The following is a 72,089-nucleotide window of genomic DNA, read 5'->3' as shown; positions in this document are numbered from 1 at the left end:
TGCATAGAAAAACTTGCTGGTATTGTTGTCCACCGTATGGTTAACGATACATCCAAACACATATATGTAGAGTATAGTTCCACCTATGCATAGGTAACTGCTGTCATCTATAACTCCTTTGTATCATGTATCCGCTTGTTGAACTTAGAGTCCATGTGTATAGCAGTAAAACATAACCACGTGTGGCTGTCTTGTAGTGACTTATGCACTCCGGAAAATATAAAATAATAGGGCTTACCCGGCTTGATCCGTAACTTAGAGTATAACCGAAATTCAAATACAATATACCGTCCCCTCCTGGATGATTTCCATAAATGGAGCGAGACGGAGTTTGCCCAAGCTGGATCTGTGATCCGAAGAGTGCATATGACGCAAGCACGTTTTTCCGTCACCTCGTATCTGGGGATACACCCCTTGGTTGCCCAGGAACCAAAGTTTTGTTTGAGATAAACCAATTAGTTGCAGCGGAAGCTGTAGTAGGTATTAAAACACTCTCCTTTACCTCTCACTTCTTCACACAGCGCTGTGTTTGACAAGAATATGGAGAGGAACCCTGCTGACGCGTTTCGTCCTATATCCTAGGACTTTTTCAAAGCTGTTACTTCTGCACCTTTGGTTCCTATTTAAGGGATAAGTGGGCGTAATCATCCTCACACATATTAGTGTCTTAAAGTGAACTGTTCCATTATTTCTGGAAGGAAGCCAGATGACATCTGATAATCACTCCAAATTACAATGATGTATAATTCCATATAAACGTTACCCAATCGGATAACTTTAATTATTTTTATATATTAATCCATTCCTTTTTCTATTGCACATTTCATACAACAATACATATTAAAGAAAAGAGAGATGGACCCAGATTGAATCTACTTCACACGGGCTTAGCCCATAAATCCACCATTCTTGTGGTTCATATAACGTTTACAGTACTATACATCTCCCTTATTCGAATGTTACAATAATATGTATAATATAATATATTTTCTTCTGGTAAGTATTTATTAATTTATGCAGCTTTACTGCTTTTGTAACTCGATCTGATCCTTCTTATCTTATATCTATAAACTTAATTGAACATCACATACTATTCCATGAGCTCCTAAGTCTGGTGTTATTACAATTCTTATAACACATCGGTTACAAGGTTGAGCCTCATTGCATTTTAAAAAGAGATATAATATCAAATAGTCCCCTCGTATAGAGGGTGACCATTTTAATCGCAAAATTCCAATGCTTCATTCAAACCTCTCGGAGAAAGGGTCCCTAATTTAAAGATCCAAGAGGATTCACATTGACATAATCTCCGGAATCTATCCCCCTTTTCTCACAGTAGGCAATACCTGTTCCAAACCCGTAATCCTAAAACACCCTGGATTTTTTCTGTGTACCTCCAAATAATGTCTCGACACACTATGTGTCAAGAGACCATTAAGGATATTAAATCTGTGTTCGCGGAATCTTACTTTAAGCGGTCTCGTAGTTCGACCAACATATTGAAGATGACACTCACATTCCAACATGTAAACAATATATGGAGTGTCACAATTAATAAAATGTTCAATGGGAAATTCTTCCCCACAAGTATTTGACCGTACTTTCATAGTTCTATTCATAATGTGGTCACAAGTCAAACATCTTGATTTGCCACACTTATAGCATCCCTTAGGTTTATCTGGGAGCCATGTGACATTATTTGTGCACTTCTCTTGTTTTAACATACTGGGAGCTAGTATTCTTTTCAGATCCATATTTTTTCTGAAAATCACTTTCGGTGTACTATCCAAAACATTCTTTAATATATTGTCTTCCTTAAGAATATTAAAATTTCTCCTCACAGCATTGCCAATTTGTCTGGACTTGGCATTATATGTTGAAATAAAGGCTGGATTACTATTATTAAATTTATTCTTTTTTGTTATTGTTTTGTCTCCATCTGAAGCTTCTAATAGAAGACTCCTATCTAAGGTAGAAACATAGGAAACAGCTTCCTTAAGTATACTCTCAGGATATCCCCTCTTATTAAAGTTATCCATCATTTTATCAGATTGGATCTTAAAATCATAATCTTCTGAACAGTTCCTCCTTAGCCTACCTAATTGGCCTCTGGGTATGTTGTTCACCCATGGGCGATGATGTCCACTCTCATAATGGAGGTAATTACAAACATCTGTTGGCTTGTTGTAATTTGAAGTTATGACTCTGTTTCCATCAGCTGTTACTGTGATGTCAAGAAAGTTGATAGTATCCTTATTAAACTCATAAGTAAACTTCAGGTTATATGTATTGTTGTTTAAAAATTCAACAAATTCTAAGACAGAGTCTATATCCCCCTTCCACACAAAAAACAGGTCATCTATGTACCGACCATATAAGACCAGGTTCGCGCCAAACCGGCCCCCCCATATAAGTTCCTCCTCCACTTGTCCCATATACAGATTGGCAAAGCTCGGCGCGAACCTGGTCCCCATGGCCGTACCGAGGACCTGCAAATAAAAATGGTTCTCAAATAAAAAATAATTGTGGGTTAGGATGTATCTGATGGATTCCAGAATAAAATCACATTTAGCCTTACCAATGCTATCATCTGTGTCCAAAGTCCTTCTAACTACTTCCACTCCTTTCCCATGGGGTATGTTCGTATATAATGCTTGGACATCAAGCGTCAAAAAACCGTAATCCGGCTTCCATTCTAAATTACTTACTATATTTAAAAAATGAATGGTATCCTTTATATAAGAGGACAAACGCGGGACAAAACCCTGTAAATAATGATCCACATAATGCGAAAGATTAGATGTAAGCGAACTAATGCCCGATATTATGGGGCGTCCTGGTGGAGAGACTAAGCCCTTGGCTTCCTTCCAGAAATAATGGAACAGTTCACTTTAAGACACTAATATGTGTGAGGATGATTACGCCCACTTATCCCTTAAATAGGAACCAAAGGTGCAGAAGTAACAGCTTTGAAAAAGTCCTAGGATATAGGACGAAACGCGTCAGCAGGGTTCCTCTCCATATTCTTGTCAAACACAGCGCTGTGTGAAGAAGTGAGAGGTAAAGGAGAGTGTTTTAATACCTACTACAGCTTCCGCTGCAACTAATTGGTTTATCTCAAACGAAACTTTGGTTCCTGGGCAACCAAGGGGTGTATCCCCAGATACAAGGTGACGGAAAAACGTGCTTGCGTCATATGCACTCTTCGGATCACAGATCCAGCTTGGGCAAACTCCGTCTCGCTCCATTTATGGAAATCATCCAGGAGGCGACGGTATATTGTATTTGAATTTCGGTTATACTCTAAGTTACGGATCAAGCCGGGTAAGCCCTATTATTTTATATTTTCCGGAGTGCATAAGTCACTACAAGACAGCCACACATGGTTATGTTTTACTGCTATACACATGGACTCTAAGTTCAACAAGCGGATACATGATACAAAGGAGTTATAGATGACAGCAGTTACCTATGCATAGGTGGAACTATACTCTACATATATGTGTTTGGATGTATCGTTAACCATACGGTGGACAACAATACCAGCAAGTTTTTCTATGCACTTTTTCCATTCTATTTGTTCAGGTGTATTACTATTATCCAATATCTATTTTTAATCCCTCCCCTTCCCTTAATTTTTGAATCATGCATGTATTCGGTTTCTGGATATTGGAAATGTATACTTTTTAATTTTTAATTATTATTTGGGTATCTGTATCATATTGGATCCATATGCAATAATATCTTCATCTATATAAAGATTGGCTTCACCTGTTATGAATATATAGAAGGTGTAGGTAATTGTTCCTCTCTGCAACGATCTCATGAGATAAGGAATATATTCTGTTTCATATATTGAGTGGAACTTACCAACTTATGTGATGCTTTGTATTCCAAATTGAGGATGTTTCAGATTTTTCATATATTTGTTATATTAGATGGTGTATGAATAAAATTTCAAATTTAATATTTTAATTTGGCTTCATCGAAAATTGTATCCTATGATAGGAATAGAGCAATATCTGTATTGACTATGAAAATATAATATTTTTTTGCATTAAGTAAGACTATATTTAATTTTAAAAACATTACCTGTATTTGGACAGATATTAGATTGGATGAGGATTAGGAGTTTATTTTATAGGATTCAACGTACAATAAAGAAGAATAACATGGGTATTATAATCTCTATTTCATACAGAAAACGAATATAAAGACAAAACGGGGTCCATCACTGCTATCCATGAATATAACTGGCATATCATGGAGTGATGGTATAGGGCCTTTCATTTCCTAATCAAATGTAAGTACTTATCTTGTAAGGCCTATGATAATGATATAACATATAACATATATATTTTTGTAGTTATGGTTAGAAATTTTAACTGTTACAGTGATTGAAGAGTTTTAAACAGGAAATTTAAATTTAAAGTGTGTCTAGGAATATTGTTATTATTTTCTATACAGTTTCTTATGCTAACAATGTCCTTTTTGTTTTTGAAAAATACAGTGAAAATGAAGAATTGAGAAGAACAGATTTATCTGGCCAATCTATGGATGTGATCTGTGAATTGTACATTAACAACATTAAACCTACCATTTTTAATAATGACAATATTAATAAATTAACAATAAATTACCACATATACAAAAGAATGTGTCTGTGCAATGCTCATGTGAGAAAATTAACTATGCTTTAAGTAATAATTGGTTTTATGTAAAGCAGTTACAAAATTTAAATGTAAAAATAAGAAAAAAATATTTTAACATGTATATAACAGTAATGCACAATATGATTAAAAATGTCTGAGAATATAATAATAAAAAATCATATTTATTCTTTAAATTATATGCATTACAAGGTATACATCAATTTGCTTTAATTTAATCTAAACATAGACAATTATATATCATAAACAGCAGCAGTTACAATAAAATATTGGTTAATAATAACAGTTCCTCCAAGAACAAAAGATTAATGTCTAATTAAATACCAATTATGAACACAACAAAACATCTGACGTATTATTATTATTAAAAACATACTAACTGGCGTAATGCTTTGTGAGCATGACAAAAAAGTCTAGTAGCAAACACGGCTACTTAATACATGACAACATATAGTAATAACAAACATGGTCAGGAAAAGTATATATGTTCATCTAAGTTCAAATTTATGTTAAATAATTATGGCCCTAACACCTTTGATTGTGAATAATAAACTGAATATGTTAAAAAAGATACAGAGACTGTAATTTTTGATAAAGCTAATATATAAAGTAGTAATCGGGTACAAATGGAATTACATAACTATTAATGATATTGATTTCACTCTTACCGTTTTCATACTCCTTTTTTTGCATGAGTAAATGGACTTTTTATTTTTATTAATAGATTACCAATTTGGGTTTGTTTACAAAAGTAATGTGTAGGGTTTATATCTCAGTAGTGATTTTCGGTGTAGACATTAATGTTCTGTCGTTAATATTGAATGTAGTAATATATTTATTAGTAATTTCGGTTTTGTGGTTATTATTTAAGAGTCATTTGTATTTTGATAGGCATTTATGTAGTGTAGGTAATATTTATTTTCGGATAATTTTTTGTAGTGATTTTTATATTTGTAGGTAATATTTCTCAGTAGGCATTTCTTGTGTAGACATTTAGTACTGTCGTTCGTTGTAGTCATTTATGCTATTGTTATTTAAAATTAGTAGGGATTTTATGTCTGCCGTTATATTATTAGGAGGCATAGCTCGCGTCTGTTTTACATCGCGCCTACTTTGTAGCTGTCGCAATAATGCACTTGTAGGCACTCGTGTAGTTCTATTCAACCCGTATGTTATTCCTGACCAAAATTCCTTAATATACAATAAATGTATTGAAAATTGTGTTTTTATTTTTTAAAAAGTGCTAATTAATGTTTTATAATATAAAAAAATAATAATTTAAGAATATTTGTAAGTGATAGCAATATCATGTTTATATTATAAAGACTAAATGTTGTATTTGATTACATTAATATTAATATATTAAGTGATATTCCTTAATATGCAATATTAATTTAATCAAAATTGTGTTTTACAAAAATACAAAGATATAGGCCAGGTTCCTACTGGCGTTGTGTTAGTGCTTTCTTAATGTGAGTGAAAACAAATGACAAATTCTACTAAAAGACTAACAGTGTCTGGAGGTGGTAGAGACTAGTTCCAAAGGCCACTTTCGAAGGAGTGAGCTGTGCATCGTCCTGGCTGGTCTATTAGGGGGGTATTCAATTGTCAGTGAGATTTTGTTTTCCCGCAGCGTTAAAATAAAAAAAAAATCTCCCGTGGGTTTTTGACGGCAATAGCGACCATTTTGAGTTAGCGCATCAAATCAATTGATATAGAGGGAACGCTAACCCCGCGCGTTAAACATTGTGTTTGTGAGTTTTTAGGGAAGTGAAGGGGAGTTTTAACGCGGTCATGTATAACACAAAAAAAGGTTTTGCATACATTTCCATACATTACACATTGATAATATCTACATTAGAGTACTTTCTTAGGCATATTCTTTAATTGAAATATTTTTTTACCATAGAACCATCTATACCATGTCAAAACACATTACTACATTCCTATTCGTACCAAAAACATAGATAAGTATAAATTATCAGTGATTTTATTTTATTTATTTTGTTATGTTTATTTTATTTCATTATTTTTTCACAAGAAAATCAACTTACATAAGTTAAGCATTAGTGATAAACAGAAGTTTAACTTTTTTTCAACATTATTACATGATTTCAAATACTTTTCAGAGGTTTTTTACTTTTAACACACCCCAAAGACGTGCGAGATAAAACAGTATATTTTCCTGCTTAACGCGGCGCGGTAAAAAACAATTGAATGGCTTTTAACGCAGCTACCTCTCGCACACCCTATACTTTCAATAGAACTTCTACTGGAGAGCGAGGTGACCGTTTGATGAAGAAAAACTGAGCGCTAAAAATGGAATTGAATCACGGGTAAAGTAAACCCGCTCGAAATTGATAAAAAGCAGCGTTAAAAAGACTTAACGTGGTCAAAAAAAAAAGTCGCTGACAATTGAATACCCCCCATAGTGCTGATTGCCCACATGCTGTGCAATAGTGCAATAGTTTGAAAACAAATGGTGGTTTATTAAGGTTAAAACAATACTAACTGGTTATAATTGTAATAACCATTATTTACCTATGCTAAAACCAGTTAGCATTGCTTTAACCTTAATAAACCACCATTTGTTTTCAAACTATTGCACTCCTACAAATTGTTGAACATACATAAAGTACATTAATCCATAGATATCTTTTTTGCTTTTTGAAAATACAGAGTAGGTATATTAAAATAAACATTTGTCAAGCAACGTATGCCCAAACCGATATTACTGGGGGCCCCCTAGTAATATCGTATTGGGCATAGGTCGCTTGACAAATGGGGGCCTCACAGTACCCCTAGCCCAGGGGCCTACAGTGTCTTCATCTGGCCCTGCGTCTGGGGGAGGAATATTGTTAGCAGTTGTCATAATAATGTGCTATCTCTCTCTCACTTCAAAATAATTGTAAACTTAATCTCAATGGGAAAGTGCTTGTACTTTAAATCACATAGACCTTGCACAAGGCTTACCAGAATCCTGGGTGTTACATTTGCAACAAGCAACATAAATTGTTGGCTGGTTAACTTCTGACACTATGTTTCTAGATAACTGTAGTCATGTTAAAACAGGAACAGGACATACATCAGTGAGGTCAAAGGTACATCCTGGCAATTTTAACAAATAACATTTTACCAAAGGGTGGGGCCAGAAATAATGATAACATCTAGAACTATGGGCGTGCCCAGACATTTAATGGCAGCCTGGCCATGATGGGACCTGTAGTGCACCAGGAACAAAATACTCTTATGCATAATACTATTATACTAAAGTGCTCTAGTGCTTCAGCACAGGGCTGGGTACCCCTGGGGGTGGGAAGTTTGAGAAGGCCTTATCTTCCTAAGCAATCCAGCCCTATGCTGTTTAGCCTTAGATTGGTTGTCATTATGACAGGGGTACCCCACACTGTGGGATTCTCTGCTATAGTGACACCAGCCCAGGTTGGCAAAGACTATTGCTGGTAATTTTAAACTCGGGGAGAAGGGGGCACATTTTGCGCTCCCAAAATTGCTAGTACCATCATAGGCTCGCAGCACTAGATTTAGGTAAGCTTTTGGGGCGGGGGCATATTTTTTATTTGCATTTTTACAGTTACTTGTTTTGTTTTTTAATAGCTGATTTTATTGTCTGTAAAAGTTTAATGATTTATGTATTTATGTTTGTGGCTGCATCCCATATGATGATAATGGCATAAAGGCGTTGAGGCAATATACTGTGTGTGGAAAGGAAACAATTATCACCCACACAAACTGTACCTCATTCATTAACACTAAAATGGGACGACTTAATATACTTATTATCTCTGCTACCCTCTTCACACACTTCATGTATTTAGCAAATGTGTTTAAGTTAATACCCAATCAAAAGTTAAAAATGTGTATCAAATTTTAGGTTCACACTGACTCTTCATTATAGTAATAATGGACCTGACTACACATTTATATAAACATATTAAATTTGTAAACTAATTAGGAAGGAAAACAATTCTTTTCTAGGGCCTCAATATATTTTTTTGATATTTTTTTAATTAAAATATGGGTGGGGGAATGGGATTTTCACCAGGGCAAATGGCAACTGGGGCTAAGAACTTTGCATTGCGGGTGATTTCTTCATCAGCTAAAAAAAAAAGACAAATGAAATGCAATGTTAGTACATTGATAAAACATATCTTAGCTCGATGGTTGCACTTTGTTCACTCATTTTCCAAGCGCAGCAGAGTTGAAGTGGTACATTTAGTGAAACTCTCTGCAAAGGTTCATGTGATGCTGAACACATTTAGTAGCTAGAGGACTACTAATTTTTGGAGGGACATGCAGATATAAATTCAGCGTTGGGGGTGTTGCTTGGCCAAAAAAAACTTATCAGGCCCATGTTGGCAGACACCTGTGGAATGACAAACTCATTAGGTCTTGGCAAAAGGACAGTTTGGAAAGAAAAACTTTCGGAGGGCAACACTTTTATGCTTGCCAACAAAGTTTTTAAAATTATACTACATTATAATACCAAAAAACTTACTTTCTTCCACAGGAACCTGGGGTTCTCCTCTGACTTTTCTCTTGGCTGATCCCACATAAGTCGTGAAGAATTGAAGGCCACATCCTCTCTGTCAGCCTCCTCCCACGCAGAATCCTCTCAATCAGAATCCTCCCGGTCAGACTCCTTCTGGGCCACCTCCTCATGGTCAGACTCCTCCTGCAGACGATGGCTACATATTAATCTTGAGCATATTCGTTCTATTTTTAATAAATATGACATATTAGTTTTTTGGAAACTTTAGCTCTGTCTAACACATATATAGAGACATCCAGATAATGTTAGGTTGCAATATTAAATATCCTTTACCACACAAGGACCATCATTTGCCAAATAAACTCTCTACAACACTTTCATATGGAGGTGGTTTATCTGAATCACATACTGACTCAGAAACATTACTATGACACAGCAGGCATTGTACTTGGTCTAATGGAGGTTATTACATCCAGGACGCCGACAGAGGAAGTGAGCCGCGGATCGCCGCGGCCCGTTACAGTAGGCACAAAGTTTATCTTCGTTGGCTATGCGCTAAGCTGTGGGTCTGAAACAAATGTCCATTAATGCAATTAGAATTGACAGCTTGGCATGGGGGAGCGTGGCAGTCCTTATGTTTGAAAGTGAATGAGTCTACACGGAATCCCCAGCTCCAGGTTCCTTACAGGAAGTTTTCACCCCAGTTTATTGGTCCATTCAGAATCTTGGAAGTCATAAATCTTGTAGCCTTCACCCTGGAACTTCCTCCCACCTTGAAGATTCTTAATGTCTTCCATGTCTCCCTGCTTAAATCAGTGGTCATTAATAAATTTCCCCCCTGTGCCAGAGATCTTCCTGCCGTTTCTGTGCAAAATCAGGATTTTAAGGTATTTAAGGTTAATGGGATTATCAATTCACGTATCCCCAGAGGAACCCTGCAATTCGTAGTCGATTGGAAGGGCTACGGTCCTGAAGAACGCTCCTAGGTTCCAGCTTGAGATCTCCATGCCCCTGGTCTCATTAAACCTTTCCACAAAAAAATTCCTGACAAACCTTTTAGAGTGTCCATGGTCCACCCTTAAAGGGGGGAGGGGTACTGTGAGGAAACTTACCTGTGTCCCGTCCTGACAGCCGCGCTGTGCTATTTACATGATGCCTCGGTGGGGCTGGTCACATGATACCGCAGCTGGAGAATTGAATCCCCATCCTTCCTTTATAAAAGAAACGTTCTGACGCTAACCTGTGTCAGAGCAACAGGTTACTTACCTACTGACTCCTGTGTGATCTGCTTGGTCCTGTGGTTCCCCGGACTTTTGATTACCCCTTGCGTTCCAAACTCGGCTTGCCTACTGTTTATTCTCCTTGGATCTTCCTTCTGCATAATAGACATCTGACCTGTTTACCAGACCCACCTTTCTCACTGACTACCCTTTCTGGATCTCACCAAGACATCTTTACCGTTCATCTTATCCACTCCAGCGTCTCCTAAGGTTTTGCCTTTGTTTATTGCTTCGCTGCCATTTCTCCTATCTATCTCTCACGTCTGTGGCGGTTCCTGGAGAAGACCAGGGGGCTGTTAGACTCCGCACCTTGCTAGGCATGTGCCAATCTAGACTGAGTGAAGATCCCTGAGCATAACAGGATTGCATTAGGGGAATTAGTTGGAATTGGAAAATTTTACACTGTACTATGTACTAGTAATGAGGAGTTTGATGATTATGGTGTTGATGGTGAAGATTGCATGAGCTGTCTATCCATTCAGCTGCTAGCTGATGATAGGCTGCTTGTTAATACGTTATATACAATTCTAAACAACCAAGTTTTGTGTGCAAAGCATGGTACAATAGCTATGAAACATAGTGTCAGAACACTGGCTGATAGGATTGTCATTTTGCACAAGTAGCTAGATGAAGGTGGACCATGCACACAATAGTTTGAACCTTAGACAGCATATATCATGGACTGAAAAGTGAAGAAACACCAAGGACATAATGTTAAATGATGCAAGATAGAATTGATCTTGGGCCCTCTCACCCACCCATATGTTGAAAAGGACATGCACATAGTTTAACAAAATAATCATTTCAGCGACAGGGACTGCCACTTTTGCTACTGAAGTGCTTGATTTGTTTGGGGTCCCATAAAAGTGAAGATTATGGTTGTTGGGGGTTGAACTGGAGAATAAATTGAGATTTTTTTTTAAACAATTTCTTAATGGACATTTGGCTAACAGTGGTCATCTTCCTGGTGACAAATGATAATGTAATCCCCCTCATCATCATCCTCATCAAAGATGTCTAGATCAATTACTTTTTTAACTTTACAAAAGAAGATGAAGATACACCCAGTAAATAACATGTGTGTCACATTGGAGAAAGACAGCAGTGAGACATTGGAGAGAGACAGCAGCGAGACATTGGAGAGGGACAGCAGCGATACATTTGAGAGGGACAGCAGCAGCAGTTCAGAGCTCATTAGACAAACAGAGATAGCATCAGTAGACATTTAACAGATGATGATAGACCAAGGTCATAATGTTAAATGGTGTAAGACGGACTCGTCCTTGGGCCCTCCCTGCCCAAGTGTGATACAGATGTTTGACAATTACATAATCAACGTTTATAAAATGGTGAGCACCCTAATATGGACATGTTGGAAAGCCGACGATAATGACATCAGCAGTATTATTGGGATAAAAATTGAAATGTAGACAGTATTATTAGGTTGACAATTCAAATGTAGACAGTATTATTTATTAGGTTGACAATAATATCCCTAACCCTGTCCCTAGCCCTATCCATAACCCTGCCCCTATCCCTATTCCTTACCCAGTTGTTATTCCTATTCCATCCAAGCCATATATTACTGTTGAAATTTAAATTGTTGATCCAATAAACAATACTGTTCTCCATGAGAATTGTCGAACTAATGCTCTTGACACCTGAATTGTCGACCTAATGTTGTGGACTTTCTGAATGTCATCAAAAACATATCTAGCTTTCAAACATTGCAGCCATTTGCACAAGGTGATAGATCAAGACCATAAAGTTAAATAGTGCAAAATGGAATTGTCCTTGGGTCCAACCACCAACCCATTTAAAGGACATGCACATAGTTTAAAAAAAAAAAAAGCACTTCAGTGATAAGGACTGCCACTTATGTGGCTGAAGTTCTTGATTTGTTTGGGCCCACACAGAAGAGAACATTTTAGTTGTTGGTTGATGAACTGGAGAGTGGAGAATAGATAGGGATTTTAACAAATTACTAATGGCCATTTGTCAATGTTATCACCCTCATTATCATCCTCATGACTGATGTTAACATCATCATCATCATCACACAATATTATCTAGCAAAGGGTGTAGTTAACTGCGCTCCCTATAGCATGTGTTCAAGTTGCTGGAGGAAAAGTATATGTCACAGGGTAGACAATGTTTCAGCTCTTGCACTGAACTGGATATACTTGCTCAGAACTGGGTTTCTGATTCTCTATCTGTATATCTGCCCTCATTGGGCTCCTTTTTTTGCACCTTATGCCTCACATTTTCAGCTGAGGCTGTTTGTGATAGACCGTGCACCATTTTGTACACTATAGTGTATTATTTTATTCTGGTCATAATTGCTATATTTTGTATGTCTGTACTTGATAATAAAGAAGGCACCTGTATTGCCACACACACACACACACACACACACACACACACACACACACACACACACACACACACACACACACACACACACATCTTCTCTTACTCATATACAGTTATAGGCACTATACTAGCGCTGAGGATTCTCTTTCTATTATCACACAATATTAGTCCATCCCCACTGGAATCTGCCATTACAAATTTGCTTTGTAATTGGCTGCAATTACAGTATTCCTCATACAAATTATAATTCATCATGATGAACTCCAGTTTTCTACATTTTTGGCAAGTAGTCTACTCCAACGATCACTCACAATGTTCTTGGCTGTTCTAAACACTCTTTCCCAGGGCCATCTTAACAACATTATGGGCCCCCGTGCAAAGCAGTGCACCGGGGCCCCTAGATATAGATATAGATATATAGATGTATACAGATACAGATATAGATATATAGAGATAGAGATAGATAGATGTACTTGCTCAGTGACCCTTGTAGGGTTTTTTTTGCATGTTTTTTTCTTTTGCAGGATTATTTATTCTCATTAAGAGCTGTGTCTATGGGGCCCCCTTGCCCGTTGGGCCCCCGGGCAGCTGCTCATCGTGCCCAATGGAAAAGATGGCCCTGCTCTTTCCAAGTATACGCTGGAGGGTGGACAGCTTAAGTTTGTACAAGGGGCTCCAAATTGCTTTTCTCTTCCCAGAATTCAAAAGGACTGTCTGAGATGCTAATTTCTACTTTTCAATAAAGTAATCATCCACCATTCTACTGATACAAGGTGTATCAGATTGAGACATGGTAGAGGTGTCAATATATTTGGGAATTTCTTTTAAACCTGACCACATGTCATAACCTTTCACATTGTGCTGTGTTGACTCATCATCAGTGTGACTCTTACAAAAGGGAAGTTTTTTTCAGGCAAACCATTTTTAGGAAAAGCTGAAGTAGGGCATATGCGTCTTGAGCTGTGAGCTTGCTCGCAAGGAGCTGTTTGCTTCTGTGAAGATTTGTGTCAGTTGGAAATAAAGACATTACATATGACTTAATCCTAGGATCGAGCATAGTTGCCAAAATGTAGTGACGCATTTTCAATATGCTGCAAGCCCTTGGGTCCTGGCAAAGTGACTTATGGATGGACTTGTGGATTGTTTAACAGTCAATTGTTATAAACTACTAGTAGTCTTCTTCATGGTCTACTTCTGGGTTTAAGATCCACCAGCAGCAGCAATGGGAGTAGCGTTCAAGAATTCTTCAGAGTAATCCCAGATAGGGGAGAAGTCATCTAGCCTTAGCAACTTGGGTGCAGGACTCTGATCACTAGTGAGGATATTGATGAGGAAGGTGTTGTCAGTGTGGCTTTACAAATGCTACAAATGGCTAGACAACTGTTGTCAGGATTGGATTAAAATAATTGCACACATAAGAGGTGGATTCTTTGGTCTTATGCCAAGGCATGGCAATGGCCTTCTACTTATCACTGGCAAGAACTGCTTCCACTGGTGCTTGACTTACACAAACAACATCATCCTCATCATCATTCTCATCAATATCCTCATTAGCGCCGTCGTCAGGTACACAAATATCCCCCTCATCCTGTTGCAAATGCAAAGTGGTAGTGTATCAGCGGCTACACTAAAAGGCATACCGATGACAACCTGTTTGAAAAACTAAGGGATGTCATTGCAACATGGCTTATCCCATTGGGACTCTCCTGAGGATATGTCATTTGTAATAACGCCACCAATATTTTGACAGCATTACAGAGGGGAGAATTCCATCACATTCCCTGTTTTGCTCACACAATGAACTTAGTGGTACCGACATTTTTAAAAAATGGCAGTGACATGCAGAAGATGCTGTCTGTGTCCAGAAATAATTTGGGTCATTTTTGACATTCTGCAACAGCATGTAGGAGATTTCAGCTGCTGCAAGGAGAATTGAATTTGAAGGTGAATGTACTTTAGTCCAGCACAGTGTAGAATACTTTCCGTGTGGTGCAAGGCGCTGAAACCACTCTAAGTAGTCACCTGTGAATTGAGTTCAGACACTGTTAGCTTGCGTCAAGTGATTACCCTAATTAGCCTTTTGGAAAAACAGCTAGAGAAATTAAAGGAGGAGATGAAACTAAGCAATTCCGCTAACTATTTTGGACTTGTAGATCAAGTACTTTATTCACTTCGCCAGGATCCAAGAGTTATCAACATCTTGAAATCAGATCACTACATTTTGGCAACTGTGCATGATCCTAGGTTAAGAGCTATGTCTTCTCTTTTTTGGAGCTGACCCAGATCTCAAGAGATTGAATGAGTTCCTGGTCAGCAAGCTGACAACTCAAGTGGTACATGACACCACAACTCATCCTCCCTCCTTTTTTTTGGTGACTGCTGCTAGGAAAAAATATAGCTTTCCCAAGACACCCAGTGGTGATGCAGATGAATCAGCACAACATTTTGACATTTGGTCTGGTGTAAAAAAAATTGCCCACAAATCATGTCAGCTCTGTGTAAAATGAACTACAAATTCCATGGGAGGGGGAGCCATTACCGGCAATTACATCAAAGTACAGACTTCTGTAATGGTGGATTCCAGCGGGGATGTATTAGTATTGTGTGAGGATAATGTACACACTGATAAGGGTGAGAATGATGACAGTGTAGATTGCAGGTGCTGGGATCTAGCTGAGAGAGGGGAGCTAGCTGATGCTGGTATGCTTGTTAATATTTTGGGTAGAATGGCATATTGGCAAATTTATGTTTTTCTAAAGTAAACTTTCACCTTTATTAGAGAGGTGTTTTTTTCTTTAAAAAGGTACAAGCTTTTTTTTTACATTTTTATTTCCCAGACTTAAAACCACTGTGCACTTGAACATAAGCTTTAGCACATGACGTAGAGGGATTAGTATCATCATGACTGAGACTGGAGAGTGTCAAGTACAATGTGACTGAAGACTGGAGAGTGACATGAACACTGCTACCCCTGTTTCTGTGTGACCAACAGCACTGAGACTGGAGAGTGACAAGAACAATGTGACTGAAGACTGGAGAGTGGCAAGAACACTGCTACCCCTGTTTCTAGTTGACCAACGGCACTGAGACTGGAGAGTGACAAGAACACTGCCACCCATCCTGTTTCTGTATGAGCTTCGGAACAGTACAATGTGACTGGAGACATTTAAAAACACTGCAAGCCCTATTATTAGAATGATTGTTTCAACACTAAGCACTGCAATCCTCTCCTGTTTCTGTGTTAGCTATAACTCTTTATAATGTCAATGGAGTCTTTGAAGAACACTGCCAGCCTTATAATTTGTCCTTCAGCACTGAAAACTGCCAACTTCCATGCAATAGCACACTGAAAGGACTGTTATTACAGACTAGAGGGGTATCCTCAGCGAGGAATAGGCGTTCTCACAAGATCAATGTACAGTAGGGGTTTGCGAAATTCAAGCACATGCAGCCACGGCCGTAGCAAGCTCCACGGTTGTGGAAGTAAGCTTCCATATATCAGGGTAAGATAGGAGCTTATACAAAAGGGACAGTCTTCACCCATTTTAAAGGGGAACCAGAATAATAAGAGAGCAGTTTGGAAGCTTCATTAAGAACTATTTAAACTAGGAGAGTGGGACAGGGAACTAAATAGGAATAAAGGAATCTGCTCCCCCAGCAAAGAGGTATTGTTTCTCAATGCTAATAGAACAGGAAACATATCCACAGCAACAGAAGACAATGCTTATAAAAAAAATAAACATAGACAGAGAACTGAGCGCAGTTAGGAACAGGAGATGCACAAACAAAACTCATAGAGCTATGTATGCAAATGCTAATAGCTTAGGAAATAAAATCCCAGAGCTAAGTGCAATAATGACAAGGGATCATCTGGCTAGCGTGGCTATAACAGAGGTGCAATGAAAATCATGACTAAGACATAGCTATCCCAAGAAATACTTTATTTAGGAAGGCAGACTTGGGAAGAATCGGAGAAGTGGTAGCAATGTATATGAAAAAGAGCATAAAACACTACTGTAATACAAAGTATTGAAGAAAAAACTGAGGCCCTTTGGGTGACCATAGAAATGAGGGAGAAAGCTATTCTTCATACTGGGGTGATCTATAGACCACCAGATCAGCAAGAAGAACTGGACAGGAACCTATTGCAGGACATCACTAAAATGATATTAAAAGGAGAGGTAGTAATCATGGGAGACTTTAATCTACTGGATGTGAACTGGGAGGGGTCTTTTGCAAGTTCCACTAGAAGTAGGGACATTCTGAATTCCTTGCAGGGAGCATCCCTCAATTAAATGGTGAGGGAGCCCACTCGCAAAGATGCAATATTAGACTTAATTCTTATATATGGTGACAGAATATCTGATGTAAATGTGGGTGAAAACCAAGATCCAGTGATCATCAAGCAGTATGGTTTAGTATAAAGACAGAGATCGACTCATACCACAAAAAAACAAAGGTGTTCGATTTCAGGAAAGCTGACTTTGTAGAGATGGGAAAATGTGCAACTGCCTCTTAAAGGGGTATATTTACTAAACTGCAGGTTTGAAAAAGTGGAGATGTTGCCCATAGTAACCAATCAGATTCTAGTTATCATTTATTTAGTACATTCTACAAAATGACAACTAGAATCTGATTGGTTGCTATAGGCAACATCTCCACATTTTCAAACCCACAGTTTAGTATATATACCCCTTTGACAGAGTCGAGGAACTTGAAAAAAGTTCAGAAGAGGTGGAAAAATTTAAAAAGATCAATAGCAACAGACCTTTGTATAATTTTTTTTAGGAAAAGCACAAGGAAAAGGAAGCCAGTGTGGTTTGCAAAAGAAGTAGTAAGTATTGTGAGAGCATAAAACACGGCTTTTAGGAAATATAAGCAGACTCAGAATAATGAAGACAAAGGTGTATTTTGCTACAAAGAAGGAGGCTAAGAAAGTAATCAAATGTACAAACGCACAAGCTAATGTGAAAATGGCCCAGTCATTAGTTAAAGGGGACAATTTTTTTTTAGGTGTATAAGTGAGAGTTGAAAAACAAAAGTAGGAATAATAAGAATAAAGATAGAGAGTGAGAATCTTGTTAAGGTAATAGCAGATCATCCTAATAATTATTTTTGCTCAGTGTTGTCAGATCTAAAATCTGTTCAAAGTTTGCCTAATGGTGTCAAGTATATTTGGAAGAGCTTCAATAATAGCTGGAGAGAATAGGCACAGACCAAGGTTCTGCATGTATGAAATATTCCCTGTTTAATATCTCAAAGTCCCAAGTTTTTATAGCATTCTTAATATATGTGAATCCTACGTCCTAAGCATACAATAGTCTTTGGGCTGTGCTGTGGATTACCTATTTCACGTATTCTTGAAGTTTCTAGCTTCCTCCCCATTCTCAAGCCAGATGTACCAATTATTCTTATCTATGTCTTGTTAGCTACACCTCAAGGCTGTGGGCTTACATCTTTCAAAACTGCATTTCAGCAGAAAATGAATAACCTCTTTTAGGCAACTAAAATATCTATGCAAGTTACAAAAATGGCTGAACAAAGGCTTCATGAGGCCTCAACAAAAAAATCATATTTAACAGTGTTAACTACAGAAAGAGAGGGGAAGGGTGCCACAGTTAAGTTGCAAGTATATTAAACAAAGAGGTAGATACATTCAGGCGCGGGCTGGCAGGTTTCGGCCCGGGGGGCGCACAGGTGGCTGCATCACGTGACACGCGATGCGGCCGCATCATAATGACGCGGCCGCATCGTGTGTCATTTTGAGAAATTATTTCATCCACAGGGGGAAGGGGATGGGGGGAGGCGGCCGGCCCGAACAGCCGTTAGACTGAGCGGCCTGCGTGCCCCCCTGCCCCCCTGACCACCGGTCCAGCCCTCCCCTGGATACATTTACAGAGGAGAAGGTCCTAACAGAGCCTTCAAACTGAAAGTGGATAGATCAATGGGGCCAGATGGGATACATCCAATGATACTAAAATAACTTAAAAGGGTGCTGGCACACCACTAACAGAATTATTCAACCAGTCACTAGCTACAGGAGTAATTTCAGAGGATTGGAAAAGAGCAAATGTAGTGTCACTGCACAAAAGTGGAAGAAAGGAAGAGGCAAGCAACTACCGACCAGTGAGTCTTACATCAGTAATAGAGAAATTGATGGAGAACACTCTTAAAATAAAGAGTTCTAGAATATCTAAAATCCAGTAGCTTACAACATCCTAAACAGCATGGATTTACTGGGGGACAAATAATGTTACATAAATCTTATTGACTTTGTTGACTGGGTGACTAAAGTAATAGACCTGGGTGGGAGTTGTAAATATAACTTATCTGGATTCCAGTAAGGCTTTTGATACTGTCCCACATTACAGGCTGTTAAATAAACTTGAAAGCTTAGGATTGGAGTCTAAGATGGTTGAATGGATAAGATCTCGGTTGCAGGATAGAAAAAAGAGAGTTAAAGTAAATTGAATGCATTCACAATAGAGAAAGGTTACCAGTGGAATACCCCAAGGAACTGTTCAGTAGCAGAAAGAAAGAAGTAATAATGCCACTGTATAGGTCATTGGTATAGCCTAATATAGAATACTGTGTTCAGTTCTGGATGCCATATCTCCAGAAGGACATGAATACATTAGAAACTGTACAAATAAGGGAAACTAAAATGGTATACTTTGTGAATAAAGCCTATCTGCTTTTATAACCACAGCGATCCAAGCAGACAATATTTAGTTTAAACTATAGTTACGGACATAACAAGAATATCTTGAAACCCAGTAACTTTCAGGATCCCAAACAGCATGGATTTTCTGGGGGAAGATCATGTCAAAATAATCTTCTTGACTGGGTGACTAAAGTAATAGATCAAGCGGTGACCGTATATGTAGCTTATCTGGATTTCAGTAAGGCTTTTGACACTGTCCCACATTGCAGACTGTTAAATAAACTTGAAAGCAGGGGTTGAATTCTAAGATGGTTTATGGATAGTATCTTGGTTGCTGTCACGTCCACTAGGGTCCGAGGAATGCCCGTAGAGTCTGCTCAGATTGGTACTACCTCCTAACAGGCGTGGAGTCTAATGGAGAGTGGGTGTTCACCAGAGACTCCCGCAAGGGAGTCTGAACTTCGCAGCTCACAGACCGCAGGTCACGGTTCTCTTAAGAGGTAATGAGCGAGATTGCGATGAGAACCAATACTATAACTATGAATATCACAAATAAGTAGGATCAGAACGGCTGAGACCCTAGGAGGTTGTTTCCATTAGAGACAGTGAAGTAAATACACTGGGTGTAATAATCTGTAGAGCTGTATGCTGGATATTCAATAGGCAGGTAATTGATATGTTGAAGACTCAGGAGACAGGTGGAGATGAACTGCAGAGCGATTACCACAAGGATAGTGGAGTAGACACAGAGGCTGTGAGGATCTGCATACCAATGTTGAAGATTCAGGAGACAAGTAGCGATGATCTGCAGAGAGTTTACCACAAGGATAGGGAAGTAGACACAAAGGCTATGATGATTTGCGGACCAATATGCTGGAAACTCATCAGACAAGTAGCGATGATCTGCAGAGGGTTTACCACAAGGATAGTGGATTAGACACAGACACTCTGGTCATCTGCGGACCAATATGCTGGAGACTCAGGAGATAAGTAGCAATGATCTGCAGAGCATTTACCACAAGGATGGTGGAGTAGACACAGAGGCTGTGAGGATCTGCGGACCAGTATGCTGGAAACTCAGGAAACAAGTAGCAATGATCTGCAGAGCGTTAACCACAAGGATAGTGGAGTAGACACAGAGGCTGTGAGGATCTTTGGACCAATATGCTGGAGACTCAGAAGACAAGTAGCTACAAGAAGCCAGGGTACAGAATGTCTGAACAGGAGTAGAGACCTGAATATCTGGAAATGTACACAGGTACGAGGTGTGTTTAATTAGCGAACTCAGGCATCGGATTGGCTGTAAAGAAAGAATGGGGAGACATGCCGGTTAGTGCATGCGCAGTTGACCTGACAATATGGCATTCCTCCAGGAGAGCCGCGGGGTCCGTCCCGGAGAAGTGCAGCCACCAGGAATAAGGTGAGTAACAGCGGGGAGCCCGTCGATCAGCAGGTCTGATGTGTGACAGTTGCAAGATAGAAAGCATAGAGTTATAAATGGAGTGCATTCACAGGAGGGTTAGGTTACCATTGGAGTACCCCAGGGATTTATACTTGGACCAGTGGTTTTTAATATCTTTAATGGTGACTTTGCAAATGGTATTGAAGGGAAGTATGCCTTTTTGCAGATGACACAAAGATATGCAAGATGGTAGACACACCAGGAAGGATAAAACAAATGATTGATGATCCAAGTCAGGCTTGTCCAACCCGCGGCCCGTGGGCCGCATGCGGCCCAGCATGCCTGTAAATGTGGCCCAGCAGGAGTTTTGGTTGTGGCAAGGGGGCAGCGCTGTTAATAGGAAAAAAAAAATCCTGCAAAAAAAGCTGGTACTCCGGCTCCCTCCCTGGTCTCCTCCTCCTCCATGCGGCGCTGGCAGTGAATGTCGGGAGTGATGTCATCACGCCCAACATCTATTGCGGAGCGCTGCACAGAGGAGTCACCCGCGCGAGGAGAACAATCAGCAGCATAGAATTGGAGAAGAGAAGAGGACATGAGAACAAGCCGATTAAAAGGTAAGTTAAGGGGGATTTTTTTTTATTATTTCAAGGAACGCTGACCAGTGAATAAAAGTCACCTGGTCCTGGAGCATCATGGACCTTATCTCCCTCCTACATACTTCTACTTGTAATACTAATGGGGCATTATATATTATTCTCTTTGGCCCATTATAAGTTGTTATCCTTTAACTAACATAGTGGTGTAATTAGCAAAACAGGTGGCAATTTGGGGTCACAGTGGTGTATATGTCAGGTATCGCAGGCCTGGTCAGGGCACCCTCATATACAATGCCTGGCTTAAATGCATTTTATTGATATTGCAATGAAAAAATACAAAAAGTGATTATAGAATAATAACTAGAGAGGATTTTTTGAAGAGGGCAATTGAAAGGTAAGTATAGGGGGATTTGAAAAAAAGCGATATATATATATATATATATATATATATATATATCCCTTTTTTTCTCATATATATATGTTAACTATGATTTCTATGATTTTTTGGATGATCAGCTATCGTTAGTGTTAGTGTATTTTATGTGCGGCCCAAACCAACTCGTCGTCTTCCAATGTGGCCCAGGGAAGCTAAAAGGTTGGACACCCTAATCTAGGTAGACTAGAGGAATAGTCAAGAGTGCAGCATTTAATGCCAAAAAAAAAATTAAAAAATTATGCACTTGGGTCTCAAAAACAAAAAGGCTAATTATAGTATTAATGCTACTGAGGAGAATAGGGATCTTACCTGTTCCCGATTCAGTATAAAACCTTCCACACCGCTTACAGCGGCAAAGTTGTAGTTGTCATACTGGTACAGGGAAAACCTTCTCATTTGGAATTCCTCTGATTGAAAAGCTAAACAAAGATAATCATGATTTCAGGTGTCTTAAAGGCAGGTAAGCTATGTAACAAAGCAATGAGAAAGGCAAGTCAGATGCTTGGGTGCGTAGGGATAGGAATCAGTAGCAAAAAGAAAATAGTAATAATGCAACTGTATAGAATATTGGTACAGGCTCATCTAGAACACTGTGTCCAGTTCAGGAGGCCTTATCTCCAGAAGGATATAAATACATTAGAGACTGTGCAAAGAAAGGCAACTAAAATGGTGCATGGCCTACAACACAAAAATTACGCGGATAGACTAAAATATCTTAATTTGTATAGTTTGGAACAAAAAAGGAAAAGGGGGCATGATAGAAACTTTCAAATATACCAAGGGTTTTAACAAGGTACATGAGGGAAACAAGTATTACAACATGAGGACATGCACTGAAACTAGAGGTGCAGGTTCAGAGGAAATTTTCAGAAAAGCTACTTCACAGAAAGGATAATGGATTAGTGGAATAGCCTCCCATCAGAGGTGGTAGAGGCTAGTACAGGCGAGCAATTTAAACATGCTTGGGATATCCTTACAAAGAGTTGAGGATCAAATAGGGTTTGAGGTTACCATAGGTAAAACTATGGGCAAACTAGATGGGTCAAGTGGATTTTATTTGCTGTCAAATTCTATGTTTCTATATCTCTATATTACAATAGCCTTTGTCTCCCACCTATGCAAGTGTCCTTGACAGAATATTGTAATATTTTTGTTACCTTAATATTAGTCCAAGTGGACATTGATCACTTTACTGAAATGTTTTATACCTTTAAAATAGGTTTAGTGATTTTGCTATTTCGATCTGCCATCGTCTAGAGGCAAATATGGCATTATTTTCTTCCATTACTTTCGTCATACAAAAATTGCTCTTCTTACCCAAATTGCCTGAATATCCTCCTCAATTCTTTCCCTTGCTTCATTTGGGATAACAAACCTAAGAGGCTTTCAGCCAACATACTAACAATATTTTGTCATGAGCTGACAGGGGTCTCCCTGACATCAAGCTCTGTTACTGTCAGGCCCGAATAGAGAGGAACACTAACCGGTGTTAGCGCTACTGAGCTAATAGGTGCAGAGTCTAACGAACCCCTGGTATTCGCAAGGGACCCCCACAAGGAGGTTTGGACTTCGCTGCACAGGGTACGCAGGTCGCGGTCCTATTAGTCAGTTGCCGGTGTAGCGTAAGAAGGGTCAGACGGTCCGGGTCAAGCCAATCGGTATGCAAGGTACAAAAGGGAGAATCCAGGAGAATCGTCAAACTAGCCAAGGTCGCAGGAACACAGTGGGACACACAGAAAGGAGGATGGTCAGCAAGTCGGGTCACAACAGGGAGACAGAATCCGAAGAATGGTCGAGGAAGCCGGATCACAAATGGAGGAGAAAACACAGGGGAGCTAGAGGCAGATAACCTGTTACTCTGGCACCCTAATGGCGCCAGAGCCAGGTTTAAATAGGAGGCAGGAAGTGATAGGATAATCAGGCACTCCTGTGCCGATACTTAGCGTCCCATTGCCTAGCAACGGGACTGGGCTGGGCGCATGTACCCGACGGAGCTGGGGGGCGCGGCATTCCTGTTGCCCGGCAACAGACCGGGCTTTGCGGCCGAGACAGGCGTCCATCCCCGCCGAGTGGAAGAACATCGGGGACGGCGCCTGACAGTTACTTGGCCGCATATTTCTTCCAGGTCGTTGCTTCGTATGCTACCCCAGGCTCAGCCTCTTGGCTTGATATCAAATCTGACTACTTAAATTTGCCTGACCCGACTCCCCTATGAAACCTAAATACTAAGCAATGAACTCCCGCCACCAAATTGCTCCCAACTCTAAAATTTGCTACTAAGTTCTGGGACTTATATACCTTGAAGCTGAAACTCACCTCTCCAGCATCCCTTTTTACTTCCATCTGGCACAATCCCACGTTACTCCCTGGAACATCTACTGCAAGGTTCCTTAGTTGGATCCAAGCTGATTTAAAATTTACTGTTGACTTCTTCAGGTGTGGACAACGGTTGTCCCTGGTGATGCTCCAACAGAAGGCTCCCTCCCATTTGAATTCTTCCAAATACGTCACTTCCTCCCCTCCTTTGCCCCAACTCATATGCTTTGGGATCTCACTCCATTTGAGAAAATTTGAAGACACCATCCACTGAATAAGGGCTTGATCTGCCAAATTTCTATTATTTTCCCTGGCACTGCACTTTTTTCACAGAGATACCATAAAGCTGAATGGGAGAGGGACCTGGGACCCCCTCCAGATAAGGATGCCTGGAAGGACTTGAGACTAGGGATTGCTAAAAGTTCTATCTCAACTAAGGTAAAATTAAGTTTCTACATGTTCTACTGTCGATAGTACTATACCCCAGTAAGGGTCAATAAAACCATGGACCCATGGGTGGGAAGTAGTTTCTCATTCCTGAGGCTTTCCTTTTTCATTTGGTGAGACCACGCCACTAGTACATTCGGCTCTTGAAACACCCTATTATGAGCTGCTATGAAGTTGCTCCCCCCCATTATTAGTTCTGTATAAACACCTTTCCCCCTACCTAGTTCCCAGCTATCTTACTACTAAAACCTTAAAATATGGTAGTCATATGTTTTCACTTCTTGGCTCCTAGTTATTATTGCCTTTTTGTATCCTGTTTCTTTTTGAGGGGTTTTGTGACCTGCATACATTGCCATATACTATGTATTTGACATTTAAATCCCTCTGGCTTCTTGTTTCATTGCTCTATTACCTGTAACCTCATTCACCACTCAAAAATAAAGAATTATAAAAAGAAAAAAAAAAGGTTCCTCACCTCTGCCCTAGACAGTTGCTGAAAATCAAATAGACTAATTCACAAATATACTAAAACCTGACCTGCTGGAGTATTTGAGAACCAGAGTTAAATAAACTTTGCTCTGCAGTAGAATGGGATTTTTGGTTGTCATATGCTAGCTAAAATATAGTTAATGCATACATCCACCTAAACCAACTATAATAAACCCAAATAGCATTTTTTTAGTAAAAAACTTTGCCTAACTTTCTTAATTTGTCAGGTACACTTTCTAGAAGGGTGCATATAAAAGTGCCTGGACCTGAAGTCCCTTAACTCCGGTAGGTGGATAATAATCCCTTTTTACGTGGTCAGCCCCTTCTCTCACATCATCTGTTTGGCAGAGGTTTTGAAATAGCTACTCATTAGGCAGTTACATATATTATACTCCTATAATAAAAAGTCAGATGGAAAACTATGCATTTTATCAATTTGAAAGGGTTTTCCATTGTCAGATTATTTACTTTATTGGCTTGTGCACTCCTGTGTCTTTAATTAATACATTGCATTTTTTTCTAGCTTGCTTTTCTTCACTATGACATCAAGCTCTGAGAATACAATTGTATGCATTACCCAAACACATGGAAATAAAATGCAAAGAAAGGAACTAAAAGATAAAACAACATAGTTAGTAAAAATTGTAGGAAATAAAGTGTAAGTCAATAAAAATAAAGTTATCTTAAGTTAGCAATCCCTATAATTCCTCCAACCACCAACCAGTGGCTAGATTTACTAAAGGGCAGTTTTTGGCGATTTTATGGTTGTTTCAAAACAGCTGGATTTACTAAAGGCCAAACCACTAGAAAACTGCCTGAAAACCAGTTTAACAAAGCTCCACATTACAAATCACCATCTCAACTTTAAACATGATAAAAATAGAAACTGTTGCCTTTACTAAGCTGCAGTTTCACAAACCGCCAGAAAAACAGCCAGAAAAAAGAAGTGGTGGAGAGGTGAAAGTGCTCAAATCACATCTAATTGGCCTAAAGTTAATAGTGATGCCCATAATAAAAGACCGAACAAGCATTTGCTAGTGTTTGTGTTTGAAAATGGCGATTTATGGCAATCTTCTACATTTCTACTACAACACATATGCTGCATTGCATGTACACTAGAGAAGAAGGAGAGAAGAGAATGAATACCAACCCCAAGTCTCACAGATACCGTGTTTTTTGTGGTTGTTTCGATATAGACTCCTTTTCCGAACAGAAGGTAGTGCAAATGTTTCGCTTTAACTGCACAAATTTCCTGAAATGAAAATTGATTTGGAGCCAGAAACATCACATTCCTATGCAGTGCCTGGACTGCACAAATGAATATGTACTGTCCAATTTATGGCCACAGGCTCCTTTCAGACTGTGACATCAAAAGAAACAGACTTAACACAGAGACATTCTCAAGTGTTACTTACCCTAAAAGAGTGTTACACACATATAGCAGCCTGGAGTCACAGTGACATGATCTAAAGCTAGCTTTCTATAGGCTCTCTGGACTGCATAAAGTCTTGCAAGCTCTAAATTGCATACATATTGGTCTGAAACCACCTCACCACAGGGCAGAGTTTACATTAACTACCGCCACTACCACTCCCTGAGTGTGCAGGTGGCCTGTGATGCTACCATGCATATAATGAGTGTTATATCTGGCTTTACTGGGTCATGTCATGACTCATATTCTGAGGCAGTCAGCCCACTCTTTGACAATTTTGAGGGCAAAGAAATGCCAGAGGGCTGGTGTTAGGGTATGTAAAAGCCATGTTTACTTTTAACATGAGCTTTTATCGCTTAACTGCTGTATATGTGCATTCAATGTAAGCTAACATTTGTGTCTTCTTTTATGTGATTCAGAATATGGTTGTCACTCCAGGCTGATGACATCTGCTGTACCTGAAGGATCCTGCTCATATCAAATATAATGAGGTGAACATAACCACTAGATGTGTGATAGAACATGCCTTTGGACTATTGATGATCAGTTTCAGGTGCCTTGATATACCTGTTGATGTACTTCTCTATGCACCTGCAAAGATGGCTGGTATTGTGTTGGTTTGCAGCTTACTGCATAATCTGGCTTTACATCCACGTAGCCCATTGACTATTGCAGTAGACAGTGAAAAACAGCTGTCTGTGTACCATCTGGCCATGTGCACACTACGGAAGGGAGGGAAGGCAGATTAGACAAAGATTAATTGCCAACATTTTTCAAGTAAGTATGTGAGGACACCAGGGTTGGAATCAAAGCTCACTAGATACCCCGTCATCTAGGTTCACAGGTCACACAGGTAAGGAGACAGGAAAGAAATAATAATCCCTTTTATTAAACAAAGTGTACACACTTAGTAAAATACAACAGTGCTCCCCAAGGAGAAACTTGTTCCCCCACCAAATATATCAAGTGACAGAAAATCTTGATATATGACCCAGCTTTACACAGCCAGTTCGGTTTGGGGTTGTCGGAACAAATAAAGGATTCCCTGGTACAGTACCCTTCACCTACCTCCCTGGAGGGACTTATGCAGCTCATGATCAAAATTGATAGACGCCTCAAGGAAAGAAGGGCTGAGAAGGAAGCACCTACTCCCTGTACACTTCTTTCTGTGCCTCCTCCTAATATGGAGGCCGCGGAGCCTATACAGCTAGGCGCCTATCGTCTCTCCCAGGAAGAGAGAACTAGGAGACGCACCTTAGGCCTCTGCCTATTGTGGAACCAAAGGTCACCTTCTGCGTTCCTGTCCCAACAAGTCTGGAAAAGATCAGGCCTAGAGAAGGTGGAAGAAATTCATCTAGGTCTGCAGTTCATTTCTTCCAAAAATGCATTACTAGTTACCGCTCACCTCTCCTGTGGATCACATTCCTCTGTCATCTCAGCATTTATTGATAGTGGTTCCGCAAGGAACTTTTTGGATATCAGTTTTGCCAAGTCCATTGGAATCCCTTTCATGAAAATGAAATCTGCTATCACTGTCTGGGGTACCATCTGTTTGGATGGGGGTCCCTTACCCGGAGGCAGGATTTCCTTCACGACTCCGTCATTACAACTTACAGTTGAGCCTCTTCATTCCGAAACCCTGTCTCTTCTCCTCATTGATTGCCCTTCCCCTCCGCTAATTCTGGGTCATCCCTGGCTCCACCTCCATAACCCAGTAAGCGACTGGAATCTTGAAGAAATTACTCGTTGGAGTACCCACTGTTCTCAAAATTGTTTGGCCATGTCTCTTCGGCTTCTGCAGCCGCTATGGGAACGACTGCCTTCTGCTTATCGTGAATTCCAGGACAAGTTTTCCAAGAAGGCGGCTGATTCTCTACCTCCGCATAGAGACTTCGATTGTGCCATTGATCTATTTCCATGATCCAAATTGCCTAAAGGAAGGTTATACTCTGTTTCTTGCCCTGAGACTAAGGCAATGCAAGATTATGTGGAGGAAAACTTGCAGAAAAGTTTCATCAGACCTTCTAAGTCTCCATTAGGAGCGGGGTTTTTTTTCGTGTCTAAAAAGGACGGTAGTCTATGTCCGTGCATTGATTTTCGTGGTCTGAACAAAATCACCATCAAAAACGCTCATCTCAGTCCTGTTTGACTAGCTGAGGGATGCTACCATATACACCAAGATTGATCTTCGTAGTGCCTACAATTTCATACGCATCAGGGAGGGCGATGAGTGGAAGATGGCCTTCAACACTCAATCTGCCCATTATGAGTATTTGGTCATGCCCTTCGGCCTGTGTAATGCACCTGCAGTCTTCCAGGATCTCATTAACGAGGTTCTCCGTGATTTCCTGGGTCAGCACAGTGGCCTAGTGGTTAGCACTTCTGCCTCACAGCACTGAGGTCATGAGTTCGATTCCCGACCATGGCCTTATCTGTGTGGACTTTGTATGTTCTTCCTGTGATTGCGTGGGTTTCCTCCGGGTGCTCCGGTTTCCTCCCACACTCCAAAAACATATTGGTAGATTAATTAGCTGCTATCAAAATTGACCCTAGTCTCTCCCTCTCTGTCTGTCTGTGTGTAAGTGTGTGTCTATATTAGGGAATTTAGACTGTAAGCTCCAATGGGGCAGGGACTGATGTGAATGAGTTCTTTGTACAGTGCTGCAGAATTAGTGGCGCTATATAAATAAATGATGATGATGATGATTTTGTGGTAGTATATCTGGATGACATCCTGATATACTCTCAGTCTCTCCCTCAACATCGTAATCATGTCAAACAAGTTCTGCTTAAACTCAGAGAGCATCATCTTTTCGCCAAACTTGTAAAGTGCGAATTTGATGTAAAAAAAGTGTCATTACTCGGATACGTAATTTCCCCCAATGGATTTTCTATGGATCCTAGTAAAGTCCAAGCCATCCTGGAATGGGTACGTCCCACGAATCTGAAAGCAATCCAAAGATTCCTGGGCTTCGCAAATTACTATCGGAGATTCATTCAGGCTTTTTCTGATTTAGTGGCTCCCATCACTGCTCTTACCCGCAAAGGGGCGGATCCCAGTAATTGGTCACCAGAGGCCATTGCATCATTCGAAGCTCTTAAGAATGCATTCACTACTGCCCCAATCCTCAAGCATCCTAATCCGCAGTTGCCATTTATTCTGGAAGTGGATGCCTCGGAAGTAGGCGCTGGTGCTCTCTTATCCCAGAGGGACCCCGGTGATCGTAAAGTGCATCCATGTGCCTTCTTTTCATGCAAGTTTTCTGTTGCCGAAGTCTACTACGATGTGGGCAATCGGGAACTCCTGGCAATTAAGTGGGCGTTCGAGGAGTGGTGTCACTGGCTTGAGGGAGCAGTTCATACAATTTTAGTCTTCACTGATCATAAAAACCTGTTTTACATTAAGTCTGCCAAATGGTTAAACTCCAGACAAGCTCGATGGGCCTTATTCTTCACCCGTTTCAAATTTGTCCTAACCTATAGACCTGGTTCTAAGAATACAAAGTCGGATGCTTTGTCCAGGAGTTTTCTACCTCATCAACTACCCACTGGTGAACCACCACCTATAATTCCGGCTTCTATCATTTACGCCGGGTTGACCCAGGACTTAGGAAACACCGTACGTCAATTTCAGAAGATAGCCCTGCTGAAACACCTGCGGGGCTCCTTTTTGTGCCGGTGCATCTACGTAGAGCTGTCCTCTGTGAGGTCCATGAGAACAAATCGGCCAGGCATCCGGGTATCTCTAAAACCCTGGAAATCCTTACACGTTCTGTATGGTGGCCTTTCCTCTCCTCGGATGTTGAGAGCTTTGTCCGCACTTGTGAAGATTGCGCAAAAAACAAAACCTCCAGAATCTCTCCTTCAGGTCCACTTATGCCTTTGTCTACACCTATGAAACCCTGGACACATCTGTCAATGGATTTTTATTGTGGATCTGCCATATTCTTCAGGAAACAACACTATTTGGGTGATAGTGGACCGTTTCAGCAAAATGTCCCATTTTGTTCCACTGACCAAGCTCCCTAGCACTCAGGATCTGGCTGTGCTATTTGTACAGCATGTTTTTCGCTTTCATGGCTTACCCATTGATATAGTTTCGGACCGGGGTTCCCAATTTATTGCCCAGTTCTGGAAGTCCTTCTGTAGTCTTCTGGTGATTAACATCAGTCTCTCCTCAGCCTATCATCCTCAATCCAATGGACAGACTGAAAGAGTGAATCAATCATTGGAACCAATTCTACTTTTCTACACTACAGAGTTTTAAGGCAATTGGTCATCATTGCTTCCGTGGGCTGAGTTCGCATATAATAATGCATCTCATTCCTCCACCCAAACCTCACCTTTTTTCTGTAATTTTGGCTTCCATCCAAGATCCAATTACTTGTCCTTGCTCAATTCTTCTGGCCTTCTGAAGATCCGTTCCACGGCTTCATACCTCAAATCTTTTTGGAAAAAAGTGCATACTGCATTAGTAGGCTTCTTTCCAGTCTAAAAAATTTGCAGACCGACATCGGAAGGACTGTTCATTTAAGGTGGGGCAAAAAGTCTGGTTATCCACCCGCAATATCAAGCTCAAACAGCCCTGCAAAAAACTGGGCCCTAGATTTATTCGACCATTCCTGATCACCAAACAGGTCAATCCTGTCGCCTTCAAGCTAAAGCTTCCTTATTTACTTAGGATGCCAAATACTTTCCATTGTTCTCTCCTGAAGCCTGCTATCCCTAAACGCAAGTCTAGGCTCCGTTACTTATGGAAATCTCAGCCTTTTATCTCGGAAGGCCACAAGAAATTCTTGGTGGAGAAGATTCTGGACTCAAAAAGGTCCAGGGTGAAATCCATTTCTTAGTTCAGTGGAAAGATCGTGGCCCGGAGGAAATATCCTGGATTCCGTGGAGGCGCCTGCACGCCCGCAAACTCATTGAGGAATTCTTCAAACAATTCCCGGGAAAACCTGGATGTCTGGGTCCCTTGACACCTCCTCAAGTGGGGGGTACTGTTACGAGCCGCGGCGGTACTCACTGCCGCCGCGACTCATCTCCTGGGCTCCCCTGCGTTCCGGCCGTCACCTTGACGACCGGGACGTCACTTCCGGTCCGTAACCTGGCCGTTACCAAGGCAACGGTTGGACGCTTCCTCCTCAGCGCCGCGTCCCGGCAATGAAAGAAAGCCGGGCGCGTGCGCAAATCCACCCCACTAGCCTGCGGGCTAAATAATGAGTGCTAATTTTACATATGCAGGGGGCTGTGGATACTTCAGAGCCAGGCTCTGATTGGCTGCTTTTAGTATTAAGGGCTTAGCCTCCCTGCCGGTTATACCTTCCAGATTCCTGCTTGCTACCTGCTTCTGTGCTGTTGGTGTAAACCTTTTGGATTGTGTTTGCCGTGTATGACCCCTGCCTGTACCTTGGATTTGCCTCTTTGCCTGTGACCCCGACTCATCTTGCCTGTGCCTTGAACCCCGCTATATTGCTCGTGACGCTGACCTTTGGCGTGTTTCCCGACTATTCCTACTTGCAAGTGACCCCTGACCTTGGATTTCGTTTGACCATCCACTGCCATCTACGCTGCTTCCTGGCCTGCCGCTATGGTTTAGTCTCACAAACTCACACTATATCTGGAGATAAGTCCTGGTGGCATCTGAGTACCGGTGAGCGAATAAACCTCTATGGGAAAGGCGGCTGCTAAAGGTGAAGACCTCTGCCAACTAGTTCTGTGAGTTTGTGTACTGACCGTCAGCGTAACAGTGGCTGGTTAAGAGGTAGTTTAGGAATGGTTCTGATAGTGGGGAGGACTAGTGAGAAAAGCTTTTAGCCACTCCAATCTTGTTTCAACTATCAATCTATTCAATTAGTGCTTGATAGTATAATTCACCCTCTCTAAATTCCCACTGGCTTGTGCCCTATAGAGAGTATGTAAATTACTATCAAATGCCCATAAGTTTTACACATGATCTGAAAAATATGACCAGTAAAATGAGTACCCCTATCACTTTCCATACCTCTAGGATTACAATATTTGCATACAAGTTCCTGGGTAGGAAACAGCAGTATTAGTGGCAGCTAGAAATGTCTTTACCCAGTTATAAATTAAATAGTAAACACCAAAACATGAGATTACTGCAAGGTTGTAATTGAATGAAGTTGATTTGTTTTATCTGGAAAAAGTCCATCTGTAGGAGTGGTATGGGATGGCTCTATTGGTATTGTCTTTCCAAAATTTTTCCTCAATCGAGGAAGACAGGAGATTGCTTTCCTACTAGTTTGAGAAGCTCATCCATCTCTCCATAGTCCAGAGGCCTCCTAACCACATCCCTTCGCCTTCCAGACCGACCTTTTCCTGTAGGGAATACAAATATTACATTTTAATTAATTCTTGTGTGTTTTTCATTTCAAAGACCATTATTTTGACAGTAGTCATAGACAAACCTGGTGCTCACTTGCAGCTCCAATCGACCTGTCAATTTAAAAATCTTGATCAGATTAAAAGTTGCAGGCTAGACTTTAGAGATCTAGCTTGCCATTAAATTAGATACTAATAACTCTAGAGTCTATTGTAAATTACTCAGTCCACTGTTATCTACCCAGGGATGAAAATAATTCTTATCTTGTCTGACTTGTTATTGGGAATAGCCATTGTTCTGAATGGGCTTAATTTCTACAGCATATCTAATAGTTGGAACTATTGTCTCTGCACAATGGAGATGCCAGTGTTTACTATTATGTGCAAATGAAAGTAGGACAGTATCCCTCGCTCAGAAAATATATAATCTTTTGCAGGGGTTAAAACAAATCCCTTTAACTAAAATAAATACATTTAAATATATATATTTACTTTTTTTTCTCTCAAACAGTGTATGATTTACAAGGTTCACTATATTCCCTGGCTGTACTATGGGAAAATGTCCGCCGCTGTCCTGCATTGAGGACAATATAGTAATAGAAACTATTTATTTGCCTCATGGTTAAGTTGTTAAATTAGTATAACAGAGCCCCCCTCATCTCTGTTCCACACACCTCCCGCTATCCCCAGCCCCCATAGTCCATTTTCACTTGCAGGGGAAGGCTAGTGGAGATCTATTCCTTCTGGGCCACAAAAGGGGTGAGGCTGAACAGGAAAGTGGGTGGCATTTATATATTGCTCAGTTGTGGGTTGAGATTGGGCTGAACAGGGACGTGGATAATTTTGTCCCGTTTTCGGACTCTAAATGTTGGGAAGTATGTCTCCAGGATTAAAGATATATGTGCTTTTTGCTAACTATAACTGTCCTATAGAACACATGTGCTGAAATTGTTCTCTTTCTATTTATTTGCATTTGTTAGTGTAGCCTGCGGATGTAAAATTAATGATACTAATAGACAGCAACAGGGGAGTACCAAATAGTGTGCAAAAACAAAACAAAAAAAATGGTTGTTGAACCCTGCAGTTCCTTTAAATTAATTTTCTGTAGCTAATGAGGATTTCTGAACATACCCTTCTCCCGTCGTTATCTCCAGCTACCTCTCCCCTTTTAATATCTAGCCTCCTCTTCCCCGTTACCTCCAGCCTCCTCTCCCCTTTTTTTCTCCCACATTTTCTTCAGCCATCTCTCCCCCAGTAGTGTAATTACCATCTCTTCTCATTTTCTGTTTTTGCCCACTTCTCTGCTTCCTCTTTTTTATTTGCTTTCTTCCTTTATCCCTGGCTCTTCAGTACTGACCACATTGTGAAGTCATGATGCTGCCAGGAGCCAGGCATATTCTGAAATGCAGATAGAATTATATTACCTGGGGGTCTTCCGCATGTTAATAGCGGCCGGCTTTTGCACTCCTTTGGACTTGCGCACTAGGCGATTGCACAGTCTGCACCACCCTTGTTACTGCCCTGATCAAAGGTAATGTAGAAGTATCCAGGCTTTTATAATGCTAATGAGGTCAAAATCGCATGAGATTTGAGCTAGCCAATAGGAAACCTCCAAGAAAGAGACAGATTTAAACAAATAACGCTTTTTACACAAACAGTCGACAGGTTAGGATTTTAAGAACCACCACACATCGCACTATTCTTGCCATATTGCAATTAATGTAAAACACAAAATTTAAACTGAAATGACATGTAATAAAGATTATTACAAAGTCCCATCAGTCTCATTAATAATTTAAATATAAATGTGGCTAACCTGATCAGCATTTTAGGAGATCAATGGTTGCACTGATATTAATGGAAAGGTGGTCCTAAAGTTTTAGTAGACTGTTTTTATTACCCTTTCCATCCCGCACATTTCCTGATGGACATGCAGTCCAGGCCGGGAATGAAGGCATGTAGCAAGCATCTTCCCTTTTATGTACAATTGGGCACATTGACCTAAATAATAATGCCTTGTGGCCTTGCATATTTCTTGGTGCTGTAGGATATTGTAGGCCTTGATATCTAACATTTTTATCAACACTTCTAATCTTTTTCAGCACTGTTGTTATTTTTTCATATGTTGCATAACAGAGAATTGCAGATATTGTTTTAATCAATAAAAAAAAAGTTATTTTTACTTGAGTGTGTCCCAAATTTAGTCACTGCATTTTTCTGTTTTGTTCTAATATGCAGTAATATGCACTAATAACAGTAATCAGGGTAGCACCCCCCCTCATTGTCTGCATCACCTATCATGCTGTTAGGATTTTAGGACAGAGAGGGTACCCCTCTTAGTGGTTTGGAAAATAATCACATAATAATCTGTGCAGCTGTTTTTCTACCATATTTTTGGTTTACAAGAAACTCTAGTGTTGGTCTATCGTTAGTATAAGTCTAAAAGATTGATGACAATTATCACATCGAATACAGAATAATATGGTGCAATATTACATGCTGGAAAGATTAATGTTTTACTCAATTGCTCAAAACAAATCTGTCATAAGAAAAATAGAATTTCATAGTTCTTACCCTATTGTAAAGCATCTGCCCACGTGTAAATGTTGCTGATGATGATCGTTTCGCCCTCGCAACCCTTATGAAAACACAAAACCAAACGGTCAAACAGAGGCCTTTAGAATGTTACTTATGGACCCTCCCCTTGAAAAATATTCACAATTAAACAACCTTGGATTAACTTTTAATAAAAACAAAATACAAGTGTTTAAATGCTATATAATTATATCAAAATAAAAACCATAAAGCATATCACAATTACATTTTTCATGTATTCACATGTAATCATGTGAACCCATTCATTATGTGTGTTGAAGCCATAAACTATTAAGTTCATGATCCACCAACACTCCCTTTCTGCTCTCTATTTCCCCCTCGGGAGCTTATATTAACCACATCCAAACCTGTAAAACAAATCAGTTTATAATAGTCGCTATGTTGCTCCTACATATATGAGGAGCAACTTTAAGAGAACTCTTTGATGTTTTTTATTAGTGGGTAAATGCTATCCCACCCTTCTCTTTTCTACAGACGCACTGCATCAAGTATATCACAAATGAACTTCTGCAATTAATATATACATTAATACTACCATAATATTATTTGCTATGATGAAAACACATTTTCTCTTTATAATTTGTATACACAGACTGCACAGAAACCAATTGGTTTCAGATATTTTTAATTTAATTTTATTCTTATTTATATTCACTGAAGGGTTATGGCTAAGTGAGTATGGTTATGGCAAAGAAGGGTTATGGAAAAGTCAAGATTGTGTTTCTCAATGTGGGGTTATGGCTAAGTGAGGATTATGTCTTTCAAAGAAGGGTATGGCTGCATGTGCCAAAAAAGTTGAAGCCACCATGGTGGATCTTAACTATAGTGTGAGTGAGGGATAAGCAGACTGTAGCTGCAATAGTACCTAAAAATTAAGGAACAGCTGGAGCACTGGTGGATATGCCACTAGGATAAATTCAGATATAGTTAAGGTAGATTCCCTGTCACCAGGAAAATGTAGCAGGCTGGAGAAATAGTAGGGCAGATATAGCAAACTTCCAGGGATAAGCGTTACGCAAGGAGACAGTTGAAATAACCTGGTAATGGCTAACTCCAATTTAGCTGGAAATCACAACTAGTGGGAACTAATTTAGTAAGTCAGCAGAGGTGGAATCTGGACACCTCAAAAATGGTTTAAGAAACTTTACGATGGGATTTTTGTTAGGAATGAAGAATATCTTAAGATTTTACCCAACAGCTCTCTTCCAGAACCAAGTGAAAACTGGGTCCATTTGGCTTGGGAGGGACTGAAACACTTAGCATTCTGTAGTTAGAAAATATTTTTGTGTGTCAGTGTAGATAGTTACAGAAAAGTCTTTCAGGAGATGCCTCCATTCTTCTAAAGCCAATTCCACTGCTAATGAGTCCTACATATGTGAGGAGCAACTTTTAGAGAACCCTTTGAAGTTTTTATTAGTGGGTAAATGCTATCCCACCCTTCTCTTTACTCTTATGATTTTTCCAATGTAGCTTAATCTACAGATGCACTGCATCAAGTATATCACAAATGAACTTCTGCAATTAATATATACATTAATACTGAAACCAATTGGAAATAAGATTTTAAAAGATTTTCTTTGAAGACCAGATTTTGGAGAAATTGCAAAATAAATAGTCTAACGCATGTACTTCGTAAAGTGGAAGTATAAAGGTTGGAAGAATGGGGTGAAGTGTACATGATGAACAATGGAGTGAAAGAAGTTTTGTGATAGTGATTATTTTAGACAAACTCTGCCCAAAGTATGACATTCACCCAGTTGTCTTAATTCTTAAGAAGGTCTCCAAGTCTTGATTGACTCTTTTGGATTTTCAATTAGATTGGAGATGATGAACAGAAATTTAATTCAATATAAAGTCATATACACAAGTATACCCAGAATATTGAAACAAAGTGTACATATCGGTCGGAGATAATCTCTTTTGGACAGCCATGCAAATGAATTATCTCTTTAAGAGTTGCAGCATTAGGAAGACCAAAGAGAGGAATAAAATGGGCAGCCTTATAGAACTGATCCACCACTAAACACAGGGGGGTAAATGTATGAACATGCGGGTTCTTCAACACCCGCGAGTTCGGCATCTTCAGCGCTTAAATTTAAAGCGGTGCTGCCTTGTAAAGGGAAACTTCCCTTTACAAGGCAGCGCCGCTTTAAATTTAAGCGCTGAAAACGCTGAACTCGTGGGATTTGAAGAACCTGCATGTTCATACATTTACCCCATGGTGTTACAACCTTTACTGATGGGGAGATATATGATGAAGTCCATGGTACAATGGGACAAGAGTCCATTCAGAGGGGATACTGCAAGTAACGGACCATAAGGAGGATGTCAGATGCACTGCATCAAGTATATCACAAATGAACTTCTGCGATTAATATATACATTAATACTACCATAATATTATTTGCTATGATGAAAACACATTTCCCCTTTATAATGTGTATACACAGACTGCACAGAAACCAATTGGTTTCAGATGTTTTTAATTTAAATTAATTTTGCTTTATATTCACTGTAGGGTTATGGCTAAGTGAGTAGGGTTATGGCAAAGAAGGGTTATGGCTAAGTGAAGATTGTGTTTCTCAATGTGGGGTTAGGGTTAATTGAGTAGGGTTATGGCTAAGTGAGGATTATGTCTCTCAAAGAAGGGTATGTCTGCATGTGCCAAAAAGGTTGAAGCCCCCGTGTTGGATCTTAACTATAGTGTGAGTGTGGGATAAGCAGACTGTAGCTGCAATAGTACCTAAAAATGATGGAACAGCTGGAGCACTGGTAGATATGCCACTAGGATTAATTCAGATATAGGTAAGGTAGATTCTGTTACCAGGAAAATGTAGCAGGTTGGAGAAATAGTAGGGCAGAGATAGCAAACTTCCAGGGATAAGCGTTACGCAAGGAGACAGTTGAAATAACCTGGTAATGGCTAACTCTAACTTAGCTGAAAATCACAACTAGTGATTTAGTAAGTCAGCAGAGGTGGAATCTGGACATCTGAAAAATGGTTCAAGAAACTTTACAATGGGATTTTTGTTAGGAATGAAGAATATTTTATGATTTTACCCAACACTCTCTTCCAGACCTTAACCTTTCCAACTAACAAGAAATTTGAGATGCGAGAGTCCAAGAGTTGTTCCATCTCAAATTAATCAGACTGGTGTACGTCAATCAGTAAGTGCCTTCAGATGGGGAACCTGGAATACATTAGGGATCATTAATTTAGTGGATAATTGTAATTTGAAAGGCATCGGGTTAACCTGTAAGGTTTTTTAATGGTCAGGGCAAACTTCATACTTGAAAGACATGGTTGTATATTCCAGGTGGAAAGCCACTCTGGAACTGGTCCACATTTTATATATGCAAATAAGATTTTAAAAGATTTTCTTTGAAGACCAGATTTTGGAGAAATTGCAAAATAAATATTCTAACGCATGTACTTCGTAAAGTGGAAGTCTAAAGGTTGGAAGAATGGGGTGAAGTGTACATGATGAACAATGGAGTGAAAGAAGTTTTGTGACAGTGATTATTTTAGACAAACTCTGCCCAAAGTATGACATTCACCCAGTTGTCTTAATTCTTAAGAAGGTCTCCAAGTCTTGATTTACTCTTTTGGATTTTCCATTAGATTGGAGATGATGAACAGAAATTTAATTCAATATAAAGTCATATACACAAGCATATCCAGAATATTGAAACAAAGTGTACATATCGGTCGGAGATAATCTCTTTTGGACAGCCATGCAAATGAAGTATCTCTTTAAGAGTTGCAGCATTAGGAAGACCAAAAAGAGGAATAAAATGGGCAGCCTTATAGAACTGATCCACCACTAAACACATGGTGTTACAACCTTTACAGATGGGGAGATATATGATGAAGTCCATGGTACAATGGGACAAGAGTCCATTCAGAGGGGATACTGCAAGTAACGGACTATAAGGAGGATGTCAAGGTGTTTTGTGCTGGGCACAGGTCAGGCAGGCAGCAATAAATTCCTTCACTACTTGACAAGGGTAGGCCGCCAATACTTCTTGAAAGTTTTCTTAACTCTTGCATGGCCAACAAAACAAGAAGTATGAGCCCAAAGCAAAAGTTATTTACGACGATTTGAAGGCACAAACATTTTCCAATTTGAAAAGTCTGAGAATTAAAGATGGGATGATTCTTAACAGTATTTTCAAAATCCATAATTTCAAAAGAACGGGAGAGAGCATCAGCTTTCTTATTTCTATCTCCTGGGCAAAAGGTGAAACAAGGCTAGAACCAAGTGAAAACTGGGACCATTTGGCTTGGCAGAGATTGAAACACTGAGCATTCTGTAGATATAAAAGATTTTTGTGATCAGTGTAGATAGTTACAGAAAAGCCTTTCTGGAGATGCATCCATTCTTCTAAAGCCAATTTTACTGCTAATAATTCCCTATCCTCAATGTTTGTGGGAATAGGGTCACTTCCTACACTTTTAGTGGAACCCGTTCTGTGCCTCCACACTTCACTTCGGCAATAGATAGAATCAGGGCTGTAACTATGGTGGCGCAAGCTGCGAGGGGCGCATCACCCACCTGCCAGTTACACGCACCAAAGAATGATGCAATGATGCCATGGGGCAGCCCATTGACAGAGAGCCAGTGTAATGAGAAGCATAGAGGAAACAAGAGAAGCTGGCACAGAAGCATCCAGAAGAAGGAGAAAGAAGATGCAGGAAGAAGATGCAGAAAGAAAGAACAGAAAAAGATAAGCTCAGGGGTAGATAATTAAAATACTGCAGTGGCTGGTGAGAACAGGAGGAAGAGCTGGAGAGGAGAGGGCCTTGAGAGAATGGAAGGGTCTGGAGATAATGGGGGTGGACTGGAGATAACTGAGGGAAGGGGCGTCTGGAGAGAATGGTGGTGTTGGAGAAAAGGGGGATTTTCTTTGGAGTACATACATATATTATATACATTATAAAAACATAAGTAATATAAAAAATAAAGCAGTAAAATATTAATTTGGCAATAATCAATAATCTCTATTAAATGTGTGGCAAGTTGTAAGCCTTTATTTGATTGTGGGACTTGTGGGGGAATATGACTTTGTATTAAATTGGAATTATAAATGTATGACCTGCCAGAGCCTCGAAGGAAGTTAGGTCATTGGCTATGCATGCTGGGAAGATGCTGCTCTCTGTTCTACATTCTAGTTATGTATGTTATGCTGAGTAAACACGTGGAGCCTGATTTATTAATGAAAGGAAAGCAAAAAAAAGGAGTACATTTGCACCTTGGCAAAACAATGTTGCATTAGAGTGGGAGGTAAATTTAAAATGTGGGAACACATTTATAGTTGGAGAAGGGCATATTCTAGATCAACTTTAAATTAGTGTGAAGTGTAAAAATAAAGCTATCAAGTATTTATTTGTGTGCTATGTTTATAAACATCCAGCATTTAACTTACGTGCAAAATATTAAACTAATTTGTACCCGTTCCATTTTAACATGGTTTGCCCATGAGCAAATTCTTTTGCCTTACTTTCCTTTATGAATCAGGCCCATTATGTTTCACTCCAGAGAGTTGTCACTCTAGTCTTTCTACACCCATATCTATATGGTGTCAGAATTTGGCAGACATTGCTCAAGGTCTCCACTTCATTAACCCTCTCCTATTTGATGTAGACCTCTCTGACAACTGACTCCAATTCCGTAAGGAATGGAAAGTATACTGCATTGCTGGGCTATCCGAGAAGTCCAAAAAAGTATAAGTAAATACTTTACTAAATCTGGCTGGTGCAGAGGCAGTGGAAAAAGCACACACATTTGTCTATGAGGAAGGGGAGGATAATGAGGACCCCGAAGTACTTTTAGAAAACGTGTGTGAACATGTGTCAAGTTTAAAACGACTAGCAAAAAAAATGGGATTTTGGAAACATTATCAACAAACTAATCAGATACAGAATTGTTTGTGTATTCATAATGATACTATAAGCACGCAGTTGTTAAGCAAAAATAATTTGACTTTAGAAACTGACATTCACATCTGCATGCTTATTGAACAGTCTGAGACAAGGAAAATTAGGAAGAAGGCAGAAATATGTAGTAAAAATGCCTGGCTTTTAATAAACACTGTAACTTCTGTAATAAATGGAACCACTTCGCAAAATGCTGCAGAACCAAATACACAATGGCAACTAGCACGCCACATGAAACACTGAGGAAAAGGCAGAAGAATAGCATCAATAATGTGGAGACCAAGTCCATATCAGAACCTCCCAATGTGATATATTGTGAGAGTGGAGATCTAGTCACTGAAAAGGGAGAAATCTTTACTATCCGCTGTGTCAAACACAATGGAAACATGCTAAAAAATAAACATTAACAATGTCTTGTCAAAGACTCTTGTGCATAGGACAAACCCACAAGCACTAATTCACCAAACAGATTCAGTAAACATTGAGGCATATGGAGGTCATATAATTTAAACTACAGGCACGGCCACACTAGAGTTCACGTGTGTGCCATTACAGTTTCACATCATTGATTGTGACTTCAGACCCCTGCTTGGACTGCCTGATAGCCTTAACCAGGGCTTGATACACCTGTGAGCTGAAGTCCAGATGGGACAACCAGAAATTCCAAACTCAAGGAATTCAAAGATTTGTTTGACTGTGATACCATTGGTAAACTTCCTGTCATCTACCACATATGACTGAATGAGTCAATCGTCCCCACAGTCTGTGCAATACAACGCATCCCCGTTGCCATGAAGGACAAAGAGTATGCTGAACTAGACCGCATGAAAAGGCTCAGTATAATTTCACTGATAGAGGAAGAGACAGAGTAGGTGTCAACTATGGTAGCTAGGTGACAAAAGACAGGTCAGACAGACTATAAATAGACCCCATGCACCTAAATAAAGCACTGCTAAGGCCTCGACAGCCATTGAGAACGGACAAGCACTTATTGATGACATGCCTTAGGCACAAATCTACAGCACCCTGGATGCTAAATACAGATTTTGGCAGATACCTCTGGACAAAGCGTCATCCAGGCTCACCAAGTTCATGACACCCACTGGACAATATGCTTTTTTTGCGTATGCCTTATGGCCTGACCATCGGCAGTGAAGTTGTCCAATGATGCAGGGAAGAGCTATTTGCAGGATACCTGTGTGAAATCATTAACAAGCCCTCCAGTATTTCAGGACTTTAATTGCAATTACCAGTGGTGATCAATGCAGATGCCTCACAACACAGACTGGATGCTGTTTGCCTCCAAAATAACAAGTCCATAGCCTTCTCCTCCAGGCACTCACTGAGACTGAATCATGATATGCACAAATTTAAAAATAACTTTTGGCGCTAGTATTTGCCTTTCACAAGTTCTATTTTTATATGGCTGTTCTATCACTGTTGAGATAGACCATCAGCCACTCATCACCATACTAAGGAAGCCTCTGCATAATGCTTCTGCCCACATACAAAGAATGATGCTCAAATTACAGAGATACAATCTGGATGTTCTATACAAGTGTGGCAAAGAATTGTTTGTGGATGATGAATTTGAATTCATGTCTGTTCAAATATAATTGAATCGATATCCTACAGTGTAAAACCTTTGTGGACAATCTGTGCAGCCACACCAGGGGCACCCGGGTCTTGAAGCCACTAAGCATTGGGCCAGAGAGTCACTATATTGGTCCACCATGTTCAGTGACATTGAAAGAGAAGTCTCCATATGTGACCCCTGCAATGCTTTGAAAGAGCATCAACCAAAGGAATCTTCTACACAAGATTTCTGACTTGCCCTGGTCTGTCACTGCTACATACATTTTGAATGCAGAGGAAAGGAACATCTAGGTCTGGTGGACTACTATTCATGGTGGCATGATATCAACTACCTAGCCAATCTCACCAGCGCTACTGTTATTGCAAAACTCAAGAGATACTTTGCTACGCATGTCATCCCAAAGCAACTCATCACGGACAATGCCATGCAATTTATGAGTAGAGACTTAAAAGAGTACAGCAAGTACAAACACGAGTACAAACGGTACTTACCTCAACGAGGCTGTTCAACAAAAGAAGTTATGACAGAGCAGCACATTATCTTCCACCTCTTGTTTCAGGTCATACTGTTGGAATGCAAACTCCTTGTGGATATGATAGACCTGCCACCATCCTCCGAGAGTCTTCTTGACCCAATGGTTACGAGGTACAAGCTGAGGGTGCCACCTATGAACGTAAACATAGCCACCTACTGATTGTGTCTGAGGAAGTTCCTTTAGAAACCTATCCAACTATGGTTGATTCAGAACTCATTCACACTTCACAGAAATCAAGATCTGATGTGGCAAAACCATAACTTCAGACTCAAATCTATCACTTGACCTGCCTGAATACTCAGGTGGGCTTTTGAGAAATCATGAACCAGTGATGCTTCCTATCGTCATGAGGTCTGGTTGGGTGTCCAAGCCTAACCCAAAATTCCAGAACTATGTAACTTAGTGGTAACTCTTTCATGGTCTTTTCTCCCATTAGCTTTTTGGCCCCACGCTACCCCACTGCCACTTTAGGCTTCACCCATTATCTGTATCTTGAAGGGAAGGATGTAAATGTATGACCATGTCAGAACCAGGCAGGAAGTGAGGTAATTTGCTATGCATGCTGGAAAGTTCCTGTTCTCTGTTCTGCATTCTAGTTATGTATGTTATGCTGTGTGAACAAACATGTTATGTTTCACTCATGATAGTTGTCACTCCAGTCTTTCTACACCCATATCTACAGGAATGTTAATAATTTAATGTCGGGGCTGGTGAGGGGTGAAATTGGTCTGTTTGTTAAATGCAGAGATTATTAATTTAATGTTGGGTTTGGTGAGAAGGAATAAGTCTACTTATTAAATCGGAATGCTAGTAAATTAATTTCTGGGATGATGGGAGATATGTCTATTTATTAAATGGGAATGTTATTAATTTAATGTCAGGGCTTGTTGGTGGAAAGAGGCTTATTTATCAAACGTATATATACTATTAATTTAATGTTGGGTTATTTAGGAAGAAGGAGGCCTAATTATCATCATCATCCTCATGAACATTTAATTATATAGCGCCACTAATTCCGCAGCGCTGTACAGAGAACTCATTCACATCAGTCCCTGCCCCATTGGAGCATACAGTCTAAATTCCCTAACATACACACACAGACAGAGAGAGACAGATTAGGGTCAATTTTGATACCAGCCAATTAACCTACTAGTATGTTTTTTTTGGAATGTGGGAGGAAACCGGAGCACCCGGAGGAAACCCACGCAAACACTGGGAGAACATAGAAACTCCACACAAATAAGGCTTACAGTCTAAATTCCCTAACTCACACACATAGACAGACACACAGACTAGGGTCAATTTCTAAGCAGCCAATTAACCTACCAGTATGTATGTTATTATACCTGAGTGCTATTAATTTAATGTCGGGGCTATATGGAGGGAAATAGGCATATTTGTTAAATGCTATTAATGCTATTAATTAAATTATGTAGCTGACTGTGTGGAAGGTCTAGATTGTTCACACACTGCTCAACTTTGCAGGAGGTGAATTGTAACAATCCCTTTTCCAAACAGGGACCCAACAGGAACCAGCAGTGGAGTATAAGACAGCAGCAAATTTTTTCCAAACAGGGACCCAACAGGAACCAACATAAGACACCAGCAGCAGCAGCACCAAGTAGTCAAAGCAGCAGGAACAGGTAGAAGAATACAGAAGCATGTTGGAGAAAGGCATTGTTCTTGTAAAGGTCTAGGCACATGCCCTCTAGTGATGCGTAACTGCTGAGCAGCAGCCTCCCCCTTTACCTGGGACGCCAGTGTTCTGTTCTGCCCAGGTTACTTAAATGCGTAGTTATGGCTCTGGATAGAATATATAAATTAACAATAAAATGTATCTTATATGGAAGCTTTTAGTTATATAGGCACATTTTTTAAAAACTACGATAGAAAAAGGCAATGCAATAATGAATTGTCTTGTATATAATTCAGGTAAACTATAAAAATTTCTCTGCATATCTGTTTAAAAATAGGCCTAAAAAAAAAGCTTCACTTTCATCTTCAAGTGCCTAGTGGGTTCTTTATGATAAGAGTAGAACAGGAGTTGCATATTATGTTAACAAAGATCATAGTAATCTCTGGGTGATTTCAAGAAATATTTGTTATACAAAACTGATTTTTAAACTGATGATCCTGGATGTAACCTGACTGTACTTTTCAGTGAGAAACAAATTCGATAAATGATTTCATAAGATTTGATTTCACAGTGGGAACTAACAAGTAATTAATTGTGAAACCTTAATTACTTTAACTGTGTATTTCTTTAGTGAAAACAAGTCTTGCTTTCATCCATGATCACAGAAATTCAAACAAAAAGAGATGATACATGTTATTATCCTCATACTCAATATTATGCCATAAGTGATTTTAAAGGTGGATTACTTTCAAATTGTGTCAAGTACTAAGGATTCTCTCTGACTTTCAAAAAAATTAAATGAAAAGCTGGACTTAACCTTTTTTTGTTTTATTAGTGGGACAGTTTTAATTGGATTTATTGTCTTGCTGTGGCGTTTCTCCATCTTATTATATTTAATTTAATATTGTAACTGTTGTATATGGAGATTTTCCTATCTACTAAACTTTGTAATAGCACAGCAATGGCAACAGTAACATCTGCAGGCTAAAAGTACAAACCAGTAAAATTAAAGGACAGCAGTTCCAACATTCCATTTGTGCTGAGGAGCTACTGTTCTGCACTCTGTAAATGACTTCCATTATATATGTTGTTTGTCTCATCAAGTGAATGTGGGCATTATGACATCTAGTGGCCACTTATGTACATTACAGTTATATATATGAATATGTCAGTAAGAATGTAAAATCCGTTAAGGAGAGTGCAAAATTACACCTGGACAAACCATGTTGCAATGGTGCAAAGGCATTTTTATTTTTTGAAGGGAAAATACTACTTTTTTTGTGCCCTTTATTTGTGCCACTGTGTCCTTTAATCTTTATTTATTATTCCTTATATCTTTTTACATTTTAGTGCACCAACTTATATAGCCATTAATATTGCCTCTTACATGAGTAACAAACAACAGTTTATAATTCAAATAAGTCAGCCAATGATTATCTGTTAGTGGTTCCATTGTTCTGGAAGGGGAATGTTGTAGCTGTCATTGTGGCTGAAGTCTATGGGTTCTACAATTATACAATTATATAGTGAATTTATAGAAAAATCCACCTACATATTATTTTTTAACCAACAGGTGCCATCAGTTAAATCTAGTTGGCAGATACCAGCACTACCACTGCTGACCACCTGGAGTCCATATACAGCTTCCTTAGATGTCACTAGTTCTTCTAGCTAAGGACAGGGGTTCTGGTGGCTAAAATGTCATTTGTGGATGGACATACAAATGGATTAGAATATACTTAAATCTGGCACTACCATTTGCTTGCAGTGCTCCTCTTCATGTATCTCATTCACCAAAATGTCACAACACACAGTATACAAAAACATAATAGGGATCAGGTGATGGTGCTTGTGATGAAGCTAAACTTGTGAACCTAATTTAAAACTTTCATATTCATTATGAAGCCTTTTCATTCAAGTTCCTTAGGTGTGATATAAGGAAGTTCTTGTCTCCTCCTCAGGGGCGCACGCAGGATTGTCAGGGGGAGGTTTCTCCCCCCGACCAAAAAAAAACCACAAAAGAGAGCTGCTGCGCATGCGCCCGCGCATGTGCAGCAGCTCCGTTTCGGCAGCGATGTCCTATACAGCAGCTGTGGCGCTGCCAAAGAAGCGTCCGCGGCGGTGCTCTATACAATACAGCACCGCCATGGACGCTTCATTGACAGCGCCGCGGCTGCTGTATAGGATAGTGTCGATATGGTGGGCACTGAGTTAGCGCAGGGGGGGGGGGGTTTCTGGAGACTCAGAAACCCCCCCTGTGTGCGCCACTATAAAGTTATTTGCCTACTTATTTTTTACTTTCAAATTTTCAATCTCATGTCTCATAAAAAACAAAAAAATTAAAACAAAAAAATTAAAAGTATATGGTGTAATATGTATTACACCAAATTTATACCCTTGTAAAATAGACATATTAGAAAAGGTGTGAAAATTCCTAATGATTTATCAAGATGGAAGTCACCAATAGTGTTTACATTCATTTAACACCTCTGAACAACCTCAAGTGGGAGCAGACACCTCCCCCTATGTCTATGCATTTACTATAAAATGGACATATGTGAGTCTGTAATGTGGTTTCTTTTTCTACATTTCCCATAATTCTCCCTTATCATTCATAGATCCTCTATTGTTCTTTCACATCACACAACATAACTCCAAATTAAATATTATTTATTTGCGTTTGCAACAATAGAAAAAAAAGGTAGAAATGTATAATGCAATGTGTAACAAAAATTGTTTGGTCACCACAGTGAAACACAGTGTATAGGAAAATATGAAACTTACCAATAGTTTTTTTAGATAGATGATTGTGTTTGTATTCTAAAAACACCACAAAACCACCTCTGTATTGGATAGGGATCTCCCCATTTGTTTATGCATGGACACGAAAATAAGCATTTATGAACATCAATTTTTTTTTTTTAACCACATCTCAGTTGAATATTCATTATCCTTCAGGAACACTTCTGTTGTAGTATGTAGTTACTCTGAATATGATGTTGAGTTATGGCTGTGCATTAGGGGAATGGACTGGACTATATTATAAAATGAGGGAAAAATGCTCATAGTGCAGGGCTGTCTTGTTAGATGTAAATGCCTGGGAGGTCTTACTCTACAGTCTTTTGTTGACAATGAAGAAAAAATGCATATGGCCTATTATCATGGCCAATCTCCATCACTGAATTTGCCCCTCCTGCTGCTAGCTCCCTGAGCCCCTGCTCCACTTGCTCCACCCAAGCTCCGCCCCTGCTTAAGCCCCATGATAGCCTAGAGATGTGTCTTGATAATGTTAGTAGTAAATGCTAAAGTTGCATTACCCTATTTCTACACAATATAATGTAATAAAGAGTCTTTCTCAAACCCTGTCCTCAGGACCCCTAACAGTGCATGTTTTCCAAGTGACAAGGGAAATAATTATAGCACTGGTGGATTTGTTTCAATATGTCAGTCAGTAATGAATATACCTGTCCTAAAGCAAGGAGATATGGAAAACATGTACTGGTAGAATTCCTGAGGACCAGGTTTAAGAAACACTGATATACACAAGAAAAAAATAAAGTTGCAATTTCAAAAAAACATGTAAAGAAATACAAACATCTCTAGATCTGTTGTTTTCCCCATTTAAAAAAATCGAATGGCAATCTTCTTTCCTGCAGTAGTCCAAATGGAAATGCCAATTAGCAATGGGAATAGATGGTCATCACTTCCTATAATTAAGCTGCAACACTGATTATCAACTGGAGGGGTCAAGACACAATGAGCCAATTAAAAGTGGCACGATATTGCTGCTGATAGTTATTATCATCATTGAGTATTATTGCACCAGCCATCCTGGTTAATTAGGTCTCAAAAGCACTTTACTATGCCAACCATATGCTTTTTGGGACTCATTGTAATTTTTTGTAATTTGTTAGGGCTTAGATAAGATATATAAATAAAATATTTTGATCTGCTGAATTATAGTACAGACCAGGCATTTATATACCAGATTCAAGGTGCAAGTTGCCCCAGTGGGTAATTGCAAAAGAAAGCAGCTGCTAATTAAAGGTCAACCTTTTATTTGTCTGGTTAAGGCAGGATATCTGAGTTAGGAATCTATCAATGCATTAACTATGCATAATTACCTCCCAAGTATAAGAACTATGTGTGCCTCCATGCCTTAATGAGAGCATATATACTGTATGTGCTCTAATAATGTGTCATAACACACAGATGTTTAGTGGAATGTTTAGTGTTTTATTAACTATGTCAATGGTTTTTTTTTAATCAACAATGCAAGTCGTATTCTTATACATTAATTCTGCCTATAGTATATTTTAAGGCTTTTCTGTATTTTGCTTTTTTAATTTAAGGTAGTTCACAGTTTCCCTTTTTGCCCTGATCTTGTCACACTTTAGGGGATTGAGCACATTTAAGGTTTTTCCCATTCTTCACAGATTTCTCACTTGCAATGCTGGCAAACATCACTTATCGTGGGACTAACGCTTTCTTCAGAGGAATCAATAATAGTGCAGGATTCATCCACCCTTAATAAGTGGGATGCAGGGCTAACTCAGAGCGCTACTGAGGATATTGATGAGGAAGGTGTGGTGGGTGTATTTTGTAGTCATCGGGATGACGGTGAGCGGAGGGTCCTAGCTGATGATGGAGTGCTTGTAATTTTTTGGAAGAACTTTCAGCTTTTCCCAACACTTTGCCATGAACTCTCGTCAAATGGCGTAACATAGACGAGGTTCCAAGACGGTTAAGGTCCCTACCTCGACTGACTGTGGCTTGACATACACTACAAATGGCTATACAGTTGTTGTCTGGATTGGGGTAGAAATAATTTCACACATTAGAAGTGGATTTTTTTGTTTTATGGCCTGGCATGACAATGGCCTTTTTCTTGTCACGTGCCAGAACTGCTGCCACTGGTGCAGGACTTACACAAACAACCTCATCCTCATCAACATCCTCATTAGCGCCTTCGTCGCTTACACAAATCTCCCCCTCATCCTCTTCTATTTCCATAGTGGCATCCTCAATTTGTGTATCACCGGCTACACTCGGGCTGTTCAGGCACACATCAACAGAACTGCTGAAAGGGTCCCTCTTTATGGGAACACTAACAGAATGCTCACAATTAGACATCCCACTGTTGGATGCACTCTCCACAGGGATTGGTGCCATTTGTGATTCAGAGCAAACATTATCCTCTAATGCCTTACTGTTATCTTGCAGCTCGGCTTTGACGCGTTACAGTAGTTGTGCACCACTTGTAGGCTCGGTAACATTTTTGGATCTGCAACTAATAGAGAAAGGTGAAGGCTTCATTCTCTCTTTGCCACTGCGTGTGTAGAATGGCATGTTGGCAATTTTTTTTTATCGGCATTTAACTTTTCCTCAGTTACACTTCTTTTGCGCTTCAACACGGTAATTTTTTTTTGGGTGTGTGTTTTTTTTAACTGATTTCAAAAGACTGTGTAGTTTGACATCGCCTTTCCCAGATGGCGCACTGGGAACATCAACCTCAGAACTGGTTACAGAACCTGATTGCTCATTCTGCTCATATGTGGACTGCTTTGAATCCATTCTGAGCCCAAATAACCAAATTTAGTGCTCCACCTGTTTCTTGGATAAGTAATGTAATTGTAAAGGTAATAAATTATCCAAAAACAGTTTAATTCCTGGTAGGTCTTCATTAATTCGACACACAAACCAGATTGTCTTCCTCTCCATCTATGAATATTGGCAATGCACCCATCATCTTTAGATGTATATTGCACTCTACACTTATACTTAAATATTTAAAGAAATGGACAAAGGCAGTTTGGTTTCTGTCTCTCTAGGCCCCCCTCCAGTTGTAGAAAATACCAAAAAATTCAGCCGTTATCGACTGTACAATATTAATAGAAATGGACAAAGGCAGTTTGGTTTCTGTCTCTCTAGGCCCCCCTCCACTTGTATAAAATAACAAAAAATTCAGCTGTTATAGACTGTACAATATTAATTGAAATGGAGAAAGCCAGTTTGGTTTCTGTCTCTCTAGGCCCCCCTCCACTTGTATAAAATACCAAAAAATTCAGCCGTTATAGACTGTACAATATTAATTGATATGGAGAAAGCCAGTTTGGTTTCTGTCTCTCTAGGCCCCCCTCCACTTGTATAAAATACCAAAAAATTCAGCCGTTATAGACAGTACAATATTAAGAGAAATGGACAAAGACAGTTTGGGGTCACTCTATGTATGACACCCTACCCTTAAGGAGAAATTGCCCAAACAGCAGCCTTTCAAGACGGTACGTGATATGGAAATGCCCCAAGTCCCTTTCCTCTTTGGGGGTAGATTGCACCCTACACTTACATAGAAAGTTTTAAAAAGATGTTATCGTCATCATCTGGAGCTTCATCCTCACCCTCATCAGTGTGTACTTCATCATCACAGACTATCAATTCATCGTCGCTTGAATCCGCCATTAGAGAACAGTCAGTGCTTGGATGTCTTGGATGGTGAAGGCCTTCCTCGTGGAAGATGTAGTTCACTTTTATAAACATCATTTTCTCCACATTTTTGGGAAGTAACCTTCTACGGCGATCACTGACTAAGTTCCCTGCTGTGCTGAATACTCCATCAGGACTGGTGACAGAACCTGGTTGCTCATTGTGCTCATATGTGGATTGCTTTGAATCCATTCTGAGCCCAAAGCACTTGTAGTGCTACAAATTGTTTTAGACACTGCTGCCAAATAGGACTTTTCTGACAGTCAGAATTTTTTTTGCAAAAGAATGGGGGACACCCCAAAAGCACTGGGGAGTGCTAAATATATTTTTTAGATACTGCTGCCAAATAGGACTTTTGACAGCCAGAAAAATGTCTGCAAAAGAATGGGGGACACCCCAAAAGCACTTGGAGTGCCAGAAACTGTACAAAAACCCTCCTCTCTTCTCCTCTTACTGCTGTAACAACTGGTATTAAGATTACAATGGTATTGAATAGAAACAATAATGTGTCCAATTACTGCTCTGTCCCTGCGCTGATATAGCCAGTGTGACCTAACCCTGCTCCCTTCCTCTGTCAAATGGCAATGGATTGCTGTGGAGGCTGGTATTTATACTTTTCAAATCTCGCGAGAACCGAGCTCAGAAAAACGAATACGTCACGATGACGTTTTGCCTCGATTTCGAAAGCGATTGGGCGGGAGAGTACCGAGCGTGCTCGGCTCTGTACTTGGATAGGCTGAATTCGGATGAATTCGGATCTCAGGGAATCGAGCCCGCCCATCTCTATTTAAAACACTCACAACTAAATATGCACAACACACATCTTAATACACTTCCCCTAAAAAAAATTTTTTTTTTTTTTGAGAAAATGTATTTTGTATTTATATAAAACATTAAACATTGTGTACATTTTGTTAAAAGCAACCTCTTTTTAATTACAACCACCATTGTAATAAATCGCACTGTAAAGTAGCTGATGTGTCAACAGATAGTTGCTGATATTTGTTAAAAACAGCTAACAATACGCTCGTAATAATATAAAAGCATAACAGCTTAGTTTATGAAAATTGTATGGATAGTTTGTGCGGGCTTAAACCATAAGTAAATTACTGTCTGCTTTTTGTGGTAGTTACCTCAAAAAGTTACACTTTATTTCTACACTTACATTTACAACTCAGCTATGCAAAAACTATCGCACTTATAAATCTAGTGTCTGTTATCAGGTACCTGCAATTAAAGGTTCCTGTTATAAAGTGCCAGTAATTGCGAATAGCGGAGTACATTTCCCATCGATCCGCCCCCTCTTTGCTAGGATATGATGAATGAATGGCAGGCAGACATATTGCACACAGGTGTAGAAAAGATCCGCGTGTCATGTGAGCTTGCCCACACGTGCTCAGAGAACCAATCAGAGAGCAGAATATTGGAGAGCATATTGTGGAGAAAATTAGGTCTTTCACATTCGCACGGAGAGAACTGAGGGTGCTGACTGAGGGCATGGACAGCATGCCGTCTGGTCAGTACATCTCTAATAAATTTAAATTGGGTGTGTACCAGAGGGTGCGCCACTACATCTGGCACCATTTTCATCGCAGACGGAGCATTGTGCAGCTCCAGAGGCGCTGGAGTGATCTGCGCTGCTAGCAGCCCCAGGTTTTGACGGAGCTCAGGGAGGAGATAGTAAGATGTGAGTTCTCTATTAATCGCATAAACAAACTAATCTGAACATTTGCTTTATTTTTAGGAATAGTTACATACTTTATTTTCAAAGGAGGTGCCCTACCCAAAATATAAATCTATCTCTTAATTAGAAATGTAAGAGATTTTTACATCCATAAACCTAAAGCAAACATTGTTCCAGGCCATGAGAAAAGTGGTGTTGTCTGTTATGTTTATATCCTTTTTGTAAAGATTATCTTTAGCTGTGTTGTAAAATAAATGTTTGTATATCTTATAACATTATTATCTGACTACATCTATATAATTGTTAACCAGGTTGATTTTTGAAAAATACACTTATAAGTTATATTTATTCTAAGAGACCGTAAACGTCGTGCCAGACGGCAGCAGGCGGAGGAGGAGGTGGCACCGGTGGTGGAGGCAAATGAGGAGGAGGTTGCACCATTGTTGGAGGCAGAGGAGGATGAGGAGGTTGCGGCAGTGATGGAGGAGGTGGAGGAGGCACCAGAGGAGGGGGCGGAGGCAGCAGTGTTAGAGGTGGCGGAGGTTGACCTGGAGGAGGAGGTGACTGCCACACAGGCAGTGTTGGAGGGGGTGAGGGGTGAATGTAGGTATGGAAATTAAACACTTTTCCAAAATGTATTCCTTTTGAGTCACATTGTAGTTGAGCAAAAATCATTAATAACCACATTCCCTTTTCCAAACAGCTAGTTAGCCATTCCACAGTTTTCAACCATGATGGCCATAAGCATAATTTTTGTGGTTTAATTTCAAGTAAAGCCCAGCCACCACACAAATATGTATCTATAAATACATCTGCCACCCAAAAGTAGTAATCCTCTGCCTAGTGCTGTGTTTAGCATACCATTAACCTTTTCCAACTATGTTAAGTTATGTAACACTTCATGCCTCTGGTGATCCCAGCAAATGAGACAAACAAAGTACACCCTTTTGAAGTAATATATGATTGAACAATTAGCTAAGCATGTTTTTTTCTTTTTTATCAACAGTTCAATAAGACACCCAGACTGTGGAAGAAAACCCTCAATCAAACGAGGCCATCATCCACGAAATATTAAAATATAGAAGAAAAAGAAAAAAATATTCAAAATTGTTAAAAAAAATAAAAATCTTTTGAGCCAAAATTTATAGTTAATTCAAATATTTCTACTGTTGTTTTTTGAAATTACTGTTTTAAAATGTGTTACAAGAAATTTTAGCCAATAGTGGCTGGACATTTAGAACATACCTTAATATTTAATTTACATTGGTCCCTTTGCACTACATCTTACTTTATTTAATCATTTATTTATTTATGATGGAACCAGCAACTCTGAGGCGCTGTACAGAGAACACAGTCTCTGGGCCAATAGAGCTTACAGTCCAACAACACATACACACTTTGCTTGATGAAGTCAAATGGAGTTGAGGGAAGACATTAAAAAAAAATGTCGAGAACAGTAACTCCACACAGATAAGGCATACAAGCAGGAGATGAAGAAAACAAGGTAAGGTTGGCAGATTCTAATTGCATTTCAAAACAACCCCCCCCTCCAAAAGGGAGTCCATTCATAATAATATCATACACATAAGGTGCCCTTGGGCCCAGAATCATTAAGGAAGGTATATGCCATATGACAAACCAAATTAACACCTTCACAAAACCATCTGGCATTGAAGAGGTATGTAAATACTAAATATGAGTTCAGATTAAAATTTGACAAAAATATAGTGTACATCAACTTCCCACACAAACATGGAAGAGAACATACAAAGTCCACACATATAAGGAAATGGTTGTGAAATGAACTCATGACCCCAGTGCAGTAAGGCAGTAGTCTGAGCGACTAAACCACCGTGCTGCTCGACTGTGATCTGCATGGATGTTTTGTAAAGCTGAGTACAAAACATAACACATACAAGCCGTAGATGGAGACTAAAACAAGTATTCAAGACAATGTTGCATTTTACTCCAAAAAAGAGCCCTGAAATTCAATCCACCCCCTCTGAGTCTTAGGCCATTCATATGGACGCACATAATAATGTGAATTTGACCTGTGGTGCATCTTCCATTTTGAAAGTAAAACATTGTAATAAAATCAAAATACACCTTTGCCTAACAAAGTTGCATTGGAGGGTGAGATACAGCTAACATAGGAGGACAGATTTCTCATTGTGGTAGAGCATGTAATCAATCAATCAATCAACATTTATTTATATAGCGCCAGCAAATTCCGTAGCGCTTTACAATTGGGAACAAACATTAATAAGACAATACTGGGTAATACATACAGACAAAGAGGTAAGAGAACCCTGCTTGAAAGCTTACAATCTATAGGACAATGGGAGTTAGAAACACAAGGGCATGTGCTAGATCATATTGCACAATGGACCAGCCAGACTGCAAAGGTAAAAGTACTGAGTGGGCTATGTGTGTTGCAATGTTGGTCAGAAGGTTGTTGTCTTGCATTAGCAGTGTAGAGGATGATAATAGGGTAATCCAGGGAAATTAAGATGATGGTTGAGGAATATCATAAACTTGTCTGAAGAGATGGGTTTTCAGTGAACGCTTGAAGGTTTGAAGACTAGAGGAAAGTCTTACTGTGCGTGGGAGGGAATTCCACAAAGTAGGTGCAGCCCAGAAAAAAATCCTGTAACCGAGAATGGGAGGATGTGATGAGAGTGGAGGAGAGACGTAGATCTTGTGCAGAACGGAGGTGTCGATTTGGGAGATATTTCGAGACAAGTGAGGAAATGTATGTCGGTGCAATTTTGTTGATGGCCTTGAATGTTAGTAGAAGAATTTTATATTGGATTCGTTGAAATACAGGCAGCCAATGTAGAGACTGACAGAGTGGCTCAGCAGAGGAATAACGGTTTGTAAGGAAAATCAGTCTAGCCGCTGCATGCAAAATATATTGTAGGGGTTCAAGTCTGACTTTGGGAAGACCAGTAAGGAGGGAATTGCAATAGTCGATGTGGGAGATGATGAGCGCATGAATTAATGTTTTTGCGGTGTCTTGTGTCAGATATGTGCGTATTCTGGAAATGTTCTTTAGGTGTATGTAACATGATTTAGATATAGAGTTGATGTGGGGAATAAACGACAGTTGTGAATCAAGGATTACACCTAGGCAACGAGCTTGCGGGGTGGGATTTATGGTCATGTTATCGACAGAAATAGAAATGTCAGGCAGGAAGCTTTTGTTTTTGGGTGGGAATATTATTAATTCAGTTTTTGAAAGATTGAGTTTGAGTTGGCAAGAAGACATCCAAGATGAAATGGCAGAAAGACAGTCAGTAACGCGAGACAACACAGATGGTGAAAGATCAGGAGAGGATAGATAAATTTGTGTATCATCCGCATAGAGATGATACTGAAATCCAAAGGAGCTTATTAGTTTTCCAAGAGAAGTGGTGTAGATAGAGAATAGCAGAGGACCTAGGACTGAGCCTTGTGGAACTCCAACTGATAAAGGAAGCGGAGCAGAGGTGGATCCAGAGAAATTAACACTGAAAGAGCGATTAGATAGGTAGGATGAGAACCAGGATAGGACAGTGCCTTCAAGACCTAGGGATTGTAGCGTTTGTATAAATAGAGAGTGGTCAACAGTGTCAAATGCAGCAGAGAGATCCAGGAGAATTAGAAGAGAGTATTGGTTATTATTTTTTGCTGTGATCAAATCATTGACAACTTTGGTCAGCACAGTCTCTTTGGAGTGTTGAGAGCGAAAGCCTGACTGAAGAGGATCCAATAGGTTGTTTGCTGTAAGAAAGTGTGTGAGGCGAGTGTAGGCAATTCTCTCGAGAAACTTGGGAGGGCATGGGAGCTGGGAGATGGGGCGGCAATTTATGAGAGAGTTAAGGTCAGAATTCTGTTTTTTTAAAATGGGAGTAATCACTGCATGCTTGAATAGTGATGGAAAAATACCAGTAGATAGATTACAGATTTTAGTTAGAGGGGGAATGAGCACAGGAGACAGGGACATACCAATTGTAGTAGTAGTAGATGTAGTAGATCACATTTGAACAAAAGAGTAAAAATCAAGCTAATAAGTGTTTGTGTGTTACCTAAAAACAAACCATTACTTTATCTAAATAGTATCCTAATTGTACACCTTGCAATTTTTATTTTAAAAAAAGCCTGGTTTGGCCAAAGCTCCCGTAGTGCTTGTTGCCTTAATGATTCACGGCTGCAAGATGCAAACAGATTCTAAGGCCATGTTTGGTATTTGATCTCATGACGCCAGTGTTGTGAGACCAAAGTGCTAACCAGTAAGGTACCTGTTCGGATTGTAACTGCCATATATTTTTAGATATTAAGGAAGAGTACTATTATGTAGCTCTTACATCTGTTGCACACATGCTGCATTGTTATACTTCTCACTCTAGTCTCCAGAATGTATTTATATTTACAATTGAACCTTGTCTTAGTGGTTAGCCAATCCACCTTCTAACAATGGAGTCATGAGTTTGATTCCTGACTCATGCCCTTTATTATTATGCATTGCTTATGTAAGAGTAGGCTATGCATTTTTTGTAATGTAAATGATATAAATTTTTCGCTTACATTAATTTTTATTTTAATATGCATGTTTATTTATGTTTGCGAATTATTATGAGATTAATCTGCATCCAGGTTCTTAGTTGTAATCAAACTCTTTACACGATCTTTCATGTAGGGGATTAAGAAAGTGTATTAATTTATCTAATTTAAAACAATTTAAACTAATTTCTCCCACGTGCTTTAAACATGTAAGTGTTACAACTAATAATTAGATTACAACTGTGCTGCATAATGTACTCCAGAGTGTGTTTTTACATTTGGAAAAAACATTCTTAGTACCTCCCACATTTGCCGTTACGTAACACTTTCTTATCTTAAATTAAGAGGCGGCAGTTAATAAGATGCTTAAGATCCGTTGCTTCTTATATTCCATTGAGTAAAGGACTGAAGGTGGGCGTGTTCTTAAAATACTCATCACAACTTAAGCACAATGTCCAATCGCTAATGAATCAGACCCTAAGACTACAAATAACCAAACCTTTGGGCCCTCAGACAGCTTTAGACAGAGTTTGATCTGTTTGACATGTGGAGGTCCAAACACCCGATCTCTAAAGACTTTACATATATTTCATAAATGCATAATTTGTACTCCCACATCAATTTACTATTGGCTGATAAGTGGACTCTCCAACAAATCCTCTAGTATTTCAATTCTCCCAATCACATGGTCCAATCATGCTCCCTACTATAGATATGGGACCAAATGACAGTCAAATTCCCTCCCTGACTGTGACGATTGGTGAGCTACCTTTTAACAGCCATAGAAGTGAAATAAGACCTAGAGGAAACCCTTATTCTGTACATGCAAACAAACCATCCACCTATATTTTTACCTTTTGATGCTCTTTTAAGACAGTGTTATGTGGTATCATTATTCAGCAGTCAGAGCATCTTACTAAAAAAAGCTATACCACTGTCGAAGTCAGCAAGTTGGATAAAGTCATTTCAATTAAAGTCGAGCAAACTTGGTTGTCTTTGTCTGAAAAGATGCGTACGGTACGCTACGACGTACAAGGGCACGCTACGGCGTGAAAGGGCGTACGCATCCACTACATGTGGCAGCAACAGCAATTGGTCTTTTACCATACATTCGCACAAACACGCATACTAATAAAATAGTACACATTAATGGAAGTTGCAACACATAGTCAGTTATGTCGAAATATAGTAGTATTTATATGTTATATTAGAGTTACATGCATATTAGTGAAATACACGGAACAGGTTGAAGTGGTATCATAATAAACCTCTTTAAATATCCTACTGTTTGGTTCACTCTGCGAGGGAATCGCAGAGTGCATACACAAGTTATGAATGATAGGGAATTATGAACTACTAAAGACTAAGGAATCTTAGCGGGAAGAGCCGAGCATACCGCCTGGAGAGGTGACCCCCTCCTTTGGATTCCTTAGGATGAACTAGCCAATGATTGACAACCCCTTGGACCTTCCTGAGACCTGGACCAATAGATGCAAGCTATACCATCTTCATTGTATTACTGTATTTCATTGTGTATATAAGCAGCAGCTTCACATCCAGTGTTCAGACATCTTGTCCCCAGACTTCAGGATTGAATGACTGCACTGAATCCAGAGCGCCTGCGATAAGTAACGACTGTATTTATTATCACTTTGCTTGAACATATTATTCTACTATTTGCGAATAAATCTTTATGCGTTGGAAACACAAATCGAGGTTCGACAATCGTTATTGGTTAGCGACAATACGCACATAACACTTAGGAATAATGGGGAAATAACAATGCCCTTAGAAGGACAGAGCACAGGACACAGCACCACTGGACTGAACAGGACACAGCACAGGACCCAGCTGCACCACTGAACTCAGAAGGACAGAGCACAGGACACAGCACCACTGGACTGAGCAGAACACAGCACAGCACAGAACTGAACAGCACAGCACAGCACGAGATATAGCAGGACAGAGGACCACCTAACACAACCTCCCTCTACCCTGATCAATGCCCGAGTGAAGATGGCGGCTGCTAGTGGGGAATTTATAGAATATGAGTATCGCGAGATCCGACACTCAGACTTATGACTCAGAGCCTCGGTTTCAGTTTTGCAATTGGCGGGAATACTCGGATCTGTCTCGGATTCGGCTCGGATCGGCAACGTTCGGGTGGGCTCGGATTTCAGATATCCGAGCCCACTCATCTCTACTTTTGACAGCCAGAAAAATGAATGCAAAAGAATGGGGGACACCCCAAAAGCACTTGGGAGTGCTAAATATTATATTTTAAATCTGCTGACAGATAGTACTTTTGACAGCCAGAAATATTAATGCAAAAGAATGGGGGACACCCCAAAAGCACTTGAGAGTGCTAAAAATTATTTTTAAGATTGCTGACAAACAGGACTTTTCAAAGCCAGAAATATTAATGCAAAAGAATGGGGGACACCCCAAAAGCACTTGGAGTGCTAAATATTATATATCTTAAATCTGCTGACAGATAGCACTTTTGACAGCCAGAAATATTAATGCAAAAGAATGAGGGACACCCCAAAAGCACTTGGGAGTGCTAAATATTATTTTTTTAGACTGCTGAAAAATAGTACTTTTGACAGCCAGAAATATTAATGCAAAAGAATGGGGGACACCCCAAAAGCACTTGGGAGTGCTAAATATTATATTTTAAATCTGCTGACAGATAGTACTTTTGACAGCCAGAAATATTAATGCAAAAGAATGGGGGACACCCCAAAAGCACTTGAGAGTGCTAAAAATTATTTTTAAGGTTGCTGACAAACAGGACTTTTCACAGCCAGAAATATTAATGCAAAAGAATGGGGGACACCCCAAAAGCACTTGGGAGTGCTAAATATTATATTTTAAATCTGCTGACAGATAGTACTTTTGACAGCCAGAAATATTAATGCAAAAGAATGGGGGACACCCCAAAAGCACTTGAGAGTGCTAAAAATTATTTTTAAGATTGCTGACATACAGGACTTTTGACATCCAGAAATATTAATGCAAAAGAATGGGGGGACAACACTCCAAAGCACTTGTAGTGCCAAATATTAAAAAAAAAAAGACTCCTCTATCCTCCTCTCTTCTCTATTAATTGTTATCAGAATTGGAATCAGAATTGTATTCTCTGTCCCTGCTCTAATCAGCCTGTGACTACACCCTGCTCTCTCCCTCTGTCAAATGGCGATGGATTGCTGTGGAGGCAGGCATTTATAATTTTCAAGTATTGCGAGAACCGAGCCCCGAGATCCGACGACGTCACGATGACGTTCGGCCTCAATTTGGATTCCTAGCGGGCGGGAGAGTACCGAGACTGCTCGGCTCGGTACTCGGATAAGCTAAGTTCGGGTGGGTTTGGTTCTCGGGGAACCGAGCCCGCCCATCTCTACTAATAATTGTGCACATGCAATTTCTTGTTTTGCAGAACCATAAAGTATAATGTATAACACAACAATATGCCAGTTAGCAGTCGTATAACTAGACATTTGTGAGCCCCATACTAAAATTTAGTAAGGATCCCCATGATGAAAAACTCAAATAAACAAATGCGCTTTTGACAAGGATTGAGGGACCCTTGGCTGTGGTCCCCTTAGCAGCTGAATCATCTTTTAATGTGGCAGTTGCATTTTTGCCAGTGAGATCTGAGTAAGCCATACACTCCAACATCACCACTTGCAGGTTACATTCCGTCACTGAATTTTATAGTAAGGGTGATCACCAGATTGGCACTTATCCATTGACTGCCTTTATAGACTTCAAATAAAAGACAAAGCCCTCAGATCTACCCATATTTATTGGCAGAATTGCAAATCACATTGACCTTTATCATGTACATAGATTTTTTTATATTTATTTATTACTCATTAACATTTATTTAAATATACACCAGCAATATTGCAGCTTTTACAATATTGAACAAATACTGTAATAAAACAACAATTGGTAATAGCAAACTGACAAAGAAGATGATAAAAATAATAGTGTTGGTGCTGTGTTCAAAATGCATTATTTAGGTGAAAGTCTTGTTAGGGGAAGATCAGTAAGAAAATAATTGCAATGTTTAATGCAGGAAATTATGTGTGTCATTTAAAGTTGGATGCATTTGCATCCAAAACACAAGTGTAAAATGCATGTTGCAAAAATGCCGCATTTGCATGTTTTTTTATTTGAGTTACACATAGCTTAAGTTATAAAAGAGTAAATGTGTCTTTATCAAGATACGCTTAAAGTGCATCACGTTACGGTTTAAGAGTATCAGGATGCTGCCGCATACATCATTTTGATGAATGTCATTTTATTTGTGTATTTAAATAAAATAATAAGAGAGAGTGTCCCGCTACCCAAAGTGATCTAAGCACCAGTGTGTAACAGATTCTGGATACTATATTACTAATCTTGATTAGCACTGGCTTACCTGAGGTGCGGAGTCTAACGATCCCCCCGGTGTTCACCAAGAACCGCCGCAAGGCGGGGTGGGCTTCGCTGCCAGGAGTCGCAGGTCGCGGTCCCCAGGTTCGCCTCAAGATGTAGTACAGCGGAGTGAAGCGGTGGTAGTGGAGTCAACAAGCCGATTCGGTACACAGGAATGGAGTCAGGCAGAATCAGAAGGCAACTCGGAGTCAACAAGCCAGGTTCGGTACACGGGTCACAAGAATAGGAGAATGGTCAGCAAGCCGGGTCGGTACACAGGGATTGGAGAGCCAGGGAAGTCAAACAGGCAGAGATCAGCACACAGGAGACACAGGAAACAGGAAGACACTGCAATCCACAAAGAGCAGGAGCCAGGAACAGGTAAGTGTTGCTCTGACACTCAGCGAGTGTCAGAGTGAGGTTTTTATACTGAAGGGGATTCAAAATCCCCGCCTCTAGGGTTGTGGTCATGTGACCGCCTCCGGGTGCGGTCACATGGTCCAGAATGCGGAAGTGCGGCTGAACGGAGCGGCGGGGATCAGGTAAGTCCGTGACAGTACCCCCTGCCATAAAGGTGGACTCCGAACACCTAATAGGGTTTCAAAGGAAATTTTTTATGGAAGGATTTAAGTAGACGGGGAGCATGTAGGTCAATGGCTCTTACCCATGAGCGCTCCTCAGGGCCGTAACCCTTCCAATCCACCAAGAACTGTATGGCACCTTGAACTTTACGAGAATCTAGGATAGTTTTAATCTCGTATTCAACTTGATCCCGATCCACAGCAGGAGGAGGAGTTCTGGATGAGGTGGAGAATCTGTTGGTTATCATCGGTTTTAACAAGGAGACATGGAAGACATTGGGTATGCGTAAGGAAGGAGGCAGACTCAATCTAAAGGCTACGGGATTAATAATCTCAGATATAGCAAATGGGCCAATAAACTTGGGAGCAAATTTTTTACTGGGAACCTTTAAACGAATGTTCTGGGTGGATAGCCATACCCTGTCACCAACTGCAAAACTTGGAGTCATTCTTCTCCTTTTATCGTAGAAGTTTTTGGAACGAGTAGTTGCTTGTTTTAAGTTTGTCTTGGTTTGTTCCCAAATATCAGAGAAGTTACGAACCAGAGAGTCCACTGCTGGAACTTCAGAAGATGAGACTTGAGAGAAGGTGGGTAGTCTAGGATGGCAGCCATACAGAACAAAAAAGGGGGAGTTAGAGATGGCCTCATGAAAATGGTTGTTATGGGCGAACTCGGCCCAAGGGAGAAGGTCCACCCAGTTGTCTTGTTTACTAGAGATAAATATTCTTAGAAACTTCTCTAATTCTTGGTTGGTTCTCTCAGTAGCCCCATTGGACTGGGGATGATATGTGGAAGAGAAGTCAAGCTTAATCCCGGATTTATTGCAAAAAGACCGCCAAAATTTTGATATGAATTGTGATCCCCTATCGGAGACAATATGTTGAGGACAGCCATGGAGGCGAAATATTTCTTTAATAAAAATATCGGCTAAGGAGGAGGAAGAAGGAAGGCCTTTGAGAGCAATAAAGTGGGCTGTTTTAGAGAAGGGATCCGTGACCACAAGTACTACGGTACAGGATTTGGAAGGGGGAAGGTCCGTGATAAAATCCATGGAGATCTGTGACCAAGGGTAATCAGGAATGGGTAATGGGAGCAAGCATCCATAAGGCTTCTTCCTAGAGGTCTTGTGTTGAGCACATTTGGAACAAGCAGCAACAAATCTCTTCACATCCTCCAGCAAGGAAGGCCACCAGTAGCTTCGGGACAATAAGTCCCAGGTCTTGTGAATGCCGGCATGCCCAGAGAAGAGTGAGTGATGAGCCCAGTGAAGGAGCCGGGTGCGTAGATGTGGCAAGATGAATGTTTTGCCTGGAGGACAACCCTTTTTCAGGTGTGTAGCTGCCAATACTTGACATGGATTTACAATGAATTTCTTATCTTCCGAGGATTCCATGTCAGCTGGATCAAAAGAGCGAGATAAGGCGTCTGCCTTCGTATTCTTAGATCCTGAGTGAAAAGTGATGTTGAAATCAAAGCGTGAGAAGAATAAGGACCACCTTGCTTGTCGAGGGTTTAGACATCGAGCAGTGCGTAAGTAAAGCAAATTCTTATGGTCGGTATATATGGTGATAGGGAATTGCGCTCCTTCTAGTAAATGTCTCCATTCGGAGAGAGCCAATTTGATGGCCAGGAGCTCTTTGTCGCCAATCCCATAATTCCTCTCAGCAGGTAAAAAGCGACGGGAAAAGAATCCGCAGGGATGAAGTTTTCCAGAAGGACCTCGCTGTGATAGTACGGCTCCTGTGCCAACAGAAGAGGCATCTACCTCCAGGACAAAGGGACGAGAACAATCTGGCTGTTGAAGAATGGGTGCAGATGAAAAGAGAGACTTTAATAATATAAAGGCTTGGATAGCCTCAGAGGACCAAATACCAGCATCAGCAGATTTGCGGGTCAATGCTGTGATGGGAGCCACGAGAGAGGAGTACCCCTTGATAAATTGATGATAATAGTTGGAGAATCCTAGGAAGCGTTGAGTGGCCTTAAGGCCCGAAGGTTGGGGCCAGTCAAGTATGGCTTTCAATTTTGTGGGATCCATCTGTAGACCGGTGCCCGAAATAATATATCCCAGGAAGGGAATTTGTCTCTGCTCGAAGGTGCATTTCTCCAATTTGCAAAATAACTGATTTTTTCGGATATGAGAGAGGACCTCCAATACATGAGTACGATGGGATGCTAGATCTTGAGAAAAGATGAGAATGTCGTCCAAGTAGATGACTACAGATTGGTACAAGAGGTCTTGAAACAGCTCATTCATAAAGCTCTGAAATATGGCTGGGGCATTGCATAGCCCGAAAGGCATGACCAGATATTCAAAATGGCCGTCTCGGGTGTTAAACGCCGTCTTCCATTCATCCCCCTCCTTAATGCGTATAAGGTTATACGCTCCTCTGAGGTCAAGTTTAGAAAAGATGGTGGCATCCTTGATCCGGTCAAATAATTCAGAAATCAGTGGCAGTGGATACCGATTTTTAACAGTAATGGCATTCAGGCCTCTGTAATCAATGCAAGGGCGGAGGCCCCCATCTTTCTTTTTTACGAAGAAGAAGCCAGCCCCAGCTGGGGAGGCAGACTTGCGGATGAAGCCCCTGTGTAGATTTTCTTGGATGTACTCCTCCATAGCCTTAGATTCCGGGAGGGAAAGGGGGTAAACACGGCCCCTGGGAATGGGTTTACCAGGTATTAGATCAATGCCACAGTCCCAGATTCTGTGAGGGGGAAGTCTAGTGGCCTCTTGTTGACAAAACACATCAGAGAAGGTTTGGTATGGCTCAGGCAGGAGAGTCACAGGAAATTCTTGGGTACGTCTGGGACTATTCGGCGGAACCACTCTCTGTAGGCAGCGATTGAAGCAGGACTGTCCCCAGGACAATATGTGACCAGATTTCCAGTCCAAGGTGGGAGAGTGGACACGAAGCCAAGGAAGTCCTAGGATGACTGGGTTGGTAGATCTCTGTATTACTAGAAAAGAAATCTTCTCCCGATGAAGTGCTCCTATCTGAAGTAGAAGAGGAATAGTGCGTACCAGGATGGACCCCTCAGGGATTCTTCCCCCATCAATGGCCATCAGAGAGATGGGTTGTTCCAAGGCTTGTGTGGGAATAGCGAATTGTTTAACTACTGTGGCAGAAATGAAATTTCCTGCGGCTCCGGAATCTAGAAGAGCCGACTGCGGGAAGGTCTTTTGTCCTAACTGAAGGGAAATGGGAATAGACAGGCAATCATTACTATTGGGAACTGACTGACACTGAGAGAAGAGGCCCAACGATACAGCTCCAGAACTCGTTAGGCCTTGTCGTTTCCCGAACGTTTGGGACAAGAACTCAGAAGATGGCCACTCTCTCCACAATATAAACACAACCTGTTCCGAAATCTCCTCTCCCTCTCTTCGGCTGATAGGCGGGTCCTCCCAAGTTGCATGGGCTCTTCAGGGGGAAGAACAGGGGTTTGGAAGTTGGGGGCCAAGCGAATCATGCTACGCCGCGACTGTTCCTTCTCGGAATTACGTTCAATGAAACGCAAATCAATTTTGACACAGAGGGAGATAATGTCGTCCAAAGACGTAGGGAGTTCCTGGGATACCAACTCGTCTTTGATTCGGTCTGAAAGGCCCTGCCAGAATGTAGCTACTAGAGCCTCATCGTTCCAGCGAAGTTCAGAGGCCATGGTTCTGAAGTGGACCGCATACTGCCCCACAGACTGGTTTCCCTGGCGGAAACGTAGTAAGCCGGAAGCGGCATTGGACACCCTTCCTGGCTCATCAAATATTTTCTTGAAGGTGGACAAGAAGAGGTTGAAGTTATGTAGAATGGGGTCGTCCCTCTCCCATAAGGGGGAAGCCCATGCTAAAGCTTGACCGGACAATAACGAAATCACATAGGCCACTTTCGTTTTTCCGGAGGGGAAGTTCCCAGGTAGAAGCTCGAATTGTATGGAGCATTGATTTAAAAATCCTCTGCAATTTTTAGGGTCTCCATCGAACTTAGGTGGGTTAGGTAACCGTAGCTGCGAGGAAGAAGCTGCTGCTGTGGCCTGAGGTACAGCGGCCACTGCCGGCCCAGGTGATCCACCAGCCACTAGGGTGTTCTGGACAACATCCAAGCGAGTGGATAGACTATTGAGGAATTTTAAAAATTGCTCTTGGTTAGCTTCTTGCTTATCCATCCTTCCTACTAAATGCTCCAACAGATCTTTAGCTGTGGTATCCATGGTCAGAGCAAACTGTAATAGATTCTGGATACTATATTACTAATCTTGATTAGCACTCGCTTACCTGAGGTGCGGAGTCTAACGATCTCCCCGGTGTTCACCAAGAACCGCCGCAAGGCGGGGTGGGCTTCGCTGCCAGGAGTCGCAGGTCGCGGTCCCCAGGTTCGCCTCAAGATGTAGTACAGCGGAGTGAAGCGGTGGTAGCGGAGTCAACAAGCCGGTTCGGTACACAGGAATGGAGTCAGGCAGAATCAGAAGGCAACTCGGAGTCAACAAGCCAGGTTCGGTACACGGGTCACAAGAATAGGAGAATGGTCAGCAAGCCGGGTCGGTACACAGGGATTGGAGAGCCAGGGAAGTCAAACAGGCAGAGATCAGCACACAGGAGACACAGGAAACAGGAAGACACTGCAATCCACGAAGAGCAGGAGCCAGGAACAGGTAAGTGTTGCTCTGACACTCAGCGAGTGTCAGAGTGAGGTTTTTATACTGAAGGGGATTCAAAATCCCCGCCTCTAGGGTTGTGGTCATGTGACCGCCTCCGGGTGCGGTCACATGGTCCAGAATGCGGAAGTGCGGCTGGACGGAGCGGCGGGGATCAGGTAAGTCCGTGACACAGTGCTCATAGCCTGGACTGTTAACCGCAATTGACAGACTTGGCTGGTAACACTATAATAGGGAAGCCCGCAGCATTTTGTCCCCCGTTATAGTTGGACAGAGCACTAGCCTTTTCAGCATGGGGATGAATTCCCAAGGTGAATCGGGTCTGCAAAAAAAAACATGTAGCCCCCTACTAAAAAAATCAGCCCTATGTTGATTGCACTCGGCTACTGGGGCTTCAGCCAACACCCCTGTGTATTGGGTTTTAGGGTAATAAATGGAAAAAGTAAGAAACGGAGGAAATTTGAGAAAATCAGCTGACAGATGTCAGTAGCTCCCAGTCCCCGGACAGTGTGTGACATCATCACACACTCTCAAAGCAGCCGGCAGAGCAAGAAGGAGGAGCTCCATCTCTAACACGACACAGCTTAGGTGAGTATGCTGTGTCAGGGAGTCTTATGTTGTGTCTGGAGGGGACTTATGCTGTATCAGGGGGGTTTAGGCAGTGTTTGGGGGGATTATGCTGTGTCTTGGGGAGGTTATGCTGTGTCAGAAGTGAGTTAGCCTGTGTCAGTGGGGACTTAGTCTGTGTCAGGGGGGACTTAGGCTGTGTCTGGGGGGACTTAGGCTGTGTCTGGGGGTGACTAGGCTGTGCCTGGGGGCTGTTATGCTGTGTCAGAGGGGAGTTAGCCTGTGTCAGGGGGGACTTAGGCTGTGTCTGGAGGGGACTTAGGTTGTGTCAGTGGGGACTTAGGCTGTGTCTGGGGGAAACTGAGGTTATGTCAGTGGGGACTTAGGCTGTATCAGGGGGGTTAAGGCAGTGTTTGGGGGGGATTATGCTGTGTCTTGGGGAGGTTATGCTGTGTCAGAAGTGAGTTAGCCTGTGTCAGTGGGGACTTAGGCTGTGTCTGGGGGAAACTGAGGTTATGTCAGTGGGGACTTAGGCTGTATCTGAGGGGGACTAGGCTGATCCTGGGGGCTGTTATGTTGTGTCAGATGGGAGTTAGCCTGTGTCAGGGGGGACATAGGCTGTGTCAGGGGGGGACTTAGGTTGTATCAGTGGGGACTTAGGCTGTGTCAGAGGGGACTTAGGCTGTGTCTGGGGGGGACTTAGGCTGTGTCTGGGGGCTGGTATGCTGTGTCAGGGGGGTTAGGCTGTGTCAGCGGGACTTAGGCTGTGTCTGTGGGGGAACTTATGCTGTGTCTTGGAGGGGGACTTATGCTGTGTCTTGGAGGGGGACTTGTGCTGTGTCTTGGGGAAGACTTATGCTGTTTCTGGAGGGGCTAAAAATTAAGAGGCGCTCAAAAACATATATATATATATAAATATATATATATAAATATATATATATATTTATATATATATTTTTATTGAAGGTGGAGACACCTGCTATAATTGCCGACAGTGTGCACAGCATGTCCGTGTGCCACATCATCGGCAATTGAATCTCCCCCATGTTACTTTATGAATAAATTAGTTTGGAGTTTGAAATTTTATGTAATTTTCTCTCATCATTATTGAGTTTATGTTTAAGGGTTTTGGAGTGCTTCTTTTATTGTGTATTTCTCTTTGTATGGCATTGCAGATCCCCTAGAGGCAGCCATTTCTCTTATACAGTTACACTTGTGTTTCATTATTCCAACCATACAGATATCTATGATTATTTTTATCACACATATTTTGCTTGTTATATAATTATATACTGCGTGATCTGTGTTGTGTACTGTGTTCACTAATTATTTTCCACATTTCATGTACATTTTCCAAACAGATCCCAACATTCCAGGAACCTGACAAGAATCCATTACCAGATTGGAAAGCTGCAATAACAGGTAGGTGTGAGCAACACCATTTTAATGCATAATGGGGGGAATTCAATTGCCGGTGATGTGGAGTGCGGACATCGTGTCGCACACATTGTCGGCAATTACAATAGAAATTTCTGTCAACAGCTCGCTGCAAAGTGTCTCACGGACGTTCCAGAGACACATTGCGGCTAATTGAATTCCCCCCATAATGTCATGTGTAAAGAGGCGCAACCACAGCCCACATTGGCCACTCCCCCATCACTATGTGACCACGCCCCTTTTGACAGCACAGACGCTGCTCCGTGTCACGCATCCCTTCTCCTGCTGTGTGTGGAGGGGGGCCCAGAAAGTTGCTGTACAGGGGCCCCAAATTCCTCTTGACGGGCCTGAATACAGATTACTTATAGAAAAAGCATGCATTCCCTATGCAACATGCCAAGTGACAAGTGATCAGTTTGAGGCTTGCTATTATTCTATAATGTGCAGAATTAGAATTACATATATGTAAAGTTAGGGGGGACCTGGATTTGGTGTTTTAGCACCATCTGCTAGATGAAGAAAAACTGAGATGTAGAGAAGAGGAGTGTACAATGTAAAGGTCTTATTTGAGCTGTCGAGTTGAGGACATTAGAGTTAAAGAAAACAACTGTCCCATTCGGGTTTACATAGATTTTAAATATATTATATTTGATAAGGCATGCTATTACTTTTATTTGTGAATATATAATTGCATTCATTTATATTTTACATTAGATTAAACAAAATCTAGCTTTAGTTTTGGACAATTAATTTTTTAATCAGCAGGTGGCACTGTTGTTTTATCAATTTCTTATAAATGGCCAAACTTGTCCCCTTTTGAATGGAAAAAGGGCTTGGAAGGGATGGGAAATAAAACTAAAGATAAGGGAACAATTTAATAGTTATTCAACATGCATATAAATTGAGTTAAATGAATGTACTTGTTTGATGAGTTAACTGTGGGTTTTGACTTGAATCCTATTTTTAACCAAGCAACAATTTGAAATGCTTTAAATACTTTTTTCCAGTGTTCAGAATCCGTTTTGCATTTCCACTTTACATGTCGAGAGAGGTATAATTTGTCCAGGGCTCTTATATCTATGTTAGGTAAGAGTAAATTAACATCAAGTTATTTGAACACAGCATGACCTGAAGGCAATTTTTTCACAAAGGGGTTATCTAAATCACACTAAAGATGATTCATGCTACTGTAAAAGCGCAAATGGCGTAACTGGTACACTGGAAGGTCTAAAGACTCTGCTTCTTGAATCTGAGCACAGATTTCAGCTACTATTCATTAGGGTCCTGGTAAGGCTGTGTGCACTACTGCTGTAAAGGTGGATGTCACATGCAATTTACCAGAAGAGAATGAGGGAAATCACAATTTATTAAACTCATTTAAACAATATTAAAGTTGGCTCATTAAAAACTCTACCAGAGATGCCAGTTAATGGTTTTATCTACAGCGGCAAACTCAAGATTGTAGCAGTGGATATGTGAATTGTGTAGCAGTGGATATGTGAATTGTACAGAAGTGTAATGCAGGCATTATATTGTGGGGTAGAGAGAGAATGACATTTGAAATGAGCAGAATCAGGGTCCTTACGCTTGTCCTTCTGTAGGATTATAGTATAATATAATATCCATGGAAATAGCATTGAATGCAAGTGATACATGAGATACCTGTATACTTGTCTAGAGCTCATGGAGACCACTGACCAGTACTCATCTGAAATAAGATGCATAAATTAATAAATAAAAAACATCCTCTTATTTAAAAATGATTTGCCCTGTTTCTATGCATATTCAATTAATGCAGCTGGACAACATATCACACTGTAATAGGAGGCACCATGACAGATGGCAGTCTTTAGCAACAGTGCTTGTTGCTGCTTATTGCAGTGCACACTGCTTGGTGACTGCTGCTGTGAAGGACCCAACAACTGCTGCTGTGTATTACAGCATACCAGAGGGATTGCCATAATGGCCACTTGTGCTGGCTGAAACCAGGAGTGATTAATCATCAATCCAGGTAATATGCAGTTGTGGGGGGTGGTGAAGGTCACTGCCCCCCCTACACAAGAAATGCGGGGAAGCTGGGTAAAGGGTTATATCACCCAAATACCCAGCTCCACTCTTTCTCTTTGATCCCTAGACTCAGAGCTGTAACTTAGAATTCTAGCGCCTGGGGCGAGAAAGACAAATGCCGCCCCCCTAGCCCTCAATTTTAACCAAATGAACCTAAAATGTTCCTAAACTGCGCCCCCCTTCAGCATTGCGCCTTGCGCCCTGGGTGGTTGCCCCTATCGCACAGCCCTAGTTACGGCCCTGCCTAGATGTTCACTGACCCCTGTGTTTTGGTTCTGGTTTTGGATCTGGATTAACTTCGTATTTTGGTTTTGGTTTTGGCAAAACCGCTCTCGCATGTTTTGATTTTGGTTTTGGTTTTGGATCCCAT

This window comes from Mixophyes fleayi, chromosome 7 (genome assembly GCF_038048845.1).
Source record: "Mixophyes fleayi isolate aMixFle1 chromosome 7, aMixFle1.hap1, whole genome shotgun sequence".
Lineage (NCBI taxonomy): Eukaryota > Metazoa > Chordata > Amphibia > Anura > Limnodynastidae > Mixophyes > Mixophyes fleayi.
The sequence above is the reverse complement of the archived record's forward strand: the minus strand, read 5'-3'. Positions refer to the sequence as shown.